This window comes from Nuphar pumila, chromosome 2 (genome assembly GCF_984573655.1).
Source record: "Nuphar pumila chromosome 2, dmNupPumi1.hap1.1, whole genome shotgun sequence".
NCBI classification, from domain to species: domain Eukaryota; kingdom Viridiplantae; phylum Streptophyta; class Magnoliopsida; order Nymphaeales; family Nymphaeaceae; genus Nuphar; species Nuphar pumila.
Window position 1 is genome coordinate 62936807 of NC_143250.1, and position 72089 is coordinate 63008895.

General features: G+C 39.8%; 1 protein-coding gene and 1 pseudogene across 1 annotated transcript; one reads left to right on the top strand and one right to left on the bottom strand.

Moving 5' to 3' along the window:
- Window positions 1-3321: 3321 nt before the first annotated feature.
- LOC149845569 (uncharacterized) lies at window positions 3322-45149 on the bottom strand (annotated as a pseudogene).
- Window positions 45150-70076: 24927 nt separating this feature from the next.
- Window positions 70077-71339, top strand: LOC149845570 (uncharacterized). Its single transcript, XM_089988465.1, has 2 exons — window positions 70077-70277; window positions 70386-71339. The coding sequence occupies exons 1-2, from the start codon at window positions 70077-70079 to the stop codon at window positions 71337-71339; spliced, it is 1155 nt and encodes a 384-aa protein (XP_089844591.1).
- Window positions 71340-72089: the final 750 nt, after the last annotated feature.

Sequence of the window (72089 nt, forward strand, 5' to 3'; positions counted from 1 at the left end):
CTAGCACATCATCTTTCACAAGACCCGAGCACTTCAAAGCCATATCCTCTGACTCTAAAACATCGGTCGGAGACCATCAAAAAGAAATTCTGAGATATGAAAATGCATACCCCTGGAACTTTACAGTATAAATATAGACAAACCTATATTGGAATGTAGAAATATGAAAGAAAACACAGAGGATTAATGCAAATTTGGTAAGATCGGATGAAAACAAAGACTTGGTGAGCACCGAAATCCTTGTTCAGAGCAATGAAGCTATTGATATCTGTCTTGAATCAGACAGATGAACCAATGTTCATTTATTCCAAAAAAATTTTTAGTAATTGATGCTGCCGATGAAACCTGGGAAATGCCATGGATGAAACGTAAATGGAATGAAGCCTGATGTTTCATGAATGATGATGGATATAGTGGCGTTAAATAGGAACGCAATTGATATCCTTGACACAGAGAATGAACCATAGGATATTTTATTTTTTAGAGAATATTGGAACAGCTGTAACAAAAGAGAAAAAAAAAACTTCGTTTACTCCTTATCAGATCATATGACATAATGAAACCCAATGTCACGGCAAAGCATGAATGCATGCTTACAGCAAGACTTAAGCAATGAGGATGCCTATTCATGTTATAACTTCACCTGAACATCTGCTGTAAACGAAAGCACGAATCATAAAAGATGGTGAGAGGAAAGAAGTAAATGACAACAAGAAATAGAGGAAACGACGACAAAACCTTCAAAAAAAAATGATGGACAACATCAAATAGGATTAGCAACAGAAAAGGAACTCATTATATAAGAAAGAAAAATGACATATGGAATCAATACAGGTATGCTTATAATGGAAAATACGAAAAGGAAAAAAAAATAAAAAATAAAATAAAAACAAAATCCAAATACTCAACAAATTAGCCGAGTGGGGTAAGAAACCAGCAGATTACTGAGTGGAGATCAGTAGATGATCAAAACTTAGATGGAAATCAAGACATTACAGGGAAAACAAAATAAAAGAGGAGGATAACAATACAGGGTATAACTTGGAACCATGATCGCTATGTAAAAAAAAAAGAAAACTACTAATATCACAAAAATAGAGGGAAAACCGAGGGGAGAAAGGGAAAATGTATATATAAAAAAAAAGAGTGTGTTGGAATTCGACCATTCCTGATAATGTGGCATGCGGATAGATCGATCTTGTCATAAGCAAGTCGATACCACCAAAAGTGCCTTATTGAGTCGATGAAATAAAAAAGAAAAAGATAGGAAAATTATAGAAAATTGGAAATAGCAAAGAGAGAGGGCTTACTGTGTTCTGCAGAAGTCTTGAAGGATGGGGAGATCGACCTTCTGATTCCCCTTGTATTGCTAGGAATATTGGTCTTCTTCGCGTTCTTGCAGGGACTTTGATAATGAATATCAACGAATAACAACGGATGATGGATTAGCCGAGACTTCCTCGATCAAGTGAGGGATGGATGTCAGCAATGGATCCTACAGAAGAGGTATTGCGAAGAAGGATTGATGGCAGCCGCTTGCTGAGGGGATGCCCCAAGGGATGCTGAAGGGGGTAAGTCGAGCCACGGATGACTAGAGGGGAAACTTGATGCCAGAGAATGGATGCTTGATGGAGGGAATTGATGGATCCTCGATAAGAAGAAATCGACAATGGATTTTGCAGAGAGACTCAGCAATTGATCGGTATTCACCAGGGGAAAAGGGATGCGTGAAAGTGGTGGATTGCAATGGATTTTTTTGTTTGCAGAGAAAACTTGGTCGATAGTGGGGATGAACAGATGCTGAAAAAAATGGATCTGAAGGAAGGAAAGGTCGATCTCCAAGAAAATAATGGGGTCCCTCGATCATGGGTGAAGACCTCTTCTTAAAGAAGAGGTGGAAGGTTCTCGTTGGAGATGGAAGGTGAAGAATGGGCAGGCTGTTGCAGATCGGACGGTGGTGAGAGAAGAAGAGGGAAGCGCGGGAGGAATCCGTTGCAGTTTTTCCCTATTTCAAAAAGGTGGTTCCCCTTTTAAGAAATTTCTAAAAAATGGTTAAGGAATGAGGTTTTTGGTAAAAATGGCTTCAAAAGCTTGAAAATCATCCGTTTTCCTTGTAGCTTTTCTTAATTTTTTTTTGTTTTTATGTTAGTTTTCTATTTTTTTGTAGTTTTAGAATAAAATCCTAAAGTTTTACGAGAAATCAAGGGTTAAAACTATTTTTTTTTGTGTTTTTGCAAAAAATATTTACAAAAGGGAATTTTTCTGAGAATTTAAAAGCTATTTTGAGAAAATTTTCTTCAGAAATGGGTTTGATCTGGATTTTGACGAAATATGGATTTAAAGCACTAGGTTCGGACCCGAAATTGATTTTGAATGGATCAATATGGTTTTTAATCCAGAAAATCTGAAGAATGACCGAAATTTAGCTTTGAAATCGCTTTGATTTTCTCAGATGATGGAATTAGGGGCAAAAGGGTCATTTTGAAAACCTTTGAAAAATTTGGGGTGTTCACAGGCCCAAAAAGCTCGGCTTATTCAACAAAGTATGTATTCAAGCTCGAGTCGAGCTTGAACACCCAACATACAAAATCAACTTGGCTCAAAATTCGAGCCTAGTTCAGCTCGGCTCGAGCCAAGTTGATTTGTTTCAAAAAGCACTTTTCAAACAAGTGTAAATAGTAGGATTCATACACCAGATCTCACACACAAGTGAACAGAGGCCTAACCACTTGAGCAAAAGCACTTTTTATGACTTTTAAGAAACAAAAATTATACATATCCTAATATTTATCATTATACAACTACAAACCGAATTTAATCGAGCTTAATCGGGTTTTAATGGTTGATCAAACTTGGCTCATTTATGTTTAACGAGTCTGAGCTCTTGTTCAAGCTTGACTCATTTACTTACCCGAACGAGTCTGAGCTGAGTTTAATCAAGTCGAGCCGAGCTTGAGCTAGCTCGGCTCGTTGTGCACCCTTAAGCCTATGTGATCAATAAAGTCTGGCAGTACACGCATCAACCTACTAGTGTTCATTGGATAGTTGTCAAGCCAATTCTTCACTACATTAAGCATACTTTAAACTATGGTCTTCTTATTCCTAAATGCCATGACTTCCACATCTCGGCCTTCTTGGATGTAGATTGAGCTGACAATGTTGATAATTGCAAGTCTATGGGAGGATTCACTATGTTTCTTGGTGGTTCCCTTTCGTGGTCTTCTCATAAGCAGTTCACTATGGCACATTCATTGAAGCTGAATATTGGTCATTGTCAACACTATTGCTGAGGTACTTTGGATCATGTTTTTATTGAAAGATCTACACATTACCAGCTTTGTTTTGCCAACACTTTGGTGTGACAACATTGGCGATGCCTACCTCTCTGCCAATCTCATCTTTCACAATCACACCAAACACATTGACATTGATGTCCATTTTATGCGTGATCATGTTGCCAAGAAGCACCTTCAAGTTCGATACATCTCCTTTGTGGATTAGCAGGCTAATGTCGTGACCAAACCTCTTTCCAACTCCAAAAATTTGCCTCTGGACAATCTCAACACCCTCCTTGGCCAATGAGCTTGAGGGGGACTGTTAAAAAGATATCAAGTCCAGGTCTGATTAGGCACATGGATCGAGAGGGTGGTGTATGTTCACCCACGATGATTCACTGAATCCCACTTCTGTGTTCGGGTGGTCGAATGAGCGCCACATATTCATGCACATGGGGCTCGTATGCCCGTGTATGTTGACATACCTTTGCATCAGACTCTGGTGCTGTTGCAAAGACTTAATCACCCTTACTTGCTTTTCTTGCCCTGAAATGACGGTTCGATGAAATGACAAAAATATCCTCCATTCAAAAGCTGTGAAACGACCATTCGAGAAAAGAAACCCAAAAGGACAAAAAAGTCCTCCAAGAACAAAAAAGTCCTCCATCTAGAAAGTTTGAGGAAATGACAAAAATATCCTCCATTCAAGAGTTCCGAAACTCCGGTTCGAGAAACGGACAAAAAAGTCCTCCATCCAGAAAGTTTGATGTTAACTATTTAAAGTGGAGACGTTCCCTATTCATTAAACTCCTGCGCCATCTGCTGTAACAGTAGCTCCCATTATCAACCGAAACTTTGCCTTCGTCTCCAGTCGAGTTTTCCGCCTTGTTTTTTATCTTGTTTTACAACACATTGTCGCCTTCTCGTGCCTGCCTTGTGTTACAAAACATTCCTATGTCTTCTCTTCATTTTTGCTGTCGTTAGGCATCATGGACGAAAGCAATGATGCACAAACATTCCAACAAGTGCCATTAAGGCAGCATGAGTAGCTTTTCATCTCATCATGCTATCGATGAAGAAGGCATGTCGTCTGGTGTGCCATTAAGGCATTGTTTGGTTATTGCAGGTAGATCATGTTCTTACGATGGTTGGAAACTTATCGATATTTGTGAGACGCTGGGACCTGTTGACAAGAATGCTTGTTTACAAATGCTAGAAAGGGCCTCTACCTCATCAGGTATCCTACATTAACTCATTATATGCATTGTATCGATTTGTTTGCTATTATGCTCAATTTCTTTCTTATCGATTTGTAATTTATTATGTGATATATTTATCGACCTTTTAGATAGTATGGTTTTGATTGTCGAGTTGTAAGTTATTATGCTGAACTACCGTATCGATTTTCAATATCTTATAAATCAATATGTATATCGATTTCTAAGATATTATATGTTATGTAATATGTATTTCTAAGATATTTGTACACAGACTTTGTGTGATCATCGCAAAATTTTTCCTCTCTTTGTGGTTTCTCTCTCTTCCTTCTCTAACCTCTATTTTCCTCCTTTTTGAAGGGAGAAAAATAAAAAGAGAGAAAAAGAAGAGAGAAGAGAAAAGAAAGAAGAGAGAAGAGAGAGGAATTCTTTTGCAGGTTTTCACTTGACCTTGATTTGAAAATATTTAGAAAATTACTCGCCTCCGTTTTGAAATATATTGCGGGAAAATGGAGAGACGGGATTCGCTCGTCGGTACGAGGTTCGACCGTTCTTGGCGCCTTTACCAGGGGTAATCGAACCAAGGATCGAATCTATGCCTTTTTGCTTTGCCTAAATATTATCTAAGAATTTATTTTAAATCTAGATGCACAAAGAATCATGCTTGCGCAATGCAAAGATGTATGCTCTTTTGAAAAGATGTTTTGAAAATTTTCCAAGTATTCTGAGATGAACTTGATTGAGTCTAACTTAGAACTTGAGATAGATCAGAGAATTTCTAAGTCTTAAGTAAATCAGAGTTGGAAGAATAAATGAGAAAGAATGACTTGAAGCTTTGAAATGAAAGGAAATGAAGTTTCAAAGTCATAAATGGACTTTGAATTTGAACTTGAATTTATGAAAGGAAATGAATACTTGAGATGGAATTGAATTTAGATTTTGAAGTTGGAAATTTAGAATGGATCTGAGAAATTCAGATGGTATTTAAAAAATAGAGATGAATTTAAGAAATTCAGATGTGATCTGTAGATGGAATTGGATTTGAAATCTAAAATTGGAAATGGAATTGAATTCTGGATCCTAAGATGGATTTTGGATCTGAAGTCTGAGATCCAAAGTAGAATTGAGTTATGGATCCTAAAATAGAATTGGATCTGAAGTCTGAGATCCAAATGTTGAGTTGGGTTCTGGATCCTAGAATGGATTTTGGATCTGTAATCTGAGATCCAAGGTAAAGTTGGATTCTGGACCCTAAGATGGATTTTGGATCTGAAGTCTGAGATCCAAAGTAGATTTGTATTTAGAAAACTGGATTCAATGTTGATCTAATTTTGGATTTGAGTTTTTGAAAGTCCAAAAATGGGACTCTTCAGTATGGATCTGGGTTTTGAAAACCCAGATTGAATTTAAAACTTAGAAAAGGCCAAGCTTTTGAGATTCAGGAACGATCACAAACTTTGATTTTGGATTTGGAAGATGAACTTGGTTTTGAATTTGAGGATGAATCAGAAGTTTCAAAGTTAATTTGAACTTTGAAATTTCATTTAGTTTTGGAGTTTTGGAGTTTTGGATATATAAATGAATTTCAAAGTCAATTTGGATTTTGAATTTGAACTTTAGAATTTGAATTTTGAATATACAAATGGATTTCAAAGTCAAATTGGATTTTTGAATCTTGAAGTTAGAATTTGGGATCAGGAGATGAATTAGAATTTCCAATTGAATTTAGAAATTGAATCTTGAATATACAAATGAATTTCAAAGTCAATTTAGACCTTGAAGTTTGAATTTTGGAACTTTAGAAAATGAATCAGGAATCTTAAAGTTAAATTAAACTTTGAGTTTGATTGGAGTTTTGAATATAAAATGAATTTGGAATTTCAAAGTCAAATTGAACTTTGATATCTGATTTGAGTTTTGAATATAAAATGAATTTGAAATCTCAAAGTTAAATTGAACTTTGAGATTTGAAAATGAAATAGGATTTGAAAAATGAAAGGATGGATTGGATTTTATAAGAATTGAAGATAGATTGAGGAGATATTTACATCACTTGGAGTTTTTGAAAAAGAAATTTTGAAAATATGATGCAGTTCTATCCTAAATGATGAATAAATTTAAAGAATTTAAAATTTGGGTTTTTGAAAAGCTATTCCATTCTTTAAATGAATTAACACAAGATTGAAGATATAATACATCCTTGACTATGGTCATTGAATGTATTATATAATAATCTATGTTTAGATTCAGGTAAAGAATGAAACATATTTTGTGCTTTTATAGAGTTTAAAATGAAATTAATTCTCAATATACCCTGACTATGGCCATTGGTATATATATTAAATTAATTTTAAGTTAAACTCTGATAAAAGATGAAATATTTAAAAATATGATGATTTTTTAAAAAGGATCCAGTGTGGACCTAGTGTTATTTTATAAAAGATAAAAATCCTAAGTCTTGTTTACATCCCGACTATGGCCGTTGATGTAAATCATCAACTTAGGATTAATTTACCTCTTACGAAATGGTGCACGTGCCATTCATGTTGCCATTTGTGAGAATTTGAGAAATAAAGGAAAAATGCATGAAGAACAAGTAATTCATGATATTTACAATGCTCATTCATTCTATCTAAAACAGGAAATGTAAATTCTCATTAATATCTAACTATTACAATACATGAAATTGAATTTACAACTCCAAATAATGACCTTTTTCCATATATTCCCCTGCAAAATAACTAGATTAGAACCATGTAAATATATAAGGAAATGAAAGATATTTCATTGAAAATGCAAATGCACATGCTTATGCCTATTCTAATAGAGGATATATATACAAAATGCTATTCTCATGTTTAAATCTAAAATTCATATGGAAAGCCTTACATTAAGGGGAAAATATGCATGTGAATATGATGGAGATTTATATGGAAAAGGCATATGCAATGCCTTAAGCTAAATGAAAAAGAGGTATTTATCTGCCTAAGGCTAATGAAGTCCTATATGGGAAAGGCATATACAATGCCTTAGACTAAATGAAAGTCTATATTTATCTACCCAAGGCCATACATATATCTATGGATGAGATGCAGTGGACAAAGTGCAAGATGTGCTATATACATATGAAATGACATAGTGCACTTTATGAAGGGCAAGGAGGCGACTCACAACAATTCACCGAGTTGTTGTAGGAAGTATGAAGCTACAGCAACTCAGAGAATGGCTGTGGATGCATAAAATTATTACCACAATGCTTAGTATAGATGCAAACAATTATTACAGCAGTGTTTGACACTGCTGTAGATGCAAGGAAGCTACAACAGTGATTAGCACTGCTGTGGTTGTGAAGGAATGGGAAGTACAGGGATATGACTGACATACAGCTACACAACAAATCAAAGATATGATTTCAAGTGAAATGTCTATACATTTTGCCACCGAAAATTCAGTGGTTGGATCAATGACTCAGTGTGTACTTTCATAACAAGTTAAAATCACTTTAGCAAACCAGGGGATTTTCCTGTAAGAGCAGACTTATGAACCTTTTAGCAGCAAATCAGTCGACAATGATTTGCCTTCAGCCAACATATTCATTTCAATAGGTTAATGTAACAGTGGATCCATGGAGCAACATAGCAAATTGGCTTGTTGATCAATTCCTGCAGGTGAATTTCAGAAGATAGGTGCAGCAGTGAATGCTGCGAAATGGGTAATAGAGCTATGCTGGTTAATGAAGTTGAAGTGCACAGGTGACGTTGTGCTGATGCTACAGTGATAGCGAAAAACAGTGGTGAATGATATGCAAGTGAAATGCTAGGGAAAGGATATAAGTAGGCAGTGAAGTATTGCTGTGCTAGGGAATTGGTGTGGAAAAGGTAGATGATGTCGTGTGTTTGAGATAGGTTAGTGAACAGCAGGATGGGTAACATATGAGGCAGGGTTGCCTCCAACGAACAAATAAAATGAGAAAATTTGTGAAAGCAAAAGGAGAGAAATGACATGGTTTCCATGGAAGGTAATAAGTACAGATGGCTGTAAAGGTGAGCTGTGGCAAGGGCTGATACAGGGACTTGGCAGGAGATCACTGCCACGTAAATAAAAATGCAGCAGTGTTTAGTACTAATGTAGATGCAAAAATGGCTACAGCAGTACTAAATACTGCTGTAGGCACATAAGAAGGCTATAGGTGGGATTTGTAACAATAGCTTTTTCAATCATGCTTGCAGCAGCATCCATTTTTCCCTGAACAGTGTAGACAACTCCAAGGTTATTTAGAAATTTGTGGAAAATTTGGTTTAATTGATAAAGCAATCTGATAACACTCCACTGCTTTGTCAAGATTGTCTCTGTCCTTGTAAATCACTCCCAAGTTGTTGCAAGCCTCCGCACAATGAGGATTGAAGTATAATGCAAGCTTATATAACACAATTGCCTTCTCAAACTTCAACATTTCTCCATAAACAATACCAAGATTGTACATAGCATCAGCACAGTGCCAGTTGTAAAACAATGTTTTTTTTTTTTTGTAGAGAGACATTCCCTGGTTAATGTCCCCTTTCATTTTTACCTTTGTTCCTAAATCTGTCAAAGCTATGGCCATGTTATTCTTTGCAATATCAAAGTTGGGAGACACGTGCAAGCACCTCTCATAACAAGCAATAGCTGCTCCCAAGTCACCACAGTTTTCATATATGACACCCATATTGCAATATGCCTCTGCATACATTGGCCTCTGTTGTGCAGCTTTCTCATAACAGCTAAGTGCCATATCACATTGCATCATCTCAGAATAGACTACCCCAAGGTTACAGTATGCAGGAGCATGTTGGATGTCTATTTTCAGAGCTTCACAATATTTATGAATGCCCTCTTGAGTGTTTCCAGAAAGTTTCAAGCTAGTGCCAAGGTCAGTCAAGACAATGGCTAGACACTCTGCAGCTGGCTTGTATGAAGGATCGGCCTTCAGAGCTTTCTGATATGACTCAGCAGCCTCCAGCAGGTGGCACAAAGGAAAACACAGTGCAACATATGAAGTGGTGAAAAGAGTGTAATGAAGGTGGTGCTGTGTATAGGCATTGAGAACCTAATTCACACTAAAGATGATTCCTGTAATGACAGCCTGGTCATTTTGCCACAGGTGGCTGCTAGAATTTCTGAGTTGATGGTCATTTCCTGTAATTAAGATCACACTTATTTCTATCTGTAAGGTAAAACGACATCTTTAGCATTAAGTTGATTTACATACCTTGCTGGGGATATCACAACCGAGACATCCGCCTTCATATCACATGATGATCGTATGATCCAGGACATTCATCCATTATAGGTCCCTGAAGATGATCTCACTTCCCTCTTGACAGCTTCGTTTGCAAAATGCAAATTAATCTCTATTGGATACACAGTTGATCCTTAAAACGACATAAATCCCAGCGACCTCCTGGAATGCTGAGAGACCAAATGTGCTATTCCTCAAGAACGATTTATGAAGAGCTTAGTTGTTTAGCTCAAACTGGCATGGTAGACCCACGAAGGAAGTAGTTGTTCTAGGAATCAAACCTCTGCATTCCTAAACAGACTTTCACCTAACGTAATGGGAAGAGGAAGACCCTTGTCCGATGGTAGCAGAGTAACAAGGACTGCAAAAAAAATCTCACAGAATGGTTCCTGTAATCGAGAACATGCACATAAGATATAAATTCAACCCTTAATCCCTGGATCAACGAGCTTATAAGCATGCCAGTGCCTTGTCTGGCATAGACAAATATGGAGTTCCCCAACATAGGTATGGCTCTTTCCATTACAACTTCCATCACATTGGTCGTATTTATCATAACCATCAGAGTGATACATTTTGAAACAACAAACCTTACCTCAACATACTGATGATGCAGGCAACTCAATGTATAAGGTAGCAATAAGAGCAATTCCCCTTTTAGAGTGACTTCCAAAAGAGGTGCAACAGAACATATAATCTGGAGATTGTCAATTAAGACTCGGGGATTTTCTAGTTTCTCAATATTTTGAGCTATTAGAGCATTCTGAGGGAGATGGTGGATTGTGATGGAACGAGATTTCTATACAGATCTGAAGCTAGAGAGCTTGCAGATCTGACATTTAATCCCAAGATGAATGATGGATTTATGATGGAAAATGACTGTGTGATGTGATGAATCTGTTGAATCAGAGAGGGATAAAACAGATATCACGATATGTAGCAAGTGAATCCCAGATTAATTACATAGATCATAACCAAATAAACAAAAGAAAGCTGAGAAAGGAGAACATTGAATAACAACGGTTTATACAAAACCAAAGAAATTACAGGGAACAAACATAGATGAATCGTAAATTGCATAAACTCACAGAAAATCAGGGGAATTTGGCAACAAATCAAGAGGAATTCCAAGATAAACGATAAACTAAAAGTTTAAAGACATAAGAAACCCAGACTCATGCTGCAGCCAGGCCTGGCTATGAATTACAATGAAAATTTAGGGGATTTGAAATCGGTTTTGAAAAGGTAATATACGATGAAAGATAGGAAATTAAATATCGAAGAAAATAAAATTTTGAAATAATAGAAGGAGATGTAGGGAAATGAGAACTCCCTTTGATATTGCACAGCGAATGAGTTGAGATTGTTATATGCAATCCAATATCACTCTGGTGCATCAATGGGGCAAAACTCAAAAAATTAAAAGTGAAACAAAAAAAAAGCGAGTAATCATAAATGTGAAAACAAAATCAAAATTAGATGAATCAATGATGCCATCGCGAGGCATTGTTGATCATCAACATATAAGGAAAGTAATTCAACAAAATCGAAAGCTCATGGAAGTAAACACTGAAAATCAAAGAAAATGCAAAATAAAGAGTTACATATAACAGAAAAATTGAAGACAGAAGAAGAAAATCTAACTATGAATCATGCCTTAAAATCTAGGGAAATCAAAAGAATTTGTGAGTAATTGATGAAAGAGAAGAGGAATGATGACTTACCTCAGCCTTCTAGGGATTGGAAAGAGAGGGAGAATGGAATGGGTGATCAACGATGGCGCAAAGGGATGGATACTGGATGTGCCGTGGAGAGGTAGGAGACAGATCCCCAATCCTCCTGCGTGCTCTCCTTTTAAAGGAGAAGAGGAGGATTCGAGAGAAAAATATTGTTGGAGATAGAGGGCCATCCGACGGGAAAGATGGTGATGGAGGATGCGCGGGAGGATGGCCGTTGCCACTTTCCCCAATTTGCAAAGAGGGGGCTCCTTTTCAGAAATTTTCTAAAAAATGGTTTTTGGATTTTCAAAAAGTGGTTTTAAGAGAGGGTTTTTAACAAGAAGTTTAAAAAGAAGGGTAGATTGCATAGTTTCTAAATTTTTTGGATTTTTTATTTTCTTATTTTTTTTTATTCTTTTCTTAAATTTCAATATTTTTTTTGTATTTTTGGAACAAAAATCTAAGTTTTTATACAAAAACAAAGATTAAACACTAATTTTTTTGTATTTTTCTAAAAAATATTTACAAAAGTATTTTTCTGAGAATTTCAGACTATTTCGGGAAAATTTCTTCAGAAGAAGGGGTTTGGACCTAGGTTTTGAGAAAATGTTCGAGTTTTGACACTCGAATCGAGAAATACAACGTGATGGATCCAAACGGATGTCGGATGGACTGTCCGAGCTATTTAAAAACTATTTTTGGTATTTTTTATAATTTTAATTTAAAATTTGGACAATGAGACTCAGATTTGGATCTGGACAATGGATCCAGATTCGAAATCAATTTAAACATATAGAATGAATTTAATTTCAGTAAAACTTGAGAAATGAACTGTAATTTAGATTTAAAAAATGACTCATTTTGCTCAAAAATGAATTTAGGGGCAAGAAGGGAATATTTAAAAGATTTTGAAAAATTTGGGGTGTTCACACTTTGAAAACGTGTGCTTGCAGAAACACATCGTTACTTGCATGTGGGGGGGGGGGGGATTTTCGCAGGCATGTCGCTGCTCTCTCAGCGACTTCGATTGGACTCGCTTTTGAGCCTAGTGGATGTAATGAGAGCGTTATCGTCAACACACATGTACGACATGTGTATTACAATTGGCATGGTAAGCGACAACTCGATGCTCAGTATAAGCAAACATCAAACCGCACTTGCTTTGATACTGTCATTCATTAAATCGTTGCTTTGACTTGCTTAACCTTATCGGTATCCGTTGTTATATGCATCCTGATTAAATCGTAGTAAACGTATACGCTTGCTAGCGCAAATTGATATATTGCTTACAAAACATTCCACTATCTTCTCTTCTTTTTTGTTGCTGGTAGGTATTATGGAAGAAAACAATGATTCACAAACATTCCAACCAGTGCCATTAAGGCAGCGTGAGTAGCTTTTCATCTCATTATGCTATCGATGAAGAAGGCATGTCGTCTGGTGTCCCATTAAGGCATTGTTTGGTTATTGCAGGTAGATCATGTTCTTACGATGGTTGGAAACTTATCGATATTTGTAAGACGCTGGGACCTGTTGACAAGAATGCTTGTTTACAAATGCTAGGAAGGGCCTCTACCCCATCAGGTATCCTACATTAACTCATTATATGCATTGTATCTCAAACCTCTGTTTTAGTAACATACTTGCGTTTTTGTGAGATACATTTTTGTTAGTTAATATCGATTTGTTTGCTATGTTGATGCAAACACAGATTGATATATTGCTTAAAACATTATTGGGCTTATCATCAGGTTGTAATAAAAATGATGTAACTCAATCAATCAAAAGATCTGGAGAATTGAATATCTATACTATTGACGCAACCGAAGAATTGAACATCTGCACTAATGATGCACATGAAAAGAAGGGTGCAGTCATTAGACTCACTCTTGACTTGAATGTTTCAGTAGAAGAAATGCAATTCAATAATGAGGTAGACTACTATGACAGTACACATAATAAAAGTGTAGGCACCGGGAATGTACATTGAAGTACACTTGACTTGAATGTTACAGTAGAAGAAATGCAAGTCAATAATGATGCAGATTTTGATGTCAGTATACACAATAAAAGCGTCAGAACTGGGAATGTACATGGAATTACACTTGACTCTGTTCTTGTAGAAGGAATGCAGTTTAATAATGAGGAAGCTGCATATAAATTTTACAATGATTATGCCTTAAAAGTTGGCTTCAGTGTGAGAAGATTTTCCTGGTCAAAAAATGCACAGGGTGTCGTGGTTAGAAAGACATATGTTTGTTCCAAGCAAGGTTGGAAGAAATCAATGGGAAATCCAACAAGGAGCATGCCAAAATCAAGATGTGGATGTCAAGCGAGAATGGTTTTAAGAAGACATCTGAATGGAAAATTTGTCGTGCGTACTTTAATCAGTGATCATAATCATGAGTTATCTGCATCATGTATGACTCCTATGCTAAGGTCACATCGTAAAGTAACTGTAGCGCATGCTGCAATGACTGAAATAGCCGATAGCGCCGGCATTGCGCCAAGGAAGACATACAATTTGTTTACCTGCATGGATGGTGGTCGCGAAAATGTGTCATTAACACATTTGGATCTAAGAAACCACTTGAGAAGGAAGAGGATAAAAAACATGAAGAACGGAGAAATATGTTCTTTGGTTCATTACTTACATAATAAATCAAGCAATGAACATGGTTTCTTTAGTACAATGCAAGTGGACAGAGATGGATATGCTGTGAATATGTTTTGGGCAGATTCAAAGTCAAGAGTGAACTATGAATGCTTCAATGATGTGCTTGTGTTTGATACTACAGTAAAGATTAATACTGAACAGTGGCCATTTGCGTAGTTTGTCGTAGTAAACCATCATGCACAGAGTTGTATATTAGGCGAGGCATTTTTGTATGACCAGACCAAGGAAAGCTTTGAGTAGTTGTTCAGAGTATTTACACAGGCAATGAACGGGAAGCATCCTAAAACTATACTTACAGATGGTGATCATGCAATTGTGGTTGCAGTGCTTCATGTGTGGCTAGATGCACATCATCGCCTATGTTTGTGGCATATCTTTCAAAATGCAGCAAAGAACATAGGACACATATTTAATCAGAATACAAGGTTTGACAAAAAATTTACAAGGTGTGTACTTCATAGCATAGACGAGGTTACCTTTAAGTCAGATTGGGAGCAAATGATTAAGACATACGACCTTATTGACTGTCTGTGGTTACAAAATTTATATGCAGAAAAAGATAAGTGAACATTGGCATATGGAAGACAATACTTTTGTGCAGGTATGATAAGCACACAAAGAGCTGAATCTATGCATGCCACGCTGAAGAAGACCCTGTATTCATGTTTAACAATGTTTCGTTTCATGGAACAATATGATTTATTTGTAGACGGTCTAAGACAAAGTGAGCTTGAACAAGATGTGAAATGCTTCAATACACGACCTCTAACTCTTGGCATGAAAATATTGATGCGACCTGCAACTCTATATACACTGACTGTATTTGAATGGATCAATAAAGAGGTGTTACATGTCATGAATTGCAAAATAGAAGGACTCATGCAAACCGAGAATATGCACAAATACCATATTTTATGGCAGGGCGAAAACCATCACGAAAGGAAAGAAGCACATGTCACGTACAATGTTGACAACAGAAGAGTTGAATGTTCACGCAAAATGTATGAATTCAAAGGTATTCTATGTTGTCATGCATTAAAGGCACTCAATCAAGAGAAGATACAAGAAATACCTGAGTCTTACGTAATGCGAAGATGGAAGAGACGCGCAAAGATTGAAATGCGCGTTATGGACAATGCGAGTAAATTTGGTGTTGACCAGAAGTGCCACATAGCCTCTCGTTACCAAAAATTGTGTAGGTCATTCATGCATGTTGCTGATTTGGCATCGAGAAGTGAAGAATGCTATGTATCTGTGAGAAAAGCTGCAATGGAGTTACTTGAAAACGTGGAGTCAATTCACCTTAAGTTTGTTGCAACGAATGAATACCAACCGAAGATAATGGGATCGAACAACGTAGGTGAAAATCATGTTTCACTTGACACTCCCGAGAAGTTGCGCCGAAGCATAAACATTATCTTCAACAAGTCAATAGTGAACGTTGTTGATTATGATGGACATATTCATGAAGTGCAGGGTATCAAAAGAAAACCTGCCTCTGATCGTAGTCGTCGGAGGTCAAAGGGTGCACTAGAATTGGTTGGCAAGAAAAGGACTAAGAAACAACCAACCTGTAATAAAAAACAACAAAGCCCTTCGAATGAACAGGTATGTAAGACATTATATTGCTTCCCATTACGTGAAGCTTGTCAATATCTAACTCGTGTAATGTCCAACATGCAGCAATACCCTACAGAAGTACCAGCAAACGTTGAAACCTCCATTCTCCCAGACCAGATTTCCGGCAAGGATCGCTTCAGTTTTACAAGTCTATTGGTATGTAATCAATGTGGTGAGGAGGTATGTATTTCTTGTGAAACTTAATGCAGTGTCTTATATTTTCTCTATCATGACAGACTCTGATGCATTCGACAGATGGGTATGGGACACATGAATCTCGTGTGGGCTATTAGTGTAGTTGTCATGCCTCTTTGCATGACCCGATTTCAACATTGTCGGATTTGTTACGAGTTTATAGTGATTTGTCATCGACGACTTGCGGTCCATGCTTAAGTTTTTGCTTAAATCGATAAATAGCGATTTATGGCTTATGCGGGAAGTCGATTCATGACATCACTGAATGACGATTTGTGGTTATCGTTGAATAGCGATCTGTGTCATCGCAGCATAGTGATGTGTGGGTATTGTTCGAATGTCAATCTAAGCGGGCTGAGAAAGGTTGTTCAAGTAAGTTTTTATGGGGCATTAATCAAGGTTGCGATTCATTTTATGATCTGAGTAAGCTATCACCACGCAAATGAAATCTTACTTAGATCATGAAATGAAACGCAACCTTGATCAATGCCCAAAAAAAACTTACTTGAACAACCCTTCGCATCCCGCTTAGAGTGACAGTCGAACAATACCCCCAAATCATTATGTTGTGATGCCAAATATCGTTATTCGATGATAACCAAAAAATCGCCATTAAGTGATGTCATGAATCGACTTCCAGTAGAAGCCACAAATCGCTATTTATCGATTTAAGCAAAAATACAAGCACGGACCGCAAGTCGTCAATGACAAATCACTATAAACTCGTAACAAATCCGACAATGTTGAAATCGGGTCATGCAAAGAGGCATGACAACTAAACTAATAGCCCACATGAGATTCCTGTCCAGCTAACAGCACAATCGCTTTCCCGCGATAACCACAACTGGCTATGCAGCGATTATGAAGTCTACTTACGCAGCTCCAAGCGATATGCACTAATCGAACCTTACATTTCAACATTGCCATTCCTGGACGAAGAAAGATCAACCATGAAACAAAGAAGGAATTCTGGTCAATTTACCAACGTTAGTTGGTAAAGCTATGATTGTAAATAAAAGGCGTCGATTCAACTTCTTCTGCAACAATTCTTTTGTGTTCTCAACACCTCCAATTGTTATCTTGTGAAAACTTTTAGCCATATGTTGTAAATAAAAGGCTAATCAATGTGTCGTTTCTCTTCCTCACTTTATTTCTTAATTGGTAAGTAAACCTCTTCGTCTGTTACAGGGTGAGCTTTGTTCGCTTTAACAGTGGAAGTGCAAGTGTGAGTGGTACTCCACAATTTCTCACAATCGCTTTGGAGTTCTTAACGTGGGATCGTTCAGATCCCTCTGGTTTTTATCAACAAATGTTCATTATCGCTTTATACTAGTATCGTTTAACACCGCAATTCGGTGTTGACTAACACCGCTACATGCTACCGCGATGTAGGCCGTGAACAATAATTTAACGAGTTCTGACGTTGTAAATGACATCAGTGAATAGCGATCAGAGAAGATTGATGCGACAAAATCACTACTGATGATCATAAGTAAACTGTAAGTAAATTGCAATCACGCAATAGGATGCTGGCCAGCCAAAATCGGTACGATATTGTTCTCTGTCAAAAATCGCTCATTTGCGAGGATTTCAATTCATGAGGTCAACAACACAAACGGCAATGTCTTGTCCCTTTGTAAACGTTGTAAGTCAACAAATATTTGCGGTGTTAAATGATACTAGTATAAAGCGACAATAAACGTTGTTAAAAAACCAACAACGACTAAGGTATGTGGCATGAATATATCGCTGTATCCATGTTTGATAATCAATTGAGTAATCGTCAAAGATTATTCATACCTGAAAAACGGGTTTGTTCGGGTTGGGTCAATCTCCCATTCAACCATTGTTATAATATGAAGTCGAAACGACAGTTTTTTAATTATTTAAAACCCAATCATTTAAGTTGCGAGTTGTCTTCGATAAAGGGCGGTATTCCAAACGACAGTTTTTAATTATTTAAAACAAATTCATTTAATTAGCGGGTTGTTTTCGAAAAAGGGCGGCATGAGAAAAGACGTATTTTATATTATTTAAAACGCAATCATTTAATTTGCGGGCGTTTATCGAGCAAGGGCGACATGTGAAATGACGTATTATTAATTATTTAAAATGCAATCATCTAGTTTGCGGGTGGTTTTCGAAAAAGGGTGGCATGTTAAAGGATGTTTCCTTTATATTTGACTGACGACATCGATTCCGTATCTGCGTTGCAAAGGTGACATCAATATCTTCGTCTAGGCATGGCGCCGAAGAAGAGGACTATGGCAGCAATACGACCAGGCATGGCGCCGAAGAAGAGGACGATGAGAGCAGTACGATCAGGCCTGGCGCCAAAGAAGAGGACGATTGGAGCAATACGACCAGTCATGGCGCCAAAGGAGAGCACGATGGGAGCAATACGACCAGCCACGACGCCGACGAAGAAGACAACCACTCGCACAGTACCAGCTTTAGCGCTTAAGATGTATAATTTTGCCTTTTCATGTCGTATTTCATCTTTTGTTGTTTATTGTAAAAAATAATTTCAATGGTGAATTTTGAATACTACGCTCATGGTGCACTCAGTGCAACATCCACAGATAAAGGTAGGCGGCAACTCCCTAACGAGGTCCTAGATGACATCGAGCAGATGCAAGATGAATTTGCAGACGGGAACACTATCAGTAATTTTGTACGTACGCAACCACTATCATTTACTAGGTCTTCAGTTTGTATGTTTTGAAGTTTGTAAATTTTTGCAACCAGACAATATGTGATTTTGTCAATTATATTCAAAGCAACGCAACGAGCAATACAATACGCATCATCACCCCTTATTTCATGGTATGTCTGGTCTGCCATTATTTTATTTGCTTTTATGACTTACTCACTTTTCTTGGTGGTTAAACCTTACTATTTCGTGCAACAGATGTACGTCCGGCGAAAGCCATATACCAGTGGATTCGCGGATGCACTACCTTGTTGGAACAGCGGTGAAGAGTTCATAGACTTTGCGAATTTTGATAAGGTAAGTTAACAAACCTCTTCTCCAAGGTTTAGTCGTTACATCCCCATCAGGATCTGTCTATGGAATTATAAATTATTGTATCGATTCGCAGATTTTACTTCCTACGTTGTGGCAAAATCCAGAACATTGGGTCTTATACGAGATGAATTTTGTGGAAAAACAACTATGGTGCTACAACTCATTGGACTGCCACAGTGGTGTAGAACGTGACGCTATGCATTTGGTAAGCTTCTGCTCATAGGTGAAGCGTAGCTATTTGTGGTGGACCGGACTGTACTATATTTTCCCTTTATCACAGGCGGGATTCCTGAAGGACTATTTGGGTGTCGACATTGCCGAGTGGATGTTGCTCTGTGCTGACGATGCTCCTGTACAAACTAATGGGTTCGATTGTGAGAAATTGTGGAGTACCACTCACACTTGCACTTCCACTGTTAAAGCGAACAAAGCTCACCCTGTAACAGACGAAGAGGTTTACTTACCAATTAAGAAATGAAGTGAGGAAGAGAAACAACACATTGATTAGCCTTTTATTTACAACATATGGCTAAAAGTTTTCACAAGATAACAATTGGAGGTGTTGGGAACACGAAAGAATTGCTGTAGAAGAAGTTGAATCGACGCCTTTTATTTACAATCATAGCTTTACCAACTAACGTTGGTAAATTGACCGGAATTCCTTCTTTGTTCCATGGTTGATCTTTCTTCGTCCAGGAATGGCAACGTTGAAATGTAAGGTTCGATTAGTGCATATCGCTTGGAGCTGCGTAAGTAGACTTCGTAATCGCTGCATAGCCAGTTGTGGTTATCGCAGGAAAGAGATTGTGCTGTCAGCTGGACAGGAATCTCGTGTGGGCTATTAGTTTAGTTGTCATGCCTCTTTGCATGACCCGATTTCAACATTGTCGGATTTGTTACGAGTTTATAGTGATTTGTCATCGACGACTTGCGATCTGTGCCTGTATTTTTGCTTAAATCGATAAATAGCGATTTGTGGCTTCTGCTAGAAGTTGATTCATGACATCACTTAATGGCGATTTTTTGGTTATCGTCGAATAGCGATATTTGACATCGCAGCATAATAATTTGGGGGTATTGTTCGACTGTCACTCTAAGCGGGATGCGAAGGGTTGTTCAAGTAAGTTTTTTTGGGCATTGATCAAGGTTGCGTTTCATTTTATGATCTAAGTAAGATTTCATTTACGTGGTGATAGCTTACGTCTTTTCCCATGCCACCCTTTTTCGAAAAAAACCCGCTAATTAAATGATTTCGTTTTAAATAATTAAAAATCGTCGTTTTGAATACCGCCCTTTATCGAAGACAACCCGCAACTTAAATGATTGGGTTTTAAATAATTAAAAAACCATTATTTCGACTTCATATTATAACAATGGTTGAATGGGAGATTGACCCGACCCGAACAAACCCATTTTCCAGGTATGAATAATCTTTGACGATTACTCAATTGATTATCAAACATGGATACAACAATATATTCATGCCAAATATCGTAGTCGTTGTCAGTTTTTTAACAACGTTCATTGTCGCTTTATACTAATATCATTTAACACCGCAAATCCTTGTTGACTTACAACGTTTACAAAGGGACAAGTCATTGCCGTTTGCGTTGTTGACCTCATGAATTGAAATCCTCGCAAATGAGCAATTTCTGACAGAGAACAATATCGTACCGATTTTGGCTGACCGACATCCTATTGCGCAATTGCAATTTACTTATGATCATCAGTAGCGATTTTGTCGCATCAATCTTCTCTGATCGCTATTCACTGATGTCATTTACGATGTCAGAACTCATTAAATTATTGTTCATGGCCTACATCGCAAATCCTTATTGCGATGTATTTTCGAAGGGGAGACAAATACAGCGATTGCTGGGCAGAAATGCTCTATCATAACGATGGCGACCTTATTCAATTCAATGCCACGCATTCTGAACAACAGACATCTATTTTCGATTAAAATTTATTTATTTACGAGATCCACAGACGAAATATGTCTGTTACATGTAATAATAAAGAATTAAACAATAAAAGAATGTCAAGTTACGACAATTAATTATACAATTACAACAAATAACTATCGTGATAAAAAAGAATGCCCAGGGTTTATTACTAGGCACTTGACGAATCAGATGAAATATCATACACTTGTCTCTCTGTTTTTATTGGTGGACCCTCTATCCTGGGTGGCCTCTGGGTTGCGTGCATCTTACTAAAAAAGTTGGTCATCATCTCCACAACTGAGTTCAATTGTATCCCCATATTGCTAACTTCTGTCATTAATTTCTTATTCTCCCTCTCCATAAGATCGAACCTTGCGGTAGAGACAATGTGCTCTTTTGTAGCAATTGTTCGCTCCTCATCGCGCTTTGTTGTTGAGGGAATCGTTGTTGTAACAGAAGAGAGACAGCGTTTTGGTTATAGAGGCTGGACTGCAATATGAGAGGGGGCAGTTGGAATGCATGGGTTCCCAATTTTATCAATCGACAGATTTCGGCGCATTGGTTCCCAATAGCGTTCAAAATAGAAGGGATCAAATTGTCATCCGTTAGAATCATATGATACGACAGGGACACCACCCGAGTTCCAAATGAATAATTCATCCCTGTAGAGTTCGCGCCAATTCACGTTCCTGCACCCACCACTATTCAACTTCCTTCTCACTTCCAAAGGCATATTTGGGATGGAATGCCCTAAGCCAGATTGTAGGAGAACTCGACTACCATGCTGCAACTCGGCTTCATAATTGCAAAACAACCATAAATCGCGGTCAGACAATCTAGCAGCCTCTGCAACAACGTCTTGGTCATCGGCCTCCCCATCTCCATAAGGTCTCCACAAAACCTTTACATTGCTAATTCTTTTTAATAACGAGTGACAAATATATTACAATTTACTTAAGCATGATATGGCGACAACAATATGTACTACGGAAAACATTTCTGCAACAATGATTACTTAAGAATGCTAAACATTACAACAATTTATAATACTCAATGATAAGTAAACAATTTTAGAATGTTTACCTCATTCAGTTGCATCCCATCTAAAATGGACTTAGCATTATGCACTGCGACGTTTATTCTAGCCCACCGACTGATCTTTGGAAAACCATAACTCGCAGGGGCAGCACGTGGACGCAATGGGATAATATGTTCCCACGCCCAAGCCTAACAAAAACAATATTATTAGTAACACTACAACCTTCAATGAAATTAGTCTACAATTACTAACTATGCAATCAACAAATACCTGAACAAATGGCCAAAATCCCCCAACTGTTTTCATACCATTACTCACACGGTAGAGTTGACTGTATAAGTGTGCGAGCATAGCGACACCCCAGGCATAGTTGTCGACTTCGTCTAAGTCTGTCAGGTACTGCAGCCACATGGAACTTATTCTCGAACCAGAACAATCGGAAAATAATGTAAGAGCAAAAAAATAAAGAAGGAAGCCGCGCAACTCTTGATCAGCTGTTTCAGATGCACAAGTAGCGGAGCAACCTTCCTATTTATTACGGATAAATGACACTTTCATTGATGTGGACTTCATTCCACCAGAAATACATTGACTTCATTCGTCCATCGACATTCCCAAAAGGGCCGTGCATTCTTCCCTTGCGTTATAGTTTGAATGCTGTAATAGGACAGCACTGCCATCGCACTTAAGGCCAGTGATCCTCGCCACATCTTCTAGAGTCATGGTCATCTCAAAAGAATCAAACTGGAATGTGTTAGTCTTATCATTCCACTTATTTACCAGGTGGGTCATGGTATTCCAGCAAGTTTCAAAATATTGCTGGTCCAAAAGGGCATCGAAGTGCATATTTCATAATCGATCCTTCTGATATGCACTCAGCTGACCAAACCATGACAGAACTACAGGCCATTGATGCCTCCGAGCTTTTCACCTGGTGCTCTACTTCTCTTGTGACCTCCCTGTAACAAAAAATAACATATTATTCATACCAATTGTCAATTAGTTCCATTTGTACTTATAAATATTATTCTACTAACCGCTATAAATAATATTGGTTGCACACAGACTATCGCAGTAATCGCTATAAATATTAATACCTAACACAGTAATCGCTGTACCAAAATCGCTAAACATATTATTAAATCTTTAAAGACAGGCCATATTTATTTAACTTGGTCACTCTTTTCTCATGTTCTCCCTCCAACCTAGGCCTTTCTGGTGGGTCCACTACCTCCAACTGCCTTTCCCTTTCCTTCACTACCGGCTCCACCATCGCCTTCCTTTCTCTCGTCCTTCTTCTCCTTCTTTTTCTAGAGAACCTTCTCCTTCCTTTCTCTCACCTTTTTTTCCTCGTCCTCCTTCTCCTTCTTTATTTTCTCCTTCCTTTTCTCGTGCTCCCTCTCCTTCCTTTCTCTCTCCTTCCTTTCCTCGTCCTCCATCTCCTTCCTTTCTCTCTGCTTTCGCTCCTCCTCCCTCTCCTTCCTTTCTCTCTACTTTCTCTCCTCCTCCTTCTCCTTCCTTTCTCTCACCTTTCTCGTCTCCTCCTTCTCCTTCCTTTCATTGTCCGCCTTCTCCTTCCTTTCTCTCTCCTTCTGCGCCTTCTCCTTCCTTTCTCTCTCCTTTTTCGCCTCCTTCTTCCTTTCTCTCTCCTTTTTCTCGTTCTCCTCCTTCCGTCGCCTTTTTTCTCTTCCTTTTCTTCCTCCTCCAAATCGTGTTTCCTTCTTTCCAGCACTTCCTCCTGCTTCTTCCTTTCTCTTTCCTTTTCTTCCTCCTCCTCCTTCTCCTTCTGCCGCCTTTCTTCCTCCTCCTCCTTCTTCTTCCGCCGCCTTTCTTCCTCCTGCCGCCTTTCTTCCACCTGCTTCTTCCTTTCACTTTCCTTTTCTTCCTCCTCCTCCTTCTTCTTCCGCCACCTTTCTTCCTCATCCTCCTTCTTCTTCCGCCGTCTTTCTTTCGACTGCCGCCTGCCGCCTTACTTCCACCTGCTTCTTCCTTTCTCTTTCCTTTTCTTCCTCCTCCTCCTTCTCCTTCCGCCGCCTTTCTTCCTCTTCCAAGTCTTGTTTCCTTCTTTCCTGCACTTCCTCCTCCTGCTTCTTCATTTCTCTTTTCTTTTGTTCCTCCTCCTCATTCTCCTTCCGTTGTATTTCCTTCTTCTCCTCATCCTCCTTCTCCTTCCATTGCACTTCCTCCTTATTCATTTGCCTTTGCCTCTCCTCCGCCTCCTTCAGTAGCTTTGCCTTGTTTTGCATTGCTTTATTGTCCAAGATCCAGTTATCCATTACCGCCATTGACTCAATCTGTACCTTATTAAAATACCTTTGCCAATCCTCCGCACTCTTTTTTTCCCTTTCCCTCTGCTCTGCCATCTTCCTCTGCCTTCTCTTTTCATTCTCCTCCGTATTTCTTTGCTTTGCCTTCTCTTCGTCATTCTTCTTCTGCGCCTTTCGTTCTTCAGCATTCTTCCTTTGGTTCGCAGCCTCGATATCTGATGGATAATCCTCCGCATAATACAATTCCAATGTTTTTTCCCTGTCTTTATCGTTCTTAATCTTAAGTATATTTTGGTATCTTTCAAAAACCTTGGATAGATGGGACTGGCGGATCACTTCTCTAATACACAAACCATAGAACGACGAGGCATCTCTTCTTTGATGAGGCGCAAACATTGCTAACCTGCACAACAAATTAAACGATCATCATGATTACAAATCGTCGCAACATTTGGGTTCATAAGTACACATCTTTGTAAGATTTCTCAAACTTACAAGTCGTTGTATAAGAAGAAACCTACAGATTAAATAACAAAACCTTACACGAAACTCACCGAAATGATAGGATTTTGGATATTCCAACTGTAGAGTAAGCAACAGTAACAACTAATACGCAACAGAAGGTGGCAACGATGTTGTGACTGAGCGTAAGACGGAAACGAATGCTCTGGAACAAAGGAAAGGATGCTCTGTTGTACACAGATGAAAGCAAAGAATGCTCCAGTAGAGTTTTCTGCTTTGGGCGAGAATGAATTGTTTTGAACTATTTAAATCCTACAACATACAGCTTGCTGCATACGCAAACTTTGCGGAACGTTTTGGCGCAATAACGATGAAGGGCATTTTTATCCTTTTCACGAACCGCCAATTCAGTTTTTTAGATAAAGGGCATTTATGTCTGTTCAAGGAAGAGGAAGACAATGGCGGTAAAGGGTACTTAAGTCTTTGCGACGGCACCACATTACGATGCAATATGATGCGGACACACATGGGGATACATGTTGGTCTGCATCTTATACGTGGCGCTCTTTGGGAACACCCGAACATGAGATGGAGTACCGGCCCTGTTCCGGGGGGGGACATATAACCTGCTTTGACATAGATCCCACTGTTTACCATATGGTTAAGGATCAAGCCAACACAAATGAGAGGAAGACTCCTAATGTGAATGAGATGGCTAATGTTGATGGACCCCTTATAGGAGAAGACACCAACTAGGACAGGACGTCTAAACATGTAGAGGTTCATCCTAAGCCTAAACAACATGTAATCATTATATAAAGGGACTTTTTAGAAAAAAGTTGAGAGAGAGAGAGAGAAAAAATAGTTGAGAAAAAATAGTTTTCCCCATCATGGACGTAGACCTGCATTAGGTCGAACCATGTTATATCCAGCTCCCGTGTGACTGTGTGTGCTTGTAATAACTTTATTAATCTCAATATTATACCTCGCAGAGATATAGCCGATACCGATATTTATGAATATGCTTAATATATAGGCCATTAGATCATCATTTGGAGGCCATGACCAATTGATGCGAGATAGTTTTGGCCTTTTGAATATATTCTTCTATAGTTTTTCTCCCTTTCTTCATGTGTCTGCAACTGACCCTTTAATTGCATGACCTTGGCATGAGAATAGGCAGTGTAGGACTCTTGAGAGCATTCCAAACCTCAAGGGATATCCTTATGCCGATGACCTATGTGTGGACAGTCTCTGAGAGGGACGAGAGGATCCAGCTTAGAAGGAGCTGATCCCGTCGTTTTCACATAATGTACTCAGGATTCATGAATCTTGAGTTACCCTGCTTGATAAACTGGTCAGGGCAGATATTTATGCCATCAACAAAACCTTGCAGATCATAGGAGATCAGCAAGTGTGTAAGCTGAGATTCCCAGGTCAGGTAATTCTCAGCAGTAAGTTCTGTTGCAAGAAAATAGTGCAACGAGTTAGGGGCAGTTAGAAGAGGTAGAGGGGAACTTATCTCATTCGCGCTTGTGTTGACAGACTGCTACGACGGGTTTGGCATCTCCATGCTTTGCCCAGAACGATGCTCTGATACCATAACGACGTGTGAGAAAGGTGAATCAGACCCTAGAAGCACAACAGTCACACAAGAAGAACTCTCTTAACGTGGTGAATCAATAGACCATCCACAATCGTCTTTCTCTATCTCAATGAATGTAAAGAGAGAAGGGTTCCACTATTTATCGAGGTTCTTTACATATGATGAGCCCACTGTGATTTACATGACATTTTGAGAATTCCTCTTGCCTCGTAGAGCTCTTTCTATTAGCCGTAGATCCTTGATTTTGTGAACCTTGCTTGATTATAAGAACGGCTATTTTGAAACCCTTATCACAAGCTGTTTTGGTAACCTTATCATCAGCTGTGGTATAATTGGAGCCATTCTCTTGAATTTTGAAATCCAAATGAGTTTGGAGTGAGTCCTTAGCTGGTGGATCCAAACACACAGAGTGAGTTGTCTTAACAATAACCTCTTTCATAGTCTGGATATAAAAGATCCAAAGGCTGAAAGCTTCAACAATTGTCAACCAACCGGACTGCTACTTGCAGACACTTCATCAATTAAAGGCACAACCAATGAACTTTCTTCAACTGGTGCCGAAGCATAAACCACATCACATATATCCTGAATTCGGACACTTACAAATAGTTGACACAATCATCCCAGTAGGTTAATTCTCACATCTGACAAAGGACAATCCACTCATTGGGGTTTCAAATTTGGGAATCTGTGAACAAAGGCTGTGCTTATGGATGAAATGCAAGCAAGAAATACTCTAGAGATCAACATGCTGCTTAAAAAACAAAATGGTTGCATCGACGAAGATCTGATACATGGGACTTTGATCCTTGTCAGGAAAGTTACAAAGAGTCTATGGCTGAATATTACATGGAGTGGGTATTCACCAAGGGTTGCTTTCTATAAGACAGGGTTTCAACTACCCATAAACCAAACACCAACCGACATTCTGCTTGCAAGCATTTCATCAATTGAAGGTCCAGCAACTCATCCCAAGCAAATGCAATTACACCACATGCTGAATTTGCAACCTTATAATATATATATATATATATATATATGTTTCTTTAAAAAAAAAGGAACAATATATAACAGTGACATCCTGGTGAGTAAACTCTCACATCAGAAAATGAACACCCCAATTCAATCAAAGAGCCTTTAACAAATTTCACCCTTACAGTTTTCTCACTAATAATGTTACACCAACAATTATCAGCATCACTAAAATAAAACAATCATATTGGATAAGATAGAACTCTAAATTAGAAACAACCAAACAAAAGATGTATAGATTAAAAACTCATCATGAAAAAGGGAAAACAAAAGAAAAAAATGAAAATTTGATGAAAATCGCATGATGGGTCATGGTTTTTCACCCTTTTGAAGCAAAACCCACCTCATTTTTGTGTTGATCAAATGAGGAAGAAAGCGTGAGGGATTACTCGTTTTCGGTGATGGTTGCCGATTGAGGCCCCGATCGATCGTAGGGAATGAAGAGTGGTGGGAAGATTAGGAGAGGGGGAAGAGGTGAAGGATAAACCTTCGATTTTTAGACGAAGAAGTTGAAATTCTATCTTCCTTCCCAAACATCATGTGGAAGACATAAAATCTCGACATTGCCCTCATTATCCGGTGCGGAAGATCTAAAATCTTGATATTGCGCTCCTTAGGGTTCTTTAAAAATCCCATCGATTTTGGTCATTTCCTGAAATGGAAACTTCATAATTTTCGGTATCCAGCATTTCCTAGATGTTGGTGGGCATCCAATAGCCTCCTTAGAATTTAGATTTTAGAGGTTTGGACGCAAATTGTGCTATTTGTTAAACTAGTTCTCAATATTTATTAATATTTCAAATCTCAACGTCGTAACCAGTTATAAGTATGTATTACTATTTCAAATCACGTTTATTCTTTCTCTCTCAAAAAAAAAAATCTCAACATTGTAAATTCTCAAACTTGTGTTTTTAGAATATGGAATACGTGGAGTTTAGTTCTTTGAAGTTGAACTATTGGTGGCTAGGCCCACAAGGCTGTGCTCATCTTGTAGAGCCCTACTTGTGAATGACATCAAGTTGACTGAACGTCACAAGTATCCCTTGCTTAAGGTCAAAGCTGACCCTACTTGTGAATGACATTAAGTTGACAGAAGAACCTCACAAGAGGCTTCCCTTGTTAGAGATGGCAGTAGACTTGGGGAAACGGGACCCCGCTGGGATGGAGGACATGAAACGGGGATTGAGGTTAAAATCAAAACCCATGTGGGGATGAAGGCAGCGATGTACTTACACTATCTTTCACCCCGCCCCGTCCCCGATCCTTCTTTAGGGATGACAGTGGACCGAGGAAAAATGGCCCCTGCCCCGCCTTGCCTCGTTTGGACCAAGGATAGAGGACATGAAACAAGGATGGAAGCAGGGAAGGAGGGTAGGATTTTGAAAGGGGGCAGGGTGGAGACCTTGTTCCCTGCCCCCGTCCCAGTCCACTGCCATCCCTATCCCTTGCCTAAGGTCAAAGCTGACTTTACTTTGTGGTGAGAAGGGTTTTACTGACCGGAGGCCAGCCAATGTGCAGTAGGTTATTGGAGTTTTTTTTTCTTGAACTATCAACAAAAAAAAAATATTAGTGGTTAGGAAATGTGTGTGGGTTGGGTTTACTAGGTGAGGAGGCCAACCAAAGGGGGAGGGGATTGGCTCCGCTTGTCTGGCAGGAGCAGTTAGTGCACGTCACCTTGTGTTGGGATGTTGCAGGTTGGAACCCCAAATGGTATGGTTTGTATAACTGATAGGGTCTTTCTAACCCTAGCTTTCTCTGTTGAAAAAAAGTGAGGCGGCAGAAAAACTCTTGATTATGGAAAAATAATTATTTTCCTAAACAAAATTATGGAGAATAGTTAGCAAAGATGCAACATGCTCAGAGTTGCCAAAAGTAGGTAGGGCAGTTTTGGGAAGGTGGTGGAATCTCATCTTGTTCAGATTCAATTCTGCCTGATATCCGACCGGGTATTCTTTGCGGGCCTGCATTCATCGAGGTGCAGTTTATTTTCTAAAAAGAGATACCCATTAAGTGACATTTGTTTCTGCCTCAAAGGGGGTTGGCATAGTGGAATGGGGCTTAGGCTGTTAGGCAGGCAGTCTAGGTTCAAATCTCATGGGTGCCACACCTTCAGCAAACCGAAGCGTGGCTACTCCCTGGGAGCAAGGGAAAATCGGTAGGCAGAGCCAGCGTGGCTAGGTCTCTGGCTAGAGAACAGGTCATGCTGAACATGAGTGTTTTTTCTCACGCCGACATCGTGGCCATCCGATTTGCATTTTAGAAAGCTCAAAAGTCAACAAAATCACGTGGCATTCATCCAAAATGCAAACAGACAGCCACGATGTGGGCATGAGGAAAAACGCTCATGTTCAGCATCATCTGATTCCCTGTTCTCGGGGGCTATTTCTCTGTATAAATAACACACAAAATCAAAGTAGCCTTTGTTTCTAGGGAGGCTTATCATGGAGCGATGCTTCCGCCTTTAGGTTCAAGCAAGACAAGGAGATTAAGCCTTGTTATATGCATTAATGAACATGTTCTAATCTACTTCAAATGTGCACCAATATTCAAGAAGAGAGCGATCAGGTGATTTGTGAAAGTGATTTGACATCTTCACCTTCCATTGCTTCATCCCACAAAGACCTCATGATTATCTGCTCTCCATTCAAGACTGACATCTTCACCGTCCATTGCTTCATCCCACCTCACGGTCCTTGTGTACATTGTGGACGGTGAGGATGACAAACAGATCACTTGATCTGCTCTCATTCAAGAGAGAGAGAGAGAAAGAGCAAATCAGGTGATCTGTCAAATCACTTGACACCTTCACCGTCCATTGCTTCATCCCACAATGGAAATTCAAGACAGAGCAGATAAGGCCATTCATGTCTTAATTTGGAACTTTAATTAGTTACACATCAATATTCATTTCCCAAGTTAATACAAAGAAACCCAGTAGATTCTAAAGCTTATGACTCTTATTATGAAACGAGTAGTGAATTACATTCACGATGCCTGGAAGTAGGAAAAAGAATAAATATGGTTATGTTTTTATTCTTGGTCGCATCAGGCAAATTCACACACGCAATGGAATTCAAGAACTTGGTCATGTTCAACATAATGCCTGACATACCTGGCTATGAACCATAAGGTTATTTTGGAGAGGCCAATCCTATTCACTTTGAAGTTAAATTAAGTTAGCAAAGATTGACGATGATATCCAAAGGTTGGGTTTTCATTTCATGTTTGAATTGTCAACCTTCTGTTGTGCAAACCACAATCGGAACAAGCAATCCATACGATAAAGAGAAGAAAAGAACAAAAGAAGATACAAGTTTCTGTAGTTAGGCACTCATGCCTACATCCACGGGCAAATGAAAAACAATAAATCCACTAGCAAATGCAAAGAAGTGCAAAGGTGAGATAAAGAGCTCTTGAAACCCTAATCCCCAATACACCCGAAACTCTCATATTCCAACTCGCAAAAGTAGCCAGTACAAGAGGAAAAAATTACATAACCAGATAGGTTCATACCATGGGGGCTCCGCCACCGCACCCTGCGAGGGGTTTGTGAGCTCTAGTCTCGGGCCTAACAGTCCGACGCACTACCACAAAGCACACCCCCCCCCCCCCCCCCCATTAGAAATCTCCATTATATGGTCACCAAAATATTTTTGGATTGTCATGGAGCAGATCACGTCCAAAATTGAAGACACCACAACATGTACACGGGAAAAATTTTAGATTGTGAAAACATCAAACAGAAAACTGTTGAAGAAGGAGGTCTACAAGTTGATTAAATTAGTTGGATGGTGAACTAGGAAACTTCCTACAATATCACCATTTCTTAGTAGATATAGCCTATTTGCATGAGTGGTTTGCTTCTTGGGATTCAATTGTATATCTGTTTGCTAAGATTCATTATCCAAGCTTTTTCTGATAATGAATTGATAAGAAGGTAAGTTTTGACTAGCCTTGGTTTCCATGTGGTGCAAATTTATTATTATTTTTCTCATATGTTATTCCACTAAAGAAATTAACAGTGGGTGTTTTAGTTTTTTTTCTGACCAAACAATGGTCAGCTGAATGATCTTATAGAACCAAGTGTGCATATGAAAAAAAAAAGATTGTGGCACCTAAATGTAATAATCAAAAGTTGGTCCGTTGCTTGTAAATAGTTGATAAATAGTTGAAATGAGAGAAAAATGCAGGCAGTCAATTGTAATAACCTTAAGTTAAGCAGACCCTTTGTAATTAGAAGATATATTGGGCATCTTTGCAACTTTTTTTTTTTTGAGGTGGGGGGGGGGGGGGGGTTAACCGGGGAAATCCAAGGGTTTGTAACTTATCCTAGAAGTTTCTAAGCACCAAACTTGTTTTTTTGGAAGAATTTTCAGCAAAATTTTGGGATAAGTTTGTGAATGGTCATTTGGTTTGTAATTTTCAGTTGGCTTCCTAAGTTTTGAGCACCAAACTTGGGAAACCAATTGGGATAGTCAAATTATCAACCAAATGACCATGTACACACTTATCCAAAAAAATGGGATAATCTGGGATATTGAACCGTGCCACCCCAAGCTCTGCGGCTTCGATTAGTTAATCTGGCAATCTTCTCTAATTTGCTGCCCATGGGCTTCTAGTGTCTAGAGAAAGGCAATTCAGCAGGTAGAATCACAATGGTTGTTACCATGAATACAGATCCAGAAGGACTATATCCTACAATATATGATGCCGTCCATCACATATCAGATCCTGACCATCCATCTGATGCATTAGGATAGCTAGGAGTACTAGTCCATGTTCCGGGTGAGAATGTTGATTAATCCTAGCTGTTGGTTGGACTGCTAGGATCAACTAATGTATGATGGATCCCACAGTATGTCGTATGATGAGATCCGTGTTTCATGGATGCAGTGGGAATCAAATCAAGCCTAGGGATGTCAATGGATCAGATTTTATCCAATATCAAATTCAATCTGACTCCTTTTGGTCGGATTTGGTAAGCCAAAATGATATCAGTTTATAATTGGATGCAGATATGGTTAATTATGTTTTTTTTTGCTACCAAATCTGACAAATATCCTGATTTCATGGTTATCCGAATCGGATTTCATGTAAAAAACCAGATATGGTATCAGCTTTTCACCATCCAAATTCAATACTGAATTCAAATCCGTTTAGCCAAAATCTGATTAGTCGGATCTGGTATTGGGCACATCTGATCCGAATCTGAACTGTTTACATCCCTAATCAAGCACAAACTTTTTTTTTACTTGAATATAAGGATCAAATGAAGTACTTCGGGATTTCTTTCACATTATCCCCCATCATCGACTTGGTCTGAATCAAAGGAAAAGATACAAAATGTTTGATCTCTAATTGTCACCAAGAATCCAACCTGACACCTAACACCACAAAAGAAACACCAGCTTGTGTTTGGTTGCTGGTTGACATGCTTGGTCTAGGCATGTGCGTAGGGACAAGTTGTCCTTGGCAGCTGATACAATGGGAAGGACCCTACCTTGAGTGCCACAATCAAGTTTCTCATACATAATAACTACCTATGGTTGTGTTCATTATAAGAGACAAGATTCACTGAGTTGATCTAGTCAATCATCCCTATAGAGAATTAATTGCATTATTTGACAAGGCTTCAATGAGTCAGAAGTGATCAAGAGGATTACCGAAAATTAAGTTTGTACTGCATTTGAAGTAGATTAATGCAACCCCTCTCCTCTATTCAAGTAAATTAAGTTCAAATACAACTTGGTTGTGTGTTAGCAAATTTGCTAGGCGAAGGAAACCAAGCCCCCTCCCATTGCCGACCGTGGATTGGCTGGTCTCCGGTTGGTAAAACCCTTGAGGTCTCCCTGCCCATCAGGGAGTATAACCAGCTTCGACTTTGCGGTAGGGGATGCTCTTTGTGAGGTCTTGTGGGTGTTGTGTGTTCTCCCCGAAACACAAATTCACGTGTTCTAGTGTGTACAGAGGAATATCTTGGGACCCGCGATAATTCATATGCCAATGTTGCCCACGATATTTTTATAATAAAATAACATATAAAAAGGTAGATATGCTTTTGACGAAAATGTTCACCCGTAAGATAGATATGCATTGGACGAAAATGTCCTCCCGCTCCCCGTATATAGATTTGCACATTCCACCTTTGTTTTTAGCTTGTGCTACAACACATGGCCGCCTTCTCGTTCCTGCCTTGTGTTAGATAAAAAACTTTTCCTGGTTCATTCCTACCTCGTGAAGATAACTATAAATCGAACGACTGGTTCGATCAGTGGTGGGTATTAAAGGGGGATTTGTCGGCCATTTCTTTTTACAATCTTCTCTTTTTACAATCTTCTCTTCTTCTTCATTTTCGTTAGGCAATATGAAAAAAGCAATGACGCACAAATATTCCAACAAGTGCCATTAAAGCGTGGTGAGTACCTTTCCATGTTATCATGCTATTGTTGAAGAATGTATGTCGTCGTGAGTGTCATTAAGGCGTTGTTTTGTTATTGCAGGTAGATTTTATAGTTTCGACGGTTAGAAACTTGAAGATATTTGTAAGGCGGTGGGATCTCCCGACAGGAATGCTTAGTTACAGATGCGAGCAACTCTACCCCATTCGGTATCGTTCATTCACTCAGTATATGCAATGTAACCAAATCACGGTTGTAGTACGATTTATGAGATATTGTTTTGTTTGTTAATATCAGTCTGTAATATATTATGTTGAATTACCGTATATCGATTTGTAAGATATTATGTGTTTTCTAGTATCGATTTGTGAGATATTGTTTTGTTTGTTGATATCGATTTGTAATATATTATGTTGAATTGTTGTATATAGATTTGTAAGATATTATGTGTTTTCTAGTGTCAATTTGTGAGATATTGTTTTGTTTGTTACTATCGATTTGTAATATATTATGCTGAATTACCGTATATCGATTTGTAAGATATTATGTATTTTCTAGTGTCGATTTGTGAGATATTATTTTGTTTGTTAATATCGATTTGTAATATATTATGCTGAATTGTCGTACACCGATTTGTAAGATATTATGTGTTTTCTATTGTCGATTTGTGAGATATTATTTTGTTTGTTAATATCCATTTGTAATACATTATGTTGAATTGTCGTATATCGATTTGTAAGATATTATGTGTTTTCTAGTATCGATTTATGAGATATTGTTTTGTTTGTTAGTATCGATTTCTAATATATTATGTTGAATTGCCGTATATCGATTTGTAAGATATTATATGTTTTCTATTATCGATTTGTGAGATATTGTTTTGTTTGTTAATATTGATTTATAATATATTATGCTGAATTATCGTATATCGATTTGTAAGATATTTTGTGTTTTTTAGTATCGATTTGTGAGATATTGTTTTGTTTGTTACTATCGATTTGTAATATATTATGTTGAATTGTCGTATATCGATTTGTAAGATATTATGTATTTTTTAGTGTCGATTTGTGAGATATTATTTTGTTTGTTAATATCGATTTATAATATATTACGTTGAATTGTTGTATATCGATTTGTAAGATATTATGTGTTTTCTAGTGTCGATTTGTGAGATATTGTTTTGTTTGTTACTATCGATTTGTAATATATTTTACTGAATTGCTGTATATCAATTTATAAGATATTATGCTGATTTGTCATATACCGATTTGTAATATATTATGTTGAATTATCATATATCGATTTATAAGATATTATGTGTTTTCTAGTATCGATTTATGAGATATGGTTTTGTTTGTTAATATCGATTTGTAAGCTATTATGTTTAATCTTTGATACTGTGATTCATTAAATTGTTTCTTTGACTTGCTTAACTAATCAGTAGTCATTGTTATATGCATCTTGAATAAATCATAGTAAACGTATGCGCTGGCTAACATAAATTGATATTTTGCTCATGACAGTGTTGAGCATATCAACTAGATGTAATGAAGATGATGTATCTCAATCATTGAGAAGTCATGGAGCAATAAACATTTGTACTATCTACGCATCTGAAGAATTGAATGTGTGCACTAATGATGCACATGATAAGAAGGGTGCAAGCATTGGATTCACTCTTGACTTGAATATTCCAGCAAACGAAATGCAATTCGATAATGAGGCAGACGGTCATGACAGTCCACTTGACAAAGGTACAAGCACCTCAAGTCTACATGATAGTACACTTGACTCTGTTTTTGTAGAGGGAATGCAGTTTAATAATGAGGAAGCTGCATACAAATTTTACACTAATTATGCCTTAAAACTTGGCTTCAATGTTAGAAGGTATTCTTGGGCAAAAAATGCACAGGGTGTCGTGGTGAGAAAGACATATGTTTGTTCTAAGCAAGGTTTGAAGAAGTCAATTGAAAATCCAACAAGGAGCAAGTCAGATTCAAGATGCGGTTGTTCAGCGAGAATGATGTTAAAAAGACTTTTGAATGAAAAATATGTAGTTCATACTTTAATCAATGATCATAACCATGAATTAGTCGCTTCATTTATAACTCCTATGTTAAGGTCACATCGTAAAGTAACTGAAGCGCATGCTGCAATTGCTGAAATAGCTGATAGCGCCATCATTGCACCAAGGAAGACATACAATTTATGCATGCACGTAAATGGTGGTTGCGAGAATGTACCATTCACACATATGGATCTAAGAAACCACTTGAGAAGGAAGATGTCAGAAAACATGAAGAATGGAGGAATATGTTCTTTGGTTGATTACCTACAGAAAAAATCAAATATTGACCCAGGTTTCTTTAGTGCAATGCAACTGGATGAAGATGGGTATGTTGCGAATATGTTTTGGGCAGATTCAAAGTCAAGAGTAGATTATGAATGCTTCAATGATGTGCTTGTTTTTTATACGACAGTGAAGATTAATACAAAGCAATGGTCATTTGCGCAGTTTGTCAGAGTGAACCATCACTCACGGAGTTGCATATTAGACAATGCTTTTTTGTATGACCAGACCAAGGAAACCTTTGAGTGGTTGTTCAGAGTATTTACACAGGCAATGAATGGGAAGCACCCTGGAGCTGTACTTACATATGATGATAATGCAATTGCGACTACAGTGTCTCATGTATGGCCATATGCACATCATCGCCTATGTTTGTGACATATCTTTCAAAATACAACAAAGAACATAGGACACATTTTTAATCAGAAGACAGGGCTTGTTAAAAAGTTTAGACAATGTGTACTTGAGAGCATAGACGAGGTCACCTTTATGTCTGATTGAGAGCAAATGATTCAGATGTACAACCTTTAAGACTGTGTGTGGTTACAACATTTATATGCAGACAAAGAGAAGTGGGCATTAGCATATGGAAGACAATACTTTTGTGGAGGTATGATAAGCACACAAAGAGCTGAATCTATGCATGCCACACTGAAAAAAACCTTGTATTCATGTTTAACAATATTTCGCTTCATGGAACAATATGAATTATTTGTTGATGGTCTTAGACAGAATGAGCTTGAACAAGATGTGAAATGATTTAACACCCGTCCTGTAACTTTGGGCATGAAATATTGGCACAACCTGTAAATCTGTATACACTAACTGTATTTAAATGGACTAAGAAGGAGGTTATACAGGTCATGAATTGCAACATAGAAGGACATATGCAATATAAAAATATGCACAAATACCATGTTGTATGGGAGGGTGAAGTGCATCCAAAAATGCAAGAAGCACATGTTACATACAATGTTGACAACGAAAGAGTTGAATGTACGTGCAAAATGTTTGAATTCAAAGGTATTTTATGCCGTCATGCATTAAAGACACTTAATAAAGAGAAGATACAAGAAATACCTCAGTCATATATAATGCGAAGATGGACGAGACAAGAAAAAATTAAACTGCTGGATACAAATAATGTCAGTCCATCTAGTGTTGATGAGAAGTGCCACATAGCCTCCCGTTACCAACAACTATGTAGGTCACTTATGCATGTTGCAGATTTGACATCGAAAAGTAAAGAAGCCTATGTATATATAAGAAAAGTGTCAAGGAAATTACTTGAAAAAGTATAGTTAATTCACCATGAGTCCATTGCAGCTCGTGACGACCAATCCAAGAAAACGAGATCAAACAACGTAGGTAAAAATCACGCTTCTCCTGACCCTTGTGAGAAGTTGCGCCGAAGCGTAAACATCATCTTCGACAAGCCAGCAGTAAACGTTGTAGATTATGATGAAAATATTCACCTAGCGAAGGGTATCAAAAGAAAACCTGCCTTTGATCGCAATTGTCAGAAGACAAAGGGTGCACTGGAATTGGTTGACAAGAAAATGTCTAAAAAACAACCAACCCCTAAGCAACCAAGCCCTTCACATGAACATGTATGTGATACAATATATTGCTTCAAGTGTAAATTATATTACGTGCAACCTATCAATATCTAACTTGTGTAATTTCCAACATGCAACAATATCATATAGACGTGCACTACAATGTTGGAACTTGCAATCCACCCGACCTATTTGAGTGGAATGATGGCATGAGTTTCACAAGTCTTTTGGTATGTAACAATTTTGAGAGGATGTTTCATTTCTTTTTGAACTTAATGTAGTATCTGATATTGTTCTGTTTCATGACAGACTCAGTTCAATTCAAAAGTGAGCAACGCAACATAGGAATCACGTGTGGATTCTTCAGCTACAAAATAGTTGTAGCATTTAACTTTCATATCTTACAAATCGTTGTAATGTTTAGCATTCTATAATTCTTTGTTGTAGTTCTATAAATCTTCGTTGTAAATCGATAATTCTTTGTTGTAATTCTATAATTCTTTGTTGTAAATCGATAATTCTTTATTGTAATTCTATAATTCTTTATTGTAAATCGATAATTCTTTGTTGCAATTCCACAATAGAAATTATACTACAAATATCATAAAAATTGATACTAGAAAACACATAATATCTTACAAATCGATATACAACAATTGAGCATAATATATTACAAATCGATACTGAAATTCAACATAATAGCTCACAAATTGATACTAAAAAATACATAATATCTTACAAATCGATATACAATAATTCAGTATAATATATTAAAAATCAATATTGAGCAATTCAGCATAATATCTTACAAATCGATATACAGGTGCACTGGAATTGGTTTACAAGAAAATGTCTAAGAAACAACCAACCTCTAAGCAACCAAGCCCTTCGCATGAACATGTATGTAATACAATATATTGCTTCCCATGTAAACGGTAATGACAATGCATGTGAGGTATAGTGAATTAGAACATGGTCTGCTAAATGCATTTGTTCATCTGCGTAGTTTTTAGTTTGTTATGTATCGTCAACCTTTTTTATCTTTTGCTTTAGCTAATGTTCAGTTTGAGACAAAGAGAACATGATGATTTTGAATACGAAGGGCCATTGACGCAATAGTGGGTAAGAATCGAGGAACCTCCATCTTCTCCACCCTCTGTTTCACTATTGTCTTATCGCGACACACCAACATCGTCGAAGAAACCCATGCTAGAGGAGCCAACCCCACCAAAAAGGCGGTTGCAGTTGAAATTGGAGCCACCATCTTCCCTACTTCAGTCTTCTCCTCCAAGATTGTCGTACCATGAAGCCTCGTTGTCCAAGAGACCCGTGTTGGAGGAGTCTCCAAGAAGGTGGTCTGTGAGATTGCAAGAACCCTCACGTTCACCATCAACATCTCTTCTATGCTTGCCATATCGATAATTCTTTGTTGTAAATCGATAATTCTTTGTGGTAATTCTATAATTCTTTGTTGTAAATCGATAATTCTTTGTTGTAATGTTATAATTCTTTGTTGTAATACTATAATAGAAATCATACTACAATTATTAAAAAAAATCGATACTAGAAAACACATAATATCTTACAAATCGATATACAACAATTGAGCATAATATATTATAAATCAATACGGAAATTCAACATAATAGCTTACAAACCGATATTGTGACACCCCAAACCCCGACCTTGAAAATTTTTTTTGAATTTTGAGGATTTTATTTTTTGAAATAATTTTACGGTAAACAACGAAAAGTAAGGGAAAAGGAGTAACTAAGTAACAAGACCGCAAGTTTGAGCGAGCCACAGGTGAATGGTACATAACCAACAAGTTTCAAAATATACAACCCAAAGTTTAATTAAAAAATAAGACAAAAGTATAACAAATCTAACAATCTCTCCAAACAAGGAGATCATCCCCTCAAAAACCCCAAAACCAAACAGGAGCAGGATCTGCATCTAAGTATGGGTCCCAAAGCCTCCATTGTGTGTCGTCGCATCGTCGTTGTACCTATTCATCACTTGCATTCCTATAAAATGGGGTCAGCACTCTTGCGAGGTGGTGAAGAAACAACAACATCATATCTCTATTTCTCAAGGAAGAAGCATGTATATAACATGGAAAATGTGAAACAACGGATACATGTGCCTGTGTCAAGTAAGTGCATGTGTAACAAGTGCAAACAAGCTAAAGCAGTAAACATGAAACTGAACAACTACTATACACAAGTAGCTAAGAAAGGTACGAGAGGCAGAACAAGTACAAAAACAAGTAAGCAAGTAAAGGAAACTACTACAATACGTTAGTTGTGATTGATGAGTATTTAAGTTCTTCTGATTACTCATTCAGGTACACAAAGAAACCTCACATTCTGTGAGCCATGCACCTGATGTCTGTTATTCAATTTCTAATGTGGTAACCGGGGATGCTACAGACCGAGTAAACCTCATGCGAGCAACACACAGCTGAGAGAAACCCTCGCATAGGTAAGGATTGCAATCCATACTACTGCAGTAGTGAGGTATCTTAAAAGATCACCTCGACCTCTCTAACTCTGAGTGACTGGAGGTCAAAGGATGCTACAACTCCTGTCAAAACATGTGTCATAGTAACGATTAGTCACTCAGGGTTGTACCATCCACCCTCTCTAAGGTGAATTGTTTTGTGAATGGGGCACAACATGTTTATCTTTCTTAGGCTCATCTATCAAGTCATACCTCCCTTCAAGGTATTTATGCCTCGTGGTCCCCGCGGGGTACACAAACGAGGTTATAGCCTGCCCATCCACATGCTCAGCCTCACACGGCTAACAAGAGCACATCACTCGTGAAAGCGATCATAATACCATTTTATCTTTCTCATTACTAGGATATAAACATACGTGAACTTACTCACGAACATGGGTCATCGCTCAAAGACTCCAATTGAGTCTAAACAACTACAACAGTGTGTTTCTCATACCCTATGGTGTTTAAGTTTTTGTGTCATTCTCTACATCATGAGTGTATTGTGCACTTTGTGCACTCATCAATGCCTCAAGCACGAGACCAAAATGTACCTCTCGAGGTACATACTATGCAGTACTAGTGTCAAGCTGTGCTACGTGTATGTGCGAACTAAGACCCACAAAATCTCAAGTTAATCGTACAATTATGAAACAGAGGCAAAGATACATATGCATATCTTAGGAAAACACATTTCAATTACATGAGAATGTGCAAGTGAGTGTACAATTCAACAATTTCAAGAGATATGCAATTCAAGAGCATAACGTAAACACAATTGCAAGTACATTGAGCTTAAACAAGTAATGCAAGCTTCTAATTACAATTTCAAGTAGTTAGAACTTCAAATGTCAATATTTGGCAATTCTCGCATATCGAGGCCACTTTCATAGAAAAGATTTATGATTTTCGGTATACTCATGTGTTGATATTTAAATCTAGAATATTTCCATTCGTATGAGAATTACATTCGCATTTCCAAGGTGGATCGCCGCACTTGCGAGAGAAACGATGTAAATATGTCACGAGGACAATTATACGTATATGCATCACTGGGTTACTAATGTTCGCAAACCACCTTGCTCTGATGCTGACAAAGTGGAACCCATTTCCATAAGGGGATTTGATACACTTACGTGTCGAGAATGAAATCTAAGATATTCCCAACTTATGAGAATAACATTAGTGTTACCCCGGTATGGGTTATCGTACTATACAGAGACAATCGACGCAAAAATGATGGTTTTTGATAAGATGACCCAAACCTTAATCGGTGGAAAAATCATACACATTGGTGGCATTGCACCGCTTACTAATGGCGCACTTAGAGTCTATCTAAAATAGGGCCACGAAGAGCCCACATGAAAGAACCATTTGGGATCACCTCTCCTTCGCTCACATGAATGCATCAAACTCAAGGCACAGGGTGCCGATATGCCCAAACACCAACTGTGGCCCCCAAGGGCCACTTTGGGCACACATATACTCTGCTGCCCTGACTAAATGGGGTTGTCGAACAGCGAAATCGAACCCTCCAAAAATGGCAAGCTCTAAGCTTTAATACAACGCTCAGTTGCGAGACTCATTCCGCCCTTACTATATATATATCCCTTTATTTTATTTTTTTGTCTTAAACCCCCTAGACACATTATTATTGTAGCTGGAACATTGGGTCGCAACAGACCACTGGGTCCATGCCTAGTGTGCCACATGGTTCAGGGAGCATACCTGAATGCTCGGTGAGGTCGTCTGGGTGCACCATCACCCGGTTCCTCAAACCGACCAAGGCAACCCAATGAGTTGCGGTCTGGTCTGGGTCTTATCGTCAGACCAGGGGGCTGACAAGGCTGGCAGCCAACAAGGGGGCACCCAAATGGCAAGGTGCCAGGGTGCGACTCACACCTGGCAGCACCTTGCAGCACAGAGCCAACAACCAGGGGAAAGTGCATGGATTTGGTCCTTTGGACCAGACCATGCAAGCCTGACAATCGCTGATTTGAACCCCAGGTTCAAGCCAGGGGTGCTAGCATAGGGCAGAAGTCCAAAACAGGGATACCCGGGGTGCGGCTAGCACTCAGAGGGCACCATGGCGCCAAAAAAAGAAAAGGAAACAAAGGGGGGGGGGGGGGGGGGGGGGGTTGGTCACGGGTCTAGTCCTTCAGACCAGACCACACGGTCTAACAGACTTGCTGGTTTGAGTCCATGGGCTCAAATCAGTTGTGTCAAAGGACGGGAGCCCGGTCCAGGCTCTCAAACCGGCTAGGCTACCCGGGTACCTTGGGTACCCGATGGCTTGCCACACACCAACAAAACTAGGGGCCTCTAGACGAGACCCTGACTATGACGTGGCCCTGGTCTGAACCCAGGAGTTTAGACCAAACCTAACCTTTTGGGACAGGGTCTGAACCCAACGCCCCAAGGTGACAGGGCTAACCGGATGCTGGTTACACTCGGTGTCCAGACGCGTGTCAAGAGAGAACACCTAGGGCTGGGTGCACCTGGTCGAGCCCGACTTAGACCAGAGTGCACCTGGTCAGGTCTGTCCCAGCAGGGGACAGACCAACCAAATACCCTGCAAAACGAAAAGACCATTAACAGGAAGAAAAGAAACGGTGAAGGTGGGGGAAATGAAAATGGAAAAGAAGAAGGGTTGCAACGTCTGGACTGGGCTACGAATGTGCCCAGTCCAGACTCACCCAAAGGCTCAAAATGTACCTCAGCCATCCCCATGATCTTAAGAGGGGCTGAGGGCATCGCATGCACCCACAAATTGGTTTGCTCACGCATGCAAAGACTAACAAACACGAAAGAGAAGAAAATACGCCTTTGGGGATTACATGCAAACACTTGAGAAAAGCATACTATCATATCTACATTCCATTAGAGCCTATCAAGAGAAAAACAATGAAATTCATATAGAAATTTGGTGGCTTAGAGTCCTTCTCCGTCCATGGAACGGAACAGAGAAATGCTTATGTCCCACACCAACATCAAATAACCACCTAATCTGTCAAGAGCCACACATACATGAATGTGTTCAGTCCTCTTGACTTCATGTTCAAACCCTCTACATTTTTCAAAAGAAACATAAATATGGGGTTGTCGGCTTCACCTTGATTATCCGGAGAGGATGGAAGAGAAGCTACGGTGGATTCGGTTGCAAGGGCTTCACGAAAATGGTGGAGGTCACACTACAACAAAGCAGTGGATTAGCATCGACCTCATTCCATCGGTAATCTGTCGCTAACCGGCTTAGCGACGGATTAGCGATGAAATAGCGACAGATATCTTACGTCATGAATTTTTCGACGCTAACTGGCGACAACATAAATCTGTCGCTAATTGCGATGGAATAACGAACGATGAATTTCGTCGCAAATCCGTCGGTACTAAATGGCGACCTCGGCTTGGCGACGGATTTACAGCTGTCGCTAAATTATATGTATAGCGACGGATATATCCGTCGCAAACAAGAAAAAAAAATATGTTTGAAAATTAAATATCGAGAACGCTACAATTTATATTTCCTGTACAATTTAAAACAAAGTACACATAAAATTACATATAAAAGGAAACTAAAACAATTAATCATTCCACTTTAAAGTTCACAAGTTTAATTATTTATAATTCAACAATTACATTTTCGAAACAAAAAAAAATAAAACAAATTCAACACATTAATCTAATCATCGCCAAGATTTTGTTCGTCTTCTTGTTCATTGCCTTGATCTGTCCCTTCAGCTCTGCTACACTGATTATCGCCAGTAACCTACACAAGAAAAGAACAATCAGTATTGATAAACAAAATATATTGAAATAAATTATACACTATATGTGATTCTATCATGTGCTCATATGTGTTCTAAGGCAGTAAAAAAACTCTATATGTGATTCTATCATGCTCATATGTGCTCTAAGGCAGGCAAAAAACTCTATATGTGATTATATTATGAATGATATGTGTTCTAAGGCAGTAAAAAAACTCTATATGTGATTATATCATGCTCATATGTGTTCTAAGGCAGCCAGAAAAACTCTATATGTGATTCTACCATGCTTATATGTGCTCTAAGGCAGACAAAAAGCTATATATGTGATTCGATCATGCTCATATGTGTTTTAAGGCAGTAAAAAAACTTTATATGTGATTACATCATGCCCATATGTGTTCTAAGGCAGTCAAAAAAACTTTATATGTGATTCTATCATGCTCATATGTGCTCTAAGGCAAGCAAAGCAAAAAACTTTATATGTGATTCTATCATGAATGATATGTGTTCTAAGGCAGTAAAAAAACTCTATATGTGATTCTAGCATGCTCATATGTGTTTTAAGGCAGTCAAAAAACTGAATATGTGATTATAGTATGCTCATATGTGTTCTAAGGCAGTAAAAAAAACTTTATATGTGATTCTATCATGCTTATATGTGCTCTAAGGCAGGCAAAAAACTTTATATGTGATTATAGCATGCTCATATGTGCTCTAAGGCAGGCAAAAAACTCTATATGTGATTCTACTATGCTCATATGTGCTCTAAGGTAGGCAAAAAGCTATATATGTGATTCGATCATGTTCATATGTGTTCTAAGGCAGTCAAAAAACTGAATATGTGATTATAGCATGCTCATATGTATTCTAAGGCACTCAGAAAAACTCTATATGTGATTCTACCATGCTCATATGTGCTCTAAGGCAGGCAAAAAGTTGTATATGTGATTCTAGCATGCTCATATGTGTTCTACGCTAGTCAAAAAACTAAATATGTGATTATAGCATGTTCATATGTGTTCTAAGGCAGTAAAAAAAACAGAATATGTTAAGGCAATCAAAGTTACATGAAATCTAACGACATGCAATATATTGCATGAAACTTTCATACCTGAGAGGGACCTGCAATTGAAGTTCCCTTGTTCAGCAAAAAACTGTTGAACTCAGCTCGGAGAACGTCGACGACGGTTTCATAGAAGTAGTCACGCATTGTGTCCTTAACGATCTGGCGTACATCATCACCGGAAAGAATAGGATGTTGCTTGGAGCTTATATCGACGGAAGAAGTCTGTGAGCCGTAACTAGAAGAAGCAATAACAGGTGAAGTGTTCATATTACTCCCAAACACACGACCTTTTTTGGGTTCACCTGCTACAGTCACCCATGCTGCAGGATCAAATGATAGATGCTGAGTAGCATCATCGCCATATCGCTCTACCATCTGTTGCTCATATGCCTCCTACAAAATAATGTTTACAATATGCATTAATAATTAATGATAACATTATGATAACTTACATATTGCAATGATTATTAATAGAATAAATACATACCGTTGTCATTCTCGCCTTCTCTGATATGAAGTCTCCCGTGGTCTTCCGTTTATGTGTTTCAACAAACACATCCTTATATGGTATAATGCCTCCTTTTTCTGCTTCCTGCGAAGTTAAATGATAAAAGATTTAGTTAACAAGTTTGAAACAATACTTAAAAAATTGATATTATATATTGATGAGTTACCATTTTCTTCAAGTGGCTCCCAAAAGTCTTAGATCCACCTGTGTGTAGATGGGCTTCAGGCATTTTCGTTCGATTTTGTGCAGCCTTCGCAAAGCGATTTCGAAATGCATCCCTCGCCCACTTGTCACACATTCCCTCCCAATAATCTCTCCTGATAGTAATAGGGTCATGGCCCTTCCACTGTAGTGGATCATCTATTCCGCCAGATGTTTTTTTTGTTGCAGTCTTCATATTGTGTAGCATGTCTGCAAATCGATTGACAGCCACCCTCTGCCATACCTACCTTGCATCATGTTCCTCCACCGTAGTCGCGAAGCTATTCGAAACCTATATATATTTTTAAAAAGTTAGTAGACATGATTATAAAAAAAAATTAAATATGAAACACATTAACTATGACAAACAACTGTATACCGTGAATGAGGACCACAATCTGTCTATCACCTCTTTTGGATACTCTTTCTATTGAGCGATTGGTCCTGGTAGATGTTGAAGAAGTGAATTCTTAATCTCGCGTACTACTTCTTGTGGCTCAAACCTCGTGTTGTATATGAATTGGTACACAGTAAATATCAATATAAAATATTTATAAGATATACAATAATTGAAAACGAAATACTTACGATCGATTATCGATATACACTATTTAAATGAGTCTTCTTGTGCCAGACTGATAAGACCTTGCATCTTGTGTTGGCTCCTGACTTGTGTGATCAACTGGTGTAGGTGGGTCGTGTACAGGCGAAATATCATCTGTAAAAAATACGTTAGAAATTCTCAGAATGCGTATTTCAACTAATCAAGCATCCAATTAGTTAAATGATATACATATCACAGGAGCCCGTGAAGATGAAGGCTGGGCCTGGCTACTACTGGATGAACGACCACTGTAACCTCCACGAACCATATTCTAACAAATAACAAATGTCATACAATACATTCAAATAATTTGCATCAAGTATTACAATACATTCAAATCATTCGCATCAAGTATTGCAATACATTCAAATGATTCGCAACAAGTATTACAATACATTCAAATAATTCAAATCATTCACATCAAGTACAATACAACCCATTTATTCACATCAAGTATTACAATACATTCAAGTCATTCACATCAAGTATTGCAATGCATTCAAATCATTCACATCAACTATTACAATACATTCAAATCATTCAAATCATTCACATCAAGTATTGCAATATAACCCATTCATTTGCATCAAGTATTACAATACATTCAAATCATTCACATCAAGTATTGCAATGCATTCAAATCATTTGTATCAAGTATTACAATATATTCAAATAATTCAAATAATTCACATCAAGTATTGCAATACAATCCATTCATTCGCAACAAGTATTACAATACATTCAAATCATTGAAATCATTCAAATCATTCACATCAAGTACAATACAACCCATTCATTTGCATCAAGTATTACAATACATTCAAGTCATTCACATTAAGTATTGCAATGCATTCAAATCATTCACATCAAGTATTACAATGCATTCAAATCATTCGCATCAAGTATTATAATACATTCAAATAATTCAAATCATTCACATCAAGTATTGCAATACAACCCATTCATTCGCATCAAGTATTACAATACATTCAAATCATTCACATCAAGTATTGCAATGCATTTAAATCATTCGTATCAAGTATTACAATACATTCAAATAATTCAAATCATTCACATCAAGTATTGCAATACAACTCATTCATTCACATCAAATATTATAATACATTCAAATAATTCAAATCATTCACATCAAGTATTATTGCAATGCATTCAAATAGAGGTTTGTATTACAAGATTTTGCTCACTAGCTTGAGAATTCTTCCTCATCACTTGTTTGACTTTCATATTCTTCTTCTTCTTCTTCTTCTTCTTTATTGTTTACCCATCCACTTGGTATATCATTTGGATCACATCTTCTATGAATGTTTCATCGGCCAATTAATAAATAACATGCATATCATGTGCAACATCGTGACCATAAGAAAAGTCATAGATATCATCTGATTGATAGTAATCAATGTCTTCAACTAACTTGTCTTTCTGTAACTGATCATACTCAGGGTATAGTTTGGACTTCACCTTCAAACTGCCCACCATTCATTTCTATCTGACTTTTTTATACTCGGATATGAAGTATAATAAACCTGTTGAGCTTGTGAGTCTAATATGAATGGTTCTTATGTTCCAAACCTTGATTTATGATTCACCTCCACAATTCCTAAGGCTTTGTCGAGTCTTGTTGCAGTTGGATCAAACCAATGACACTTGAATAAAGTTACCCTATTATTTATGCCTAAGTAAGTCAACTCCATTATTTTCTCTATAACACCGTAGTAATCATGTTCATTTTCACCGTAGCTGCTACCCTTAACACACACACCATTATTCATCGTTGATTTGTTTATACCGTAATCTTTTGTATGAAATCGATAACCATTTACAATGTACCCGTTGTAGCATTGCACAACTTTGGTCGGACCATTTTCTAAATCACATATTCCTTGATCTTTAACATCACCATGGCGGACCTACGTACAGACATAAACAATGATTGTAATCATGACCAATTAAGTAACTTAGTCTTGTTTACAAGTACAAAATTTATGTTAGCGTTTTTACCAACTGTTTCAACCACTCCACAAACTTAGTTTCACGTTCTTTTTGTACTTCTGCATCAGTGAGATATGAAACTTCTCTTCGCAACTCCATATCAAATCGTCTGCAAACCACAAATACTTATATTACCGAACCATGTATGCACATATAGAACATAAAAGGATTTATAATTGTGTTGCGTCTACATATACTTACTCGATGTATGGGTCGATCGCTGAGCAATTAAAAAGAATATAGATGTGTGTTGTGTCTTGCTCTCGATTTGTCAAGAGCCTTGATCGGCAACTACCAAATGCATGCTCAAGTGGTTGAAATATCGACAGCTTTTCAGTTACAGTTACTTGTTCTCCATCATCGTTACGAGGCAGGCATGTATAACGTGTTGGAATGTGAGGTTCAAAGTATATAGATGAGAAATTTGAAATCTCTTCTAAAGTGTATGTCTCACAAATAGAGCCTTCTACTCTTGCTTTATTACGAACCTTTTTTTTGAGGTCAAACACGCATCTGTCAAAAATATACATTTCAAATTTGAAATATCTGTCATTAAAGAGACAAATATAAAAAAACATATACATTTCAAATGGGTACATCCATCGATATTGCACAGAGCCACCAACCCTTAGTTCATATGGTAAATGTATAATCAAATGTTTCATAACATCGAAAAATGATGGTGAAAAAATCTTTTCTAGCAGACAAACAGTGGTGATGACAGAGTCCTCGAGATTATTTACATCAGATACTACGACTTTCGATGCACACAATGTTCTAAAAAATCCACTCAACTCAGACAATAGCCCCCATATAGGTTTGTCTAACATATCATAGAATGCTAGGGGTATCAATCATTGCATAATTATATAACAATCATGGCTCTTCAACCCATATAACTGTCCATCGTCAATCTTCACAGTCCAAGCAATGTTAGAGACATATCCATCTGGAAATATCAATTGTCTCAACCATTGACATACATGCTTTATTTGATCAAGTCCAAGCACGTACTTTGCCTTAGGTTTCAGTACTTTGCCATTATACTCTTTGAGTTTCAATTCTGGTCTTTTACATATTACTTTTAAATCCATACGGGCCTTCGGATTATCCTTTGTTTTTCCTTTAACATTCATTACTGTATTAAACACATTATCAAAAACATTTTTTTCCACATGCATCAATCCAAATTATGTCATATCAATAGGGTCGTCCAATATGGTAGTTCCCCAAAAATAAATTTTTTTGTCTAATTGTGATCCTTCCTAAATCCACGGAAGGGTGTTGGACTGCGAGCATCTGTTAATACATCTGAAAAGTATCGCAATCTTCTTAGAATCTCTATGCCAGGAAATCTTGTAGATGAACCTTTCATTTCAGTTGTGCCTGCTCTAAACGCATTCCTTTGTCGTCAGAACGGATGGTCGCTGGGTAAAAATTGACGATGGCACTCAAACCAGCAAGGCTTCCTTTCATGCGTCAATCTAAAAGCTTTGGAATCCTTCATGTAGTACAGACATGCCAACCTCCCATGTGTGCTCCAACCAGATAACATATCATATGCAGGGAAGTCATTGATTGTCCATAGAACAACGACCTTCGTATTGAAATTTTGTTTTTTGTGGGCATCATACGTGGTAACACCGTCATCCCACAATACTTTTAGTTCATCAATCAATGGCCTTAAATATACATCAAGATTTTGGCCAGGTGAAGTCGGACCAGGGATCAACCGAGACAAGAAAAGATTTGAACGTTTCATACACAAGCTTGGTGGAAGGTTGTATGGAGTTACAAATACTGGCCAGCATGAGTATGGAGTTGATCTACCCCCAAATGGATTAAATCCGTCTGTACATAGACCGAGTCTAACATTTCGCACTTCCATTGCGAAGTTCTGATGAGTATGATCAAAGTGCTTCCAAGCTTCAGCGTCAACAGGATGCGTGATCTTGTTTTCATCGTGTCGAACTTTATTTGTATGCCATCTCATGTGTTTAGCTGTCCTTGAAAACATATACAATCATTATAACTTTCGCACGATAGAAATTTTGTGGCAATTTCTCATCTTTGAGCAACATACTCTTCACAATCATGCACAAACGGTCAAAACATGATTGACTCAAATTATACTCGGACTTCAAATTCATTAGTTGAAAAACTGCAGACAAGATAGTGTGACTCTCGCAACCATTTCAAAGTGGCTCATCAGCATCTCTAAGTAAATAATAAAATCTACTAGCTGCATCGTTTGGTGATTCTTCATCTACTGCAGTTCTTACATCACTAGGACTCATAGCAGAACCCAGTTCTGTTCCTGCAGCATCAAATATCAAATTCATATATGGATTATCGTGCACCACATTCACCCGTGCATCAAAATTGTTTCTAAATTCTTCTCTATGAAATGCCCAATTCTGATAATCACTCACAAAACCCTTCTTGTATAGGTGATGTCTAACGCCATGAGGTTCTACAAATTGATTATTCTTACAAATCTTGCAGGGACACCTAATCCGAACTGTGGGATCCACTGTACTAACACTTGCCGTTGCAAAATCAACAAAAATTTCAACACCATCCATATATTCATGTGATAACTCATTGTCCACTATCCTACGGTACATCCATTCATGGTTTGCAGTCATTTTATCGTATGATGTTACGAATAAAACCTAACCAGTTAAAAGAGAACCATCAAAATGCTATGATAAAGAAAATATCAAATTTATCATGCAATATATGATGTCATACAATAACAAGAATTATGATGCATGCATTGATAACTTAATATTTTCATGTGCAAACTATTAATGACACGATACATTCATTTGAAGCATTCTTTCATTATACAATTTTACATGGAAGCCATAATCAAATTGAAAGTAACTACATGCAAGCATGGATATAATTACATCAAACATTACAATACATCGAAATCATTCATATCAAACAAATGTCAAACATGTACCTACAACAAACACACTTCAATATTCCACTAACTACTATCATGCCTAGCATGGAATCCGTACTACAAAAATAAGAACACTTCTATTCTCATACATTAAAATAATGCTCAGCATGAAATCCGAACTCCAACAAAGCAGCCCTAGATATCAACAACTAAGTGAGTGTGTGAACAATAAAGTGTTACATTCAATAAATTAAATAACATGTGATGCGCTTGCATCACTTACTCACCACGGGTATTTACCCGATTTGCATTGTTTTTGTCACTTACTTACCACGGGTGGCTGAGCACAAGTGGGTTTCGTTGAGAAATCTCCAAAAAACACTGTTTTAAAATGAAGTCACCACCTGCCGAGAAAAAAAACCGAGGAAAATGAAAACATCTTGCATATGCCTTGAGAAGCCCAGCACCTAATGACCTACCGAAATGCATGGGGTCGACCCCCTGTCGGAAAACGCAGGTGGTCGACCCCCTGTGGGAACGCAGGGGGTCGACCCCCTGCCGGAAACGCAGTGTAAAACATGTGAAATTTACAAAATTTTAAATGAATAAAAGTAGAGCATTTATGTGAAATAGTGAGATTTTATGCTAAGCAATACAATTTTTGATGATTTGGGGTTTCTAGAACGAAACTGGTAACAAACCATCAAAATTGGTATTTGGATCCAGATCTTGGCAAGATCCGATAATCTGACTCGGTTCACGAGACACAATGGTAAATTAAATAGTTTCGGGATAATAGCATGAGATCCGAAACACATTTAAGGTAAGAGAGGGCAAGTTTAGAACGAACGGGTGAAAAATCCACTTGAAAATGGAAGAAATCCATCAACAAGGAAAAATGTCCAAATATGACATAAATAGAATTTTCTTGCAAAAGTAAACACCAAGTGATGGTGTGGTGCAGTGGTAGGACGCACGGTTGTGTGGAACCACAACCCAAGTTCAAAACCCCGGAGTGCACACATTGAAATAAAAAAAAACATTGTTTTTTCATGAAATCCGGAACAAAACTGAAAGGGTTAAATACAATTTAATCCACACACTTTGCAACGAAAAGCAATGTAGCACAATTTGTGGGGTTCGTTACCCCTTAGGTTGAAAACCCTAGTTCAAAACCCCATGTGCATAAATTTTTCTTTTTACACACAAAGGTTAAAATTTTTACTTTGGTGGAAAAAAAATAAAAAAAAAGAAGGGAAAATCGTGGGTGAGTTAAACCCCTACTTTCTAGACCCTCTCCCATAATAAACATGTGGGAGTTGGCCTTTTTGCTTCGTCTTTTCCAAGAAACATGGGAAATCCCCCCAAATGAGGTGGGGGTACCACTAAAGCAACCAATAAAGGTAGTTAGAGAAACTTTTGCTAAAGGTAGGGGGGAAATTTAGGAAATGCTTACACCCACCAAAAAACGTGGGATGGGGGTTTGAGAGTTGAAATATTGAAACTTCTCTAACAAAGGGGGGGGGGGGGGGGTGGGGAGGAATTAAATGAGAAAATTATGATGGGGAGCCACACGAGACTACCCATCTCTCTCTCTCTCTCTCTCTCTCTCTCTCTCTCTCTCTCTCTCTCTCTCTCTCTCTCTCTCTCTCTCTCTCTCTCTCTCTCTCTCTCTCTCTCTCTCTTGACGTTTTGGCCAGCCACCCTTTTCTTCCTTGCTGATTGTGGGGACTCCATTATTGAAGCTGGGTGGGTTGCTCCAACAAAGGAACGAGAGTGCAGTTGTGCCGTCGAAAGACTTCAAATAGGTAAGGGGTGTTATATATTGTGTGTAAGTGTTTAATGTCCTATTGCGCAAAAATGTCGCAACAACACCCACTTTGTTATGAACAACACCATCTGCCTTCTTGACAATTGATGTCATGGCTCGTGCTCGGAATGGGTCGAGTCATCCCTTCAACGAAATAATAAATTTATGGTGGTTCAACAAACCACTTGTCTTGGCTAACGGAAGGGTCTCGTGTTGTACACGCCCTTGGGTGTTGGAGTGCCAGCTCCTTCATGTATGGAGCTTCATAAGAGGCTGGTGAGCTGCTCAAAAACCCTCCACCCAGATGAGCTATGTGTCTTCATATAAATATAAGTTTGTTCAAGTCGAAAGTGTTTAACACAACGAGTCTTTTGAAATTAGATTATGTTCTAATGTGTATTACCATGATTTGAGCATCTGAAAATGGTGATTTACATATTTGATGCTGAACAATAATTCATTGTATTGAACTAGCTCTTATTTTCTTGAGTGGAGACATGAGCCTTCACGTTGGTTTAAGTCATGAAAAAAAGAAGAAGAAGATGGTTCTGTGAACTTGACCTTGTAGAACACAATAATGAAGACTCTAATGTGGATCCAGTTACATCAAATCATACAGAGTTACGGAGTCTAACATCTTAGTTTCTATGCCCAACTTTATTTACAACAAAAGCATTTATATACATGCTGGTTTTTACTTATTGTGTTTGATATAATTTAAAATCAAGCCTATTATTTACTATTTTTATTCCTCTTGTGTTGTTTTCATCCATTTTTTTTATGCAAACTATCTCTAATCATTCATTTATTCCTTCAACGAATTCTTATTGGTTCATCATCTATTGCTAACTATGGGCGTGGTGAGTAAATAGCAGTACAACCTAGTGACTGGAAGCTATAGTTTGGTTCACATAATAATTTGTTTGGGTTTGAACATACTAGTGAGGGAAGCACGTCATTTTCTGGTTATAAGAAACAGAAAATTTATTTGATACATTACAGTGTGCTCATATTAAGAAGCATGTCATTTTCTGGTTATAAGAAACAAAAAAATTTATTTTGATACATTACAGTGTGCTCATATTAGGAAGCACATCATTTTCTGGTTATAAGAAACAGAAAATTAACAACCATGACTTACGATTAACACAATATGTTATTTCTTATTTTGAAAAAAAAAAATTAACAACCATGACTTAAGGTTAAAACAATATGTAATTTCTGATTCTGGAAAAAAATTAAAAACCATGACTTAAGGTTAACACAACATGTAAAGCTACTTCTTATTTCTTATTTTGAAAAAAATTAATATTGGATGGTTAGTAGCTGTGAGTGTCTACAATATATTGCCAATACTGTAGCTAAATAGTTGTTGCACACATATGAATAGCAAGGTGACACACAACCGGTTGAAAGGGGCTGAACAGCAACACACACATGTTATTATAGCATATTATGCTTCTTATAAAAAAAAATTAAAATTTTGATGGCACCCAACATTTGGTTGGCTTCGGGTGGTTGTGGGAGAGGCTCGGTTGGAGACCTGATTTGGTCCCAACCAATGGCTAGGCCACTTGTGTCTAACCGGGTTGGGTCAGAGGTCTTGTGACGTTACCATCTTCAGTTGTAGACTGGAGGAACCGACATTGCTTACTACCTAGGAGTGACACTCGGTTGGAGCAAAACCGTAGGATACCTCTCCTTGGTGACCGCAACGGTGCAAGCCTTTGGGTATTATTGTGGTGACCTTTTGTAAGACCCGCAATTTTTCAGAAAATATCTGAATAAAATTCATGAGGCATTTACCGGTAAAAATAGCATTTCTTCTCAGAATGCGAAACGAATCAATTCCTGCGAGCCAGTTATACTTAGGATATTCGTCGAATTGCGAATATATGCTCAAACACTCTGGAAGCCATAACTTCCTAACTAAACGAAATCAATAGATTCGTACGAGCCAACTTTCTTAGTTACGTCAATACGAAGAAAATGGCATACTCAGAATTTTTCGGAAAAAATCGCCGGAAACCCGAAATTCTTGCGGGACCCACAGAAATATTGGTGGGACCCACAGAAATATTCCTCAGAAAATATCTTGTGGGACCCACAAAATATCCTATGGAAATATCTTGTGAGCCCCACCTCAAAAGGAACCTCCAGGAATTTAAAAGAAGCCAAGGGGTAAAAGGCGCATGGAAAAACCCAAGAGGAGGTGGGCTTGGGCTATAAATAGCCCTCCCCACTCTCTCTCTCTTCTCATAATTTCGACCCCCCCTCTCTCTCTTGCCTTCTCTCTCTCTCCTAAACCTCCCCTACCTAGCCTAGCCCACCTGAGCCCACCTGACCTGGTCTGAGCCTGCCTGACTTAGCCTGAGCCTGCCTGACCTGGTCCTAACCCACCTGACCTGGGTCTGAACCCACTTGACCTGGTCCAAACCCAGTTGACTTGACTTGAACCTAGTTGGGTTTAAAGTCAAAGTCAAAGTCCTTTTTGGTCCAGATTCCGGTTTGGGTTTCTGAACCCAAACTTAGCCTACTTGAGCTGAGTTCGAACCTGCTGAACCCAGTTGACTTGGATCGAACCCTGTTTGGTTCAAACCACTTAGGTTGAGTAGCTTGACCTGCTCTACGTCTTTCTCAACTAAGTCAGCTTCATCTGACTTAGTCTGACCTCTCGAAGGAAGGCTCGAAGCCAAAGAAGCAACCCGGAGCCGTTTCTTCCACGATTTGAAGTAAGTTCGCTTCGTTGATCCATCTCTCTCAAGTATTTGATTGTTTGTATATAGAATATACTTTCTGAAGTAGTATCTTGCTTTAGTTCTTGATTGAGCCCTTCTTTGACACTTCGGTGTTCACCCGCTCGTCTCGTAACTATCGTCGGATATATCTATGTTCAAACACGCAGTATATGCGTTCTTCAAAATGGTATCTCACTTTAGTTCTTAGTTGAGCCCTTTAGGACACTTCGATGTTCACCCGCTCGCCTCGTAACTATCGTTGGATGCGGATCTAGGTGTATATCTGTTGATTCTGCCGACGCGTCTTATATCGCACAGGCTATGTAATTTACCTTTGCCGTCGCGTCGTATGATGCCAAGGCTCCCTGTTTTCTGCACTTCCGATTACTGCACTTCCGATTATGCATTTACTTACGCCGTCGCGTCGAACGATGCCAAGGCTCCTGCTTTCTGCAATGTATTTACTTACGCCGTCGCGTCGAATGATGCCAAGGCTTCTGCTTTGTTATATATGTAGAATATTTCATTCAGTTACACACCCTGAACAATAGTATATGCATTTCTTTACGCCGCCGCTGTATAAAGCACAGGCTTCTGCTTATACTACATATATAGCGCATAAATGAGCGTTCAAATGGAGATCAACTCCAAATCGCCCATGCGATTCCTTGACTGCTCCTCGTTCAAGATTCTGCTTGACGAATGAAGCCCCTATTGGAAAGGCTTCGCTTTTTGGCAAAATGCTCTTTACGTAAAGACTAAGTTAATTACATATGGCCTGGCTATGGCCAAGGGTTCCTGCAACCTTGATGGATGCAAAGTACGCACAACGGTGCACATCCATTTCCCCGAATTAAGCGTGGCGATTTCCTACCAAAGAGGGGAGATGCCGCTGAAATGGATAAAAGAAACGCACGCTTTCTCCGTAAAAGAGAGGAAGTGCTGCTGAAATTTCTAAAGAAGCTAAGAATAGCTCAGAAAGAACGTAGCAGGATACTCTGACATATAGCAGAGTGCTACCCAGTTCATGGTTTGCCCTCTACAACGTAGAAGGGTTCGTCGCACCACTGCCGGTAGAGCAAGGGAGGTGCTGACAAAATGGTCGGCAGAAGAGCTGCCGGAACCAATGGAACGGCATAATGATGTCCGTTGATGGAATGATGCCAGATCGGCTCGTATCCTTGTGCCTGCAAGGGCACCTTGCTCGTAAGGGCCGCTGAGCCGGAGTAGAGGTTGCGCCTTGGCTAGGTTTGGACTCGTTGCGTAAAAATACGCCGAGTAGCCGATCTATTTAGATCGAGTCATATGCATGCTCATTGAGAACGGTTACACAACCAGACTCGTAAGGGCCGAAGAGCCAGAGTGTGTTGTTTTCACCCAAAGAGGTGTGATGCTCGTGGTGGCCGAAGTGCCAAAGAGCGGTGTTCTGCATGCATATGAATAAGACTTAAGGTCGCACATACCCCGCGGTTGAAGATCGTGTTAGGGGTACCCCCTCAGTAATGACTGTGTTGGGGAAGACTGAATGGGGTCGGGTACATACTCCCGTAGTGCTGAAAGCACGGGCTGCCTAAATGGCATGCAGATTCTGTCCAAGTAATTGTAAGACTGGCAGACCCCTTCAGGAATTATGCTCACTGTGGAATGACAGTGATGGTACAGCCTTGAGTGACATGTATTTTACTTTGGACCTGATAGAGTCCACGATGGCCTCAGTCACTCATGGGTTTTGGGGTCGTGGTTATCCTTAAGATCTAAGGATTGAACCCAACTACTGCAAGTAGAGGATGCATCCGAATATGGGCCTAGTAGGATTCTCCCAGTTGAAACACACTGCCCTACTATGGATAGGGTCAACAGGCCTCTGGGGTATCTAAAATACATAGAATAATCACCCCCCAGAACGTCGCGTTGATGCCCGGACAATAGCTCTACCTGCGTACCAAAGGCGGGAGCGGTTAATTATCAAACAATGCATTAGTTCTAGGTACAGCGATGCTTTGAATGTATGAGTGGATGACGTGTTGAGTCAGTCCTGCATAACCTTTGTGAAGGTGTCATGTTTGGTATACTACTGGACCGACTGGGCAAAGACCCGTGTTGTATCCGCACGACTAAGCGAAGCTCGAGGAGTTGTCCTTAGATGCGTGGGATACGGATGTGCCAAGTATGAAGACTTGAGCTAGACATCACTTTGAGACCCGAAAGAGGTCATGGCTAAGTCGTGGAGACTTAAGCGGCTATTCAAATCACAGCCCTGAAAAGGCTTGCTCTAAGTCATGAAGACTCGAGCGGATGTTCAACTCATAGCCCTACGGAGGCTCTTGCGATATACGCTAAGTCTTGGAGGCTTGAGCGTCGTTATTGCGTATTGCGACCCTGAGTGGTCATTATCGTACTTGAGTTGAATGGATGTATGACTGCATGCTTACCAGACCATCAGTGGTTCTGACCCCGTTTCATGGGGTTTTCAGGTGTTGTACCTGCGTGGCGATATGCGGAGCAAGGCGGCATCGAGTTTCAGGGTTTCTCTAGACAGAGTTGTACTGCTTCCTTTTATTGAACCTATACTGCTTTTCTAAGCAGTGATGTTGTAATAAACAAGTGGTTTTCGATAAAATGGAACACTTTGGTGGTCAATGAGTTGCTTGGCCACATACCTGCAACGTGCTCGGGGTCTTCTAAAACTGACGACTCATTATCGTCTTATTCCGCTGCTAAAAGCTTTTCTAAGTTCCGCTGCAATGAAAAAAAAAAACGAAATTCATGAAAATTTTAACTTAGCTTCGTTTTGGAAATCCGGAGCGTTACAGAATTGGTATCAGAGCATGAGTCTGAGAAACCTGGTTCAAGATCCGTCATGGTCCCGATATCGCACTGTAAGTATATGTTTTTATACTTTTGTTCTGATCTGGGTGCATCTTTGTATAGATGGCAACTCATGACTCGCGTGGATACTGCTATCGCTGCAAGGTCATGCACGATGAGTGGATATGCCCGTATGAAGTCCAAGACTGCCAATACTGTGGCGAAGATGGGCATTCCGCCAACGAATGCCAAAGGAAATATACCGCCGATATGGGTCGGCGGGCTTCAAAGGGTCTCAGGGATGAGACTTCGCGTGTCAGTGGACCGCATCACTCTAGTGTTGGGAGCAACCATACCCCAACATCTTTTGATGAATTACCAAGGCTGAGGGATTTTGATTTGAACTTCCCTGCGGAGGTCTATCACTCGCCAAGCTACCATCCGGCATCACATATGCCGAGCTTAAATGGTAGGAACAAAAGAGGGGATTCTTTCTGTTCGCCAATCATTATTCCAGACTCCCAGAGTCTTGATCTTGCTGACTGGGAAAGTGGACTGGAGTCCCTCATATATCCCCAATATTCGCTTGCTAGTGCGGAAGTGCCGCCCAAGCCAAAGCTAGTAGTGCCTGCTCTAAGGTCATGTGGCAATAGATGGACCTTTTGGAGTTTGTCATCATCAAAGAAATCCAAGTCTTAAAGAGACTGGTGATGCTTTGGAGTCAGTAGACTCATGTATATAGTTTCTCAACGCCTAAAGTCTGCCAGTGCGGCATGACGTTTTGTTTAAGGCGATGCTTGTGTAAATGTGATGTATATTAAGTAAATAAAGCTTTTACTTCCATATATACATTGAGAAACTAAAAACAAGTGCTTGTGTGTGCATAGATAAATGGCTCCTACGACGAGGAGAACCATAACAAGCGAGGAGTCCCATACGCAGGGATTCCTGTTGGAGACACTCAACAACCTGGTTACAGCCATCCGTGAAACGAGGCCAGAACCAGTCGCACCACGAAACGAGCACCTGGGAGGAGTGACTTATGAAAAGTTCCTCAAACTTGACCCGCCAGTTTTCATTGGCAGAGCCGATCCTGAGCTCGCGGAGAGTTGGATCGAAGAGACGGAACGTGCCTTCTTAGTACTGGGAGTACCAGAGGAAAAGAAGACCAATTTTGGCACGTATCGGTTGAAAGACAATGCACGGAAGTGGTGGGATACCACTAAATTTATCCAGTTCTCACAAGTCGAAGTCATTCCTTGGACTGACTTTCGGAGGACTTTTATGGATAACTACTTCCCGTTGCATTCCAGAAACAAGAAAAAGATGGAGTTTCTGGAGTTGGAACAGGGCGGTATGAGTCTAATGGACTATACCACCAAATTTCAGAATCTAGAGCGCTACTGCTCTCGATTGTTCGAAACAGACCAAGAAAGGGCCGACAAATATGTGAATGGTCTGCGCGAAGGGCTGCGATCTCGAGTGATAACAAGCATGCCTTCGACCTTTCAGGCTGCGGTAGCAGCGGCTTCAAAAATCCAAGAGGACTGGGCACGATCTAAAGTGATCGTAGCAAAGAAGCCCATAGTGAATGGTGGGAATCGTAAAAGGACGTTCCCAAGTGGCCAGGGTTCACGACAATCCTTTCAAAAGAAGAAGTTCCAAGGAGGGAACAACACTCAGCAAGTCGTGAGGCCAAGACAGAACCCAACTCCGAATGGTCAGCAATCCAACTTCAGCTGCCCAAGGTGTCGTATGAACCACCCTGGAAAGCCATGTCCTCGTGACATTGGTGGGTGCTTGTATTGTGGCAAGATGGGCCACTTTATAAGGGATTGCGCCAAGAAGGCTGCAGATGAACAAAGGAGTAATGTCGGATCTGCTGGACCCTCTCGACCAGCCCCACAACGTTCTCAGTTTCAACGACCTCCACCTAGAGTAGAACAAAGGCCTGCTGCAGGTCGTGTATATGCTGTAACGACTGAACAAGTCGAAAATGGTGACCTGATTGAAGGCACCGTACCTGTTAATGGACATGCAGCTTACGTCTTGTTTGATTGTGGTGCTACTCATACGTTTATCTCTGACGATTTCACTGAACAACTCCACGCTTCGGTGCAACCGATTGATAAAATGATCGAAGTGTATAACCCGTTGGGTTCACGCACCAAATGTATCCGGTGTGTGAAAAATTTGGATATTGAGATAGCAGGGCAACACTTGCCTACTGACGCCATCCTGATCGATATGATACAGTACGATGTCATTCTAGGAATGAATTGGTTGGCTCAGAATAATGCCAAGATTCTGTGCCGCGAGGGCAGAGTAATTCTATCTCGACCCGGATTGCCTAAGATGGAATACCGGTTATCCAAACCTGTTCCACAGAAAAGGCTCATATCAGCACTTAAGGTACAAAAATACCTTAGGAAGGGTTGTGTGGCCTTCCTGTTGAGTCTCTCGGTGGAAAAATCCAACGACCAACCCCTTGAGAGTTTGGAAGTGGTACGGGAGTTTCCCAATGTATTTCCTGAGGAATTGCCAGGACTTCCGCCACTTCGTGAGGTTGAATTTGGAATTCAATCCTTACCTGGAACGGCGCCGATATCCAAAGCCCCGTATCGAATGGCGCCAGCTGAACTCAGTGAGTTGAAGTGTCAGTTGGAAGAACTGATGGAACAAGGGTTCATCCGACCGAGTGTGTCACCGTGGGGAGCCCCAATGCTGTTTGTAAAGAAGAAGGATGGATCCCTTCGGTTATGCATCGATTATCGGATGCTTAACCAGGCAACTTTTAAAAATAAGTACCCGTTGCCTCGGATTGAGGACTTATTCGATCAGCTCAGAACAGCGAGGGTGTTCTCCAAGATCGACCTCAGGTCTGGGTACCATCAGCTCAGAGTAAAGGAAGAGGATATACCCAAGACAGCCTTCAGAACGAGATACGGCCATTATGAGTTCGTAGTAATGCCCTTCGGACTCACTAATGCGCCTGCTGCCTTTATGGATCTAATGAACAGGATATTCAGACCATATTTGGATAGCTTTGTCATCGTCTTTATTGATGACATTCTCGTATATTCTGAGAACAAGGAACAACACATGGAGCACTTGAAAATCGTCTTGAAAACCCTTCAAGATAACCAACTCTATGCTAAGTTTTCAAAATGTGAATTCTGGCTAGACAAAGTGATGTTCCTTGGTCATGTGATCTCAAAAGATGGAATCGCAGTGGATCCTGCGAAGGTGGAAGCTGTGATGGACTGGAAGCAGCCAGAAAATATCACTGAGGTCCGCAGCTTCCTTGGACTTGCCGGATATTATCGGAAGTTCATACAGGACTTCTCCCGAATCGCAGTACCGATGACGAAATTACTAAAAAAGGGAGTCAAGTTTGAATGGACTGACCAGTGTAAGGAGTGCTTTGAGGTTCTCAAACAGAGGCTTACCACTGCCCCTGTCCTTACCTTACCTTCTGGTCAGGGAGGCTTCGTTGCTTATACCGATGCCTCGGGAACAGGTCTGAGTTGTGTGTTGATGCAGCATGGAAAAGTAATCGCCTATGCGTCACGACAGTTGAGAGTCCATGAGAAAAATTATCCAACCCACGATCTTGAGCTTGCCGCGGTAGTCTTCGCACTTAAAATTTGGCGACACTACCTTTATGGAGAGAAATTTGAGGTCATGTCGGACCATAAAAGCCTAAAATACCTCTTTTCTCAAAAAGAACTCAATATGCGGCAACGGCGATGGCTGGAATTCCTCAAAGACTATGAATTCACGCTTTCCTATCACCCTGGAAAGGCGAATGTTGTAGCAGATGCCCTTAGTCGCAAGACTGTTGGCACTCTGGCCAGCCTAACCGGACAATGGAAGTTGATGGAGGATTTCGTCAACTGGAAGCCATTTTTGGCTGATTCTGGCAGAATCCAAATGTCATGTTTGACGATCCACATTGAGTTCTTCGATCGCATCGTAGCCGAACAGTTCAAGGATCCCCAGTACTTGGAATTGAAAGCTCGTGCTGAAAAAGATGATACTTTCTTCCATTTGAAAGAAGATGGAGGAATATGGATGGAAGAAAGGATTTGGGTTCCAAATAACCCTGAGCTAAGACAGAAAGTACTCCAGGAGGCTCATAATAGCAAGTACACCATTCACCCTGGAGGTACGAAGATGTTCCGAGATTTACAGAGAAAGTACTGGTGGAGGGGTATGAAACGTGATGTGGCTACGTTTGTCTCGAAGTGTTTGATCTGCCAGCAAGTTAAGATCGAACATCAGCGCCCTGGTGGAAAGATGCAACGGATTGAGATTCCAGAATGGAAATGGGAAGGCATTATGATGGATTTCATCGTTGGATTGCCTCGATCCAAGAGACAACATGACTCAATATGGGTGATCGTGGACAGACTCACCAAGTCTGCTCATTTTCTGCCAATCAACACTCGATACTCAACTGAACGATTGGCGGAGATCTACATTCGGGAAATCGTTAGACTCCATGGAGTGCCGATTTCGATCATATCTGATCGTGACCCGAAGTTCACCTCTCACTTTTGGGAGCAGCTTCAGAAAGCCCTGGGGACGAAACTCAAGTTCAGTACAGCATTCCATCCCCAAACAGATGGGCAATCAGAACGAACCATACAGACTCTTGAAGATATGCTAAGAGCCTGTATGCTGGAATGGAAAGGTGATTGGGATTCCCACCTAGCGTTGGCTGAATTTGCTTATAATAATAGCCACCACGCTAGCATTGGGATGGCGCCCTATGAAGCCTTGTATGGACGACCCTGTAGATCACCAATCCATTGGGGTGAAGTGGGTGAGCGAACCTTGGACTCGCCCATTGTGTTGCAGCATTACACTGAGCAGGTCCACATGATCAGAAAGAAGCTACTGACTGCTCAGAGTCGACAGAAGAGCTACGCCGATCAGCGGCGTAGGGAACTCACTTTTTCGGTTGGAGATAAGGTTTTTATCAAGGTCTCTCCAACCAAGAGTGTGTTTCGTTTTGGAAAGAAGGGGAAGCTCAGCCCCAGATTCATTGGTCCCTTCGAAGTTTTGAGCCGGATCGGAGAGACTGCCTACCGAGTAGCATTGCCACCACAATACGCGCAAATACATGATGTATTTCACGTATCAATGCTTAGAAAGTACGTTCATGATCCTTCTCACGTCATTCAACATGAAGACATTGACATCCGAGAAGATATGACGGTAGAAGAAAGGCCAGTGGAGATCATGGACCGACGGGAGCAAGTGCTAAGAACGAAGGTCATTCCACTTGTTAAAGTGAGGTGGCAGCATCATGGAATCGATGATTGCACTTGGGAGCCCGAATCAGATATGCGGGATAAATATCCTGAACTCTTCACCGTGTACTCTTAGCTGAATTTCGCGGACGAAATTCCTTTAAGGGGGTAATGATGTAAGACCCGCAATTTTTTAGAAAATATCTGAATAAAATTCATGAGGCATTTACCGGTAAAAATAGCATTTCTTCTCAGAATGCAAAACGAATCAATTCCTGCGAGCCAGTTATACTTAGGATATTCGTCGAATTGCGAATATATGCTCAAACACTCTGGAAGCCATAACTTTCTAACTAAACGAAATCAATAGATTTGTACGAGCCAACTTTCTTAGTTACGTCAATACGAAGAAAATGGCGTACTCAGAATTTTTTGGAAAAAAATCGCCGGAAACCCGAAATTCTTGCGGGACCCACAGAAATATTGGTGGGACCCATATAAATATTCCTCAGAAAATATCTTGTGGGACCCACAAAATATCCTATGGAAATATCTTGTGGGCCCCACCTCAAAAGGAACCTTCAGGAATTTAAAAGAAGCCAAGGGGTAAAAGGGGCATGGAAAAACCCAAGAGGAGGTGGGCTTGGGCTATAAATAGCCCTCCCCACTCTCTCTCTTCTCATAATTTCGACCCCCCCTCTCTCTCTTGCCTTCTCTCTCTCTCCTAAACCTCCCCTACCTAGCCTAGCCCACCTGAGCCCACCTGACCTGGTCTGAGCCTGCCTGAGCTTGCCTGACCTGGTCCTAACCCACCTGGCCTGGGTCTGAACCCACTTGACCTGGTCCAAACCCAGTTGACTTGACTTGAACCTAGTTGGGTTTAAAGTCAAAGTCAAAGTCCTTTTTGGTCCAGATTCCGATTTGGGTTTCTGAACCCAAACTTAGCCTACTTGAGCTGAGTTCGAACCTGCTGAACCCAGTTGACTTGGATCGAACCCTGTTTGGTTCAAACCACTTAGGTTGAGTAGCTTGACCTGCTCTACGTCTTTCTCAACTAAGTCAGCTTCATCTGACTTAGTCTGACCTCTCGAAGGAAGGCTTGAAGCCAAAGAAGCAACCCGGAGCCGTTTCTTCCACGATTTGAAGTAAGTTCGCTTCGTTGATCCATCTCTCTCAAGTATTTGATTGTTTGTATATAGAATATACTTTCTGAAGTAGTATCTTGCTTTAGTTCTTGATTGAGCCCTTCTTTGACACTTCGGTGTTCACCCGCTCGTCTCGTAACTATCGTCGGATATATCTATGTTCAAACACGCAGTATATGCGTTCTTCAAAATGGTATCTCACTTTAGTTCTTGGTTGAGCCCTTTAGGACACTTCGGTGTTCACCCGCTCGCCTCGTAACTATCGTTGGATGCGGATCTAGGTGTATATCTGTTGATTCTGCCGACGCGTCTTATATCGCACAGGCTATGTAATTTACCTTTGCCGTCGCGTCGTATGATGCAAAGGCTCCCTGTTTTCTGCACTTCCGATTACTGCACTTCCGATTATGCATTTACTTACGCCGTCGCGTCGAACGATGCCAAGGCTCCTGCTTTCTGCAATGTATTTACTTACGCCGTCGCGTCGAACGATGCCAAGGCTTCTGCTTTGTTATATATGTAGAATATTTCGTTCAGTTACACACCCTGAACAATAGTATATGCATTTCTTTACGCCGCCGCTGTATAAAGCACAGGCTTCTGCTTATACTACATATATAGAGCATAAATGAGCATTCAAATGGAGATCAACTCCAAATCGCCCATGCGATTCCTTGACCGCTCCTCGTTCAAGATTCTGCTTGACGAATGAAGCCCCTATTGGAAAGGCTTCACTTTTTGGCAAAATGCTCTTGACGTAAAGACTAAGTTAATTACATATGGCCTGGCTATGGCCAAGGGTTCCTGCAACCTTGATGGATGCAAAGTACGCACAACGGTGCGCATCCATTTTCCCGAATTAAGCGTGGCGATTTCCTACCAAAGAGGGGAGATGCCGATGAAATCGATAAAAGAAACACACGCTTTCTCCGTAAAAGAGAGGAAGTGCTGCTGAAATTTCTAAAGAAGCTAAGAATAGCTCAGAAAGAACGTAGCAGGATACTCTGACATATAGCAGAGTGCTACCCAGTTCATGGTTTGCCCTCTACAACGTAGAAGGGTTCGTCGCACCACTGCCGGTAGAGCAGGGGAGGTGCTGACAAAATGGTCGGCAGAAGAGCTGTCGGAACCAATGGAACGGCATAATGATGTCCGTTGATGGAACGATGCCAGATCGGCTCGTATCCTTGTGCCTGCAAGGGCACCTTGCTCGTAAGGGCCGCTGAGCCGGAGTAGAGGTTGCGCCTTGGCTAGGTTTGGACTCGTTGCGTAAAAATACGCCGAGTAGCCGATCTATTTAGATCGAGTCATATGCATGCTCATTGAGAACGGTTACACAACCAGACTCGTAAGGGCCGAAGAGCCAGAGTGTGTTGTTTTCACCCAAAGAGGTGTGATGCTCGTGGTGGCCGAAGTGCCAAAGAGCGGTGTTCTGCATGCATATGAATAAGACTTAAGGTCGCACATACCCCGCGGTTGAAGATCGTGTTAGGGGTACCCCCTCAGTAATGACTGTGTTGGAGAAGACTGAATGGGGTCGGGTACATACTCCCGTAGTGCTGAAAGCACGGGCTGCCTAAATGGCATGCAGATTCTGTCCAAGTAATTGTAAGACTGGCAAACCCCTTCAGGAATTATGCTCACTGTGGAATGACAGTGATGGTACAGCCTTGAGTGACATGTATTTTACTTTGGACCTGATAGAGTCCACGATGGCCTCAGTCACTCATGGGTTTTGGGGTCGTGGTTATCCTTAAGATCTAAGGATTGAACCCAACTACTGCAAGTAGAGGATGCATCCGAATATGGGCCTAGTAGGATTCTCCCAGTTGAAACACACTGCCCTACTATGGATAGGGTCAACAGGCCTCTGGGGTATCTAAAATACATAGAATAATCACCCCCCAGAACGTCGCGTTGATGCCCGGACAATAGCTCTACCTGCGTACCAAAGGCGGGAGCGGTTAATTATCAAACAATGCATTAGTTCTAGGTACAGCGATGCTTTGAATGTATGAGTGGATGACGTGTTGAGTCAGTCCTGCATAACCTTTGTGAAGGTGTCATGTTCGATATACTACTGGACCGACTGGGCAAAGACCCGTGTTGTATCCGCACGACTAAGCGAAGCTCGAGGAGTTGTCCTTAGATGCGTGGGATACGAATGTGCCAAGTATGAAGACTTGAGCTAGACATCACTTTGAGACCCGGAAGAGGTCATGGCTAAGTCGTGGAGACTTAAGCGGCTATTCAAATCACAGCCCTGAAAAGGCTTGCTCTAAGTCATGAAGACTCGAGCGGATGTTCAACTCATAGCCCTACGGAGGCTCTTGCGATATACGCTAAGTCTTGGAGGCTTGAGCGTCGTTATTGCGTATTGCGACCCTGAGTGGTCATTATCGTACTTGAGTTGAATGGATGTATGACTGCATGCTTACCAGACCATCAGTGGTCCTGACCCCGTTTCATGAGGTTTTCAGGTGTTGTACCTGCGTGGCGATATGCGGAGCAAGGCGGCATCGAGTTCCAGGGTTTCTCTAGACAGAGTTGTACTGCTTCCTTTTATTGAACCTATACTGCTTTTCTAAGCAGTGATGTTGTAATAAACAAGTGGTTTTCGATAAAATGGAACACTTTGGTGGTCAATGAGTTGCTTGGCCACATACCTGCAACGTGCTCGGGGTCTTCTAAAACTGACGACTCATTATCGTCTTATTCCGCTGCTAAAAGCTTTTCTAAGTTCCGCTGCAATGAAAAAAAAAAAGAAATTCATGAAAATTTTAACTTAGCTTCGTTTTGGAAATCCGGGGCGTTACACCTTTCGAAGTCTGCCATAACTGCGGGACCCGATGGTGACAAAGCACTATTGACTCGGGTGCTAGCTGGATCCTACATACGTAGGTGTGACAGATGGGACCAATGGGTCCCGTTTCTTGTCAGACAGTTTGCGACAAGACGAGCACTACTATAACGGCTTGTTTCAATAAAAATAACGGGAGGCTATGGTACAAAGTACTCGGGTAGTTGCCATGACGCGATGAGTTGCGATGACCATAATCAAAGAATACTCTAGAAAAGAATGTATAAAACAAATAAATTATGCCACAAAATTGGCATAGTTCATGGGGTACAAATGCCTACACCCTAGCTCATAACTTCAAAAAAAAATTGATGACTGTGGGCTCTGAGTCGAGCTATGTTCCGAGAAATGCTATCTTGATGTGGTGCTCATGGCACCCTGACAAAAAAAAATCATACAATGTGTGTGAACCCCAAGGCGGATTCGGGATTTTGAGAATCCTCTGTGGTGCGATGACTCGCACAGAAAAATAATTGAGAAATCAAATATGAGATTTATGAGGCTCTGGGTATACCGGAAAGAAGGTATATGTTACCGGACCCCTCGTAGTGCGATAGCTCACACTTGGTTATAAAGAAAATGTAAAATGAAATATAAAACCTTTGAGACTCTGGGTATACCTGAAAAACAATATATGTTACCAGATTCTTCGGGCTCTGGGTATACCTGAAAGATGGTGTATGTTACTAGACCCATGGTCTACCTTAGAAAGGGTAGGTGGTACAAGTTTCGTGGACATTCTTGTTTTCGTGAGAGCTAGGTGTCTCACCGGGTCCCTAGTCCACGAAGTTAGCGGACCAGGACTACCAGTGCGTCCTAGGTGGTAGATCCAAGTCTTCTACAGAAGTACATGGTGCATCCTAATACTTGTTCTAGCCACTGGGGAGTTCTCTCTCGGTCATAGACCGTCTCCTTTGGATATCCGTACGGCTAGTCATACATGTTATTAATTAATAGACACCCGTATGGTCTCGGTCCGCTACGAGGTCTATGTTTGTGCTTACCCACAGGGTAAGAGTAAGATAATCATTAAATGATTTAAGTTGACGGAAAACTTATTTCTGAAGAATTATGTACTATTGATATGACTTTCGTAAAACTTGTGTAATCTACAGCTTATGCTAATGTGAATAAATGTATCTTTAGTTTAGTTATCTTTTGCACTATATCATGAATTAGAAAGCATGATTATTTTCTTAGAATGATACAAATTTTCATGCTAGTTAGATCTGTAGTTGCACATATTTGTACACAGGACACTGAGCACCACATATAAATATAATGCTTCTTACGCAGACAGAGGAGTCTGACCCTTCTGCTTTAAATTTTTTTTAGGAAGCAACTAAATCGGAGCATCGTGGGCGTCGCATATGGAAGCAGTCAATAGATCTTAGTTTTTCAGTGTTTTCTGTTTGAACTCTGATTAGTAGATGTATATTTTTGTTATGGGATGTAATTAATGATATTAATTCTTTAATTAATGAATGCTATGCTTTTAGTACTTCTCTGTTTTACCCTGTAATGCACCCGACTTGTGTTTTTCGCACTTCCGCTATTAAAAAAAAATTACTCCAAAATTTTTACTATAAAAAGTTGAGGCGTTACAATTTTGGTATCAGAGCAGGACTGAATAATTTAGAATCTTGGCTCTTCCAGCAACCGTGATGGCTCTGTAAGTATGTAGGAATGTTGTTTTTGTAATATAGAGATAGAAACCATATAAGTATGTACGATCCTTTCACAAAATTATAGCTAAGGTTATAATGGATTTTAATTGCTCAAATAGATGACTTGGGCAAACCGCTGCAACGACATTATGGAGACGCTACATAACCTGGCTGAGGTAGTAGGCCAGCAAGCTACGACGATGTAGCAGATGGGCAACAATTTACACCAAGTGGCCCACGAGAAGAATACAAACGGTGGAACTATGTCCTACAAGAAATTCATGAACATGGATCCTCCTGCTTTCTTCGGAAAGACGGATTCAGAGGCTACTGAGAGTTGGATCCGGGAGATTGAACACATCTTTCATGTACTGGAGGTGCCCAAGGAGCGTCGGGTGGACTTTGGGACTTATCGTCTCAAGGATCATGCTGAAAAGTGGTGGGAAACCACCAGGGCAGTCAAGTTCCAGGATAGCCCAATATCTTGGACTGAATTCGTAGAAGTCTTCAATGCCACCTATTTTCCCAAGCATGAAAGGGCAAAAAAGATGCAGGAGTTCTTGGATCTGCAGCAGAGTGAGATGCTCCTAGCTGATTACATTACTAAGTTCCACAATTTGGAACGCTATTGCCCAAATGTGTATACATCGGATGATAATCGAGTAATGAAGTTTGCTCGAGGCTTGAAGACGGGCTTGAGAAACCGTCTGTATACTCGAGGGCCCAAGACCCTTGATGAAGCCATTCAGGTAAAATAACTATATTCATTGTGATACAAGTCTTATTTTAAGTTATTGAAGTTAACACTTAGACTATCAAGAGACGTTGACTAGTTATCAACTATCCTTTTTATTTAGGTTGCGACTCTCCTCGACGATGACAGGAAGGAGGGGCAAAAGTCGCAAAAGAATAAAACGGGGGTTCAGAAACCCAAATTCAAGAAAAAGTTTGGTGGGAGGCGATTCCACCCTCAGAACAAGAAGCCACGACACGAGAATGACACCAAACCTAGGCCAGGACAAAATCAAAGGTGTCAGAAGTGCAATCGCTTTCACCCTGGACAACAATGTCCCCGTGAGTCAGGAGGGTGTCTCTACTGTGGAAAAATGGGACATTATATCAAGGAGTGTCGGAAGAAGCAAGCCGATGATGCACGACGCGGCACTGGAGGACAGCAGCCTCAGCAGCACCGTGCGCCGCCACCACAGCCACAGACGGCCCCACAACGCGTAGCGGGATGCGTGTATGCCACTACAGCTGACCAACTGGAGAAGAGGGATCTTGTGCAAGGTACCGTGCTTGTTTCGGGCCAAGCTGCCCTTGTTTTATTTGATTGTGGAGCTTCACATTCGTTTATATCTTTTAATTTTGCAAAACAACTTAGTAATCCCACAGAATCACTGAACCATAAATTAGTGGTATACAACCCCATAGGGCTCAATGAAATTTGTGTGAACTATATGCTAGAAGTAGAGATCATATTAGGGAATCACAACCTACCTGCTAATTTAGTATTACTCGATATGACCGAGTATGATGTCATATTAGGCATGGACTGGATATTTGAACACTACGCCAGAATCCTTTGTAGGGAAGGGAAGGTCATCTTGTCCCGACCTAGTATGCCAGAGGTTGTATTTCGTCTGGCAAAACCAGGTATTCAAAAGAGAATTATTTCAACTCTCAAGGCCCAGAAGTACCTCCGCCGGGGAGACATGACTTTTCTAGTTAGTATGATTGGAGGTGAAACAAAACTAACTCCACTTGAGGATTTGAAAATTGTCCGCGATTTTATCGACGTATTTCCATAGGAACTTCCAGGACTTCCTCCTCAGCGGGAAGTCGAGTTCGGGATAGAACTGATGCCAGGTACGAAGCCAATATCAAGAGCACCCTATTGAATGGCACCAGCAGAGTTAGAAGAATTATAGAAGCAGTTGCAAGAGCTGATGGAGCATGATTTTGTTCGACCGAGCACGTCTCCATGGGGAGCACCGGTAAGGACGGGTCTATGAGACTATGCATAGACTATAGAATGTTAAACCAAGCAACTGTGAAGAATAAATATCATCTACCCCGTATTGAGGACCTATTCGATCAACTGAAAAGAGCAAAAGTCTTTTCTAAGATTGATTTGAGGTCAGGTTATCACCAATTAAAAATAAAGGATGAAGATATTCCAAAATCAGCATTTCAAACCAGATATGGACATTTTGAGTTTGTGGTGATGCCATTTGGACTCACAAATGCCCCCAACAGCATTCATGGACCTGATGAATCGAGTATTTAGGCCATACTTAGACTCCTTTGTCATTATCTTCATTGATGACATATTTATATATTCAGAAAATACAGAGAAACACAAAGAACATTTGAAAATAGTTTTGGAAACCCTCCTGACACATCAATTATATGCCAAATTCTCGAAATGCGAATTTTGGCTTGAAGAAGTCACGTTCCTTGAGCATGTGATCTCGAAGGATGGAGTTTCAGTAGACCCTGCTAAGGTTGAAGCTGTGATGAATTGGTCACAACCAAAGAATGTCAGTGAAATCCGAAGC

Bases quoted from the DNA above. Each gene is read 5' to 3' on its own strand.
- LOC149845570 (XM_089988465.1), top strand. From the start codon at position 70,077: ATGCAGGAGTTCTTGGATCTGCAGCAGAGTGAGATGCTCCTAGCTGAT. The intron at 70,278-70,385 runs GTAAAATAACTA...CTTTTTATTTAG, and splicing joins CCCTTGATGAAGCCATTCAG to GTTGCGACTCTCCTCGACGA.